The 72,089-nt window shown below is 40.1% G+C and overlaps 1 protein-coding gene, 1 non-coding gene and 1 pseudogene across 3 annotated transcripts; 2 read left to right on the top strand and 1 right to left on the bottom strand.

Moving 5' to 3' along the window:
* Window positions 1–15,125: 15,125 nt before the first annotated feature.
* Window positions 15,126–15,228, top strand: LOC126963531 (U6 spliceosomal RNA). Its single transcript, XR_007729147.1, has one exon. It is a non-coding gene; the product is annotated as a U6 spliceosomal RNA (small nuclear RNA).
* A 1,693-nt stretch (window positions 15,229–16,921) lies between these two features.
* On the top strand, window positions 16,922–17,830 carry LOC126962155 (40S ribosomal protein S2-like; annotated as a pseudogene). The gene has a single exon (XR_007728604.1). The product of XR_007728604.1 is annotated as a 40S ribosomal protein S2-like (transcript).
* Window positions 17,831–31,593: 13,763 nt separating this feature from the next.
* Window positions 31,594–32,222, bottom strand: LOC126962176 (zinc finger protein 593-like). The gene has a single exon (XM_050803094.1). The coding sequence runs from the start codon at window positions 32,094–32,096 to the stop codon at window positions 31,746–31,748; it is 351 nt and encodes a 116-aa protein (XP_050659051.1). The 5' UTR covers window positions 32,097–32,222; the 3' UTR covers window positions 31,594–31,745.
* Window positions 32,223–72,089: the final 39,867 nt, after the last annotated feature.

The following is a 72,089-nucleotide window of genomic DNA, read 5'->3' on the forward strand; positions in this document are numbered from 1 at the left end:
AAAAAAAAATGAGATTATATCCTTTGCAGGAAGATGAATGGAGCTGGAGGTCATTATACTCAGCAAACTAATGCGGAAACAGAAAACCAAATACCACATGTTCTACTTATAAGTGGGAGCTAAATGAGAACATATGGACACAAAGAAGGAAACAACAGACACTGGGGCCTACTTGAGGATGTAGGGTGGGAGAAGGGAGAGGATCAGAAAAATATTTATATTTGGCAATAGATCTAGTAGCTGGGTGATGAAATAATCTGTACAACAAACCCCCAAGATATAGGCTTATTTATATAACAAACCTACACATGTACCCACGAACCTAAAATAAAAGTTTAATAAAAGAAAACAGGACATAAAAAATAATAATAAAGATCAGAGCAGAAATAAATGAAATTGAAATAAAAAAATACAAAAGATCAAGGAAATAAAATAATAGTTTTATGAAAAGTTAAACAAAATACATAAAATTCTAGCCAGACTAAGGAAAAGAGAGAAGATCCAAATAAATAAAATCAGAAATGAAAAAGGAGACATTACAACTGATACCACAGAAATTCAAAGCATCATAAGTGGCTACTATTAGCAAGTATATTTCCATAAATTGGAAAACTTAGATGAAATGGACAAATTCCTAGACACATGGAACCCCATTATTAATTACCCCGTTATTAATTATCAAGATTGAACCATGAAGAAATCCAAAACCTGAACAGACTAATAACAAGTAACAAGATCAAGGCCATAATAAAATGTCTCCCACTAAAATAAAAGCCAATAAAATAAAAATATAATAAAAATAAAATAAATAAAAGACACATCAAAAACAGAAAACAATAGGACAATATCACTGATAAATACTGATGCAAAAATTCTCAACAAAATATTAGCAAACCAAATTCAACAATACATTAAAAAGATCATTCATCATGACCAAGTGGGATTTATCCCTGGGATGCAAGGATAGGTCAACATATGCAAATCAATCAATGTGATACAGCATATCAACAGAATGAAAGACAAAAACCATATGATTATTTTCAATTGATGCTGAAAAAACATTTGATAATATTCAACATCTCTTCATGATAAAAACCCTAAAAGAGCTGGGTTTCAAAGGAACACACCTCCACATGATAAAAGCCATATACAACAAACCCACAGCTAGTATCATACTGAATAGAGAAAAACTGAAAGCCTTTCCTCTAAGACCTGAACATGGCAAGGATGACCACTTTCACCACTGTTGTTCAGCATAGTACTGTAAGTCCTAGTTAGAGCAATCAGACAAGAGAAAGAAATAAAGGGCAACGAAATTGGAAAAAAAAGAAGGCAAATTATCCTTGTTTGCAGATGATACGATCTCGATTTGGAAAAACCTAAAGACTCCACCGAAAAACTATTAGAACTAATAAATTCAGTAAAGTTGCAGGATACAAAATCAACATACAAAAATCAGTAGTGTTTCTATATGCCAGCGGTGAACAGTCTGAAAAAGAATCAAGAAAGTAACCCCATCCTGGCTAACACGGTGAAGCCCCAACTCTACTAAAAATACAAAACATTAGCCGGGTGTGGTGGCGGGCGCCTGTAGTCCCAGCTACTCTGAAAGCTGAGGCAGGAGAATGGTGTGAACCCAGGAGTTGGAGCTTGCAGTGAGCCGAGATCACCCCACTGCACTCCAGCCTGGGTGACAGAGCAAGACTCCATCTCAAAAAAAAAAAAAAAAAAAAAGAAAGTAATCCTATTTACAATAGCCACAAATAAAATTAAATACCTAGGAATTAATATAACCAAAGAAGTGAAAGATCTTTATGATGAAAATTATTAAACACTGATGAAGGAACTTGAAGAGGACACAAAAAATGGAAAGATATTCGACATTCCTGGGTTGGAAGAATCTGTATTGTTAAAATGTCCATACTACTTGAAATAATCTACAAATTCAATGCAATACTTATCAAAATACCAATGACATTCTCCACAGTAATAGAAAAAAATCTTAAAATATATATGCAGCCACAAAATAACCCAGAATAGACAAAGCTATCCTAAACAAAAAGAACAAAACGAGGAATCACATTACCTGACTTTGAATTATACTGCAGAGCTATAGTAACCAAAACAGCATGGTACTGGCATAAAAGTAGACACATAGTCCAATGTAACATAATAGAGAACCCAGAAATAAATCCACACACCTACAGTGAACTCATTTTTTTACAAAGGTGTCAAGAATACACACGGGGAAAAAGATAGACTCTTAAATATATGGTGCTGGGAAAACTGGATATCCATATGCAAAAGAATGAAACTTGATCCCTGTCTCCCACTATATATAAAAATCAAATCAAAATGGATTAAAGACTTAAATCTAAGGCCTCAAACTATGAAACTACTACAAGAAAACATTGAGGAAACTCTCCAGGACGTTGGTTTAAGCAAAGATTCTGGAGTAATATCCCACAAGCATGGGCAACCAAAGCAAAACTGGACAAATGAGATTACATCAAGAAGCTTCTGCACAGCAAAGGAAACTATCAACAAAGTGAAGAGGGAACCTGCAGAATGGGAAAGAATATTTACAAACTATCTATCTGACAAGGGGAATAATGACTGGAATATATAAGGAGCTCAAATAACTCTATGGAAAAAAATCAATTTTTAAAATGGGCAAAGGATTTGAATAGATATTTCTTAAAAGAAGACATATAAATGGCAAATAGACTTATGAAAAGTTATGCAATATCATTGATCATCAGAGAAATGGAAATTCAAACTGCAATGAGACATCATCTCACCCAACTTAAAATGGCTTATATCCAAAACAGACAATAACAAATGCTGGATGTGGGGAAAAGGGAACCCTCATACACTGTTGCTGGGAATGTAAATTACTACAACTACTACAGAGAATTGTGAAGGATTCCTCAAAAAACTAAAAATAGAGTTTCCATATGATCCAGCAATCCCACTACTGGTAATATACCCAAAAGTAAGAGAATCAGTATATCAAAGCAGTATCTACACTCCCGTGTTTGTTGCAGCTCTGTTCACAATAACCAAGATTTGGAAGCAACTTAAGTGTTCATCAACAGATGAACAGATAGAGAAAATGTGGTACATATACACAATGGAGTACTATTGAACCATAAAAAATAATGAGATCCAGTCATTTGCAACAACATGGATGAAAATGGAGATTATTGTGTTAAGCAAAATAAGCCAAGCACAGAAAGACAAGCATTGCAGGTTCTCACCTACTTGTGGGGTCTAAAAATCAAAACAATTGAATCTGTGGTGATAGAGCGGAGAAGGGTGGTTACCAGAGGCTGGGAAGGGTTGTGAGGGGTTGTTGGGGAAGTGAGGCTGCTTAATGGGTACAAAAACAGAATAAGCAAATAAAACCTAGTATTTGATAGCATAACAGGGTGACTATAGTCAATAATAATTTAATTGCACATTCTAAAATAACAAAAAGAGAATAATTGAATTGTTTGTAACACAAAGGATAAATACTCGTGGGGATGGATACCCTTGTTTTCATGATGTGATTATTATGCGTTGCATGCCTGTATCAAAACAACTCATGTACCCCATTAATTACACACCTATTATGGACCCACAAAAATTAAAAATTAATTATTAAAACAATACTAAATAAACGTGAAAATAAACAAGTAGAATGAGCTAACCCAAAAGAACTACTGAAGAAACACTGTGTATCAGGGTGGAAAATAAATTACTCCAGATTAGTACAGGAAGTCAGAATCCTGTAAAGGATGTAATTAGGCTGAAGGAGAATTCCATTACACAAATGTATAATTTAGAACTACAGAGTTCCTAGAGATAAAATGAAGACATTACATCCTTTATATAAAGCAGAAAAAGAAAGACAATTAGAAATGCCAGGAAAAATAAAATAGTATAAAAGAAAACCATTGTGCAAACATGATGCAAACTAAAATGTGACGCATTTTGAGCAATCTATTGGCTTTAAAAAAAAAAAGAAAGAAAAAAGATAGTCATTTCCCTTAACACTTTCTTTTTGTGTGCCTTTATTATTGGTTCAACTGCTTGGTTTTATAGTAGGCATTTACTGCAAATATAAATGTGTTAAGTGTTTCATGGCTTTGAAATTTTAGAGTCAATCTGCAGCCAAAAAATAAAAATCAAGTACACCTATAGAAATGTAAATAGTATTAACCTCAATAAGATAAGAAGAGAGCTGGGTGTGGTGGCACGTGCCTGTAGTCTCAGCTACTCAGGAGGCTGAAGTGGGAGGATCGTTTGAGCCCAAGAGTTAGAGGTTACAGTGCCCTATGATTGGGCCACTGTACTCCAGCCTGAGTTACAAAGTAGGACCCCATTTCAATAAAAAAAAAAAGATTGAAAGAATAATGTAGCTGACAGAAGTCAAAAGTGAGAAGTGAGAATGAATATTGCTGTTTTTCATCTTATATAGGGAGTCAAAGGTACTGTTTATATATGATGGATCAAAAATAGATGTTTAAGCAAATCAACTATCAAGGCAACAAGTAGAGAAATTAAAAACAATTACAAAACGAACATATTTGGGAGGCAGAAGGGTAATATAAGTGTGAGGTATATGAGTGAACAAAATATCTGACAAGTTAAAGTATACTATTTACAGTTATTAAACACAGTTGTTAAACACTGTGAGAATATAAAACAGATACACAAGTAATAGTGATTATTTATGAGGATTGGACTTGGGAGTATGACATTCTGAATAGTTTTACTCATCATATAAATTCTTCCATAGTGTTGATTTTTTTTTACAACGTGCATATTTTATCTGTATACTAAAATAAATACCTATTTTTTAAAAAATGAAGACTGTGTGGTTCCCATGCTCCGAGATGGACTCCAATGATCCCTGCTTCCCACTATCCACATCCTTGAGTAGTCCCCCTCCCAAGATGTACAAAGATTGTTATGTGCGGTCAGTAATAAGTGGTATAAGTAACAGTTTATCACTTTTTTGTCGTTTGTCTGTTTGAGACAGGGTCTTGCTCTGTCATCCAGGCTGGAGTGCAGTGGCACGATCTCAGCTTACTGCAACCTTGGCCTCCCGGGTTCTAGTGATCCTCCTGTCTCAGTCTCCCGAGTAGGTGGGACTACAGGCACCTGCTACCACGCCTGGCAAATTTTTTGTAGAGACAGGGTTTTACCATGTTGCCCAGGCTGGTCTCGAACTCCTGAGCTCAAGCAATCCACCCGCCTTGGTCTCCCAACTCTGGGATTAGAGGCATGAGCCACCATACCCAGCCATATGTCACTTTTAAGATTAGGTTGTAGAAGATAATGGCTTACTGTCTTGGGTGCTCTCTTTCTCAATAGATCTGTCTCCCAGCTCACTAGCCCTGTGGAAAGTTATATTGTGAAAAGTGCTGTAGAAAGGCCTGTGTGGTGAGGCACCGAAGCTTCCTGGGAATAGCAACCTGAGAGAGCTGGAAGAAGGCCTCCCAGCCCAAGTCAATTTTCCACATAGAGCAGCCCCAGCCAACAGCCTGACAGCAACTTCATGAGTGATCCTGAGCCAGAACCACCTAGCTAAACCTCCTGAATTTCTAATCCCCAGAAACTTTGGGAGAACAGAAGTGTTTGTTGTTTTAAGCTTCGATGTTTTGGGGTAATGTGCTATGCAACAACAGATAACTAATACAGATTGCTACCCCTGGAGAAATAAAAGTGACTGAAGACCCATGGCTTGCATGGGTCAGGAGCTAAAGCCAGGAGCTAAAAAACCTGAGTTTTCTCATCTCAAGAGAGCTCTGGCTAGCAATGTCATTGATATGGTAACTGGGCTGTGACCAGAAGTCCCACTGGCTGCCCCAATCTCAGTGTAACCCAAACTGAACTCATGAGCAGGCCTCTCATCCATGGCTTTCCATTCCTTCTTCACAGGCCCACTATCCTCCCATACACCCAAGCCTAACATATCTTAGCCTGCATTATCCCAAAAGCAGAGCCATAGACGATGGCTTACATTCAGGTACTTTGGTAATGGAATTCCAGTGGCCAGAAGTGAGACATGGGAGAGTGAAACAGGAAAGGAGTGAAAACCACTACAAGGATGTTGCATCAAGTTGGCCACCACCACAGACTACTGGCTGCCCAATCACTTTCTAAAATGTGTCTCAGGACTCTGCACTAGGAAGAGGAAGCAGCATGTGCCTATCGGCTTCCAGCACCGTGGGTCAAAAGTTGCCTCCAAATGGCCTTAACTCCCCAATACTCCCCTGCTACTGAGAGCCAAGAAGGTCCTCAAGGGCACAGAAACCCTGGGCAGAAAGTCAGCAGCTCTTGGCTCCAGCCTGAGAGGGTTGTCTGGGTGAAACTGCACAAAGTTGCTGGAAACCCAAGAGTAGCCAGTGCCATGGCTCCGGTTGGAGTGATAGATGAGGCCAATAGGATTTGAAGTGCTGTACAGGACGTGTCTAATACAGCTAACATCTCAATGCCGCCAAATCCTTTCTATTTTTCAAACGTTTATCTCACCCATCTCCTCACCTCTTCTCCATTTTCACAGACACTTATATAATCCAGGCTCTCATTGCCTCTCTCAAGAGCCACCTATTCTAACAAATAAAATAACTACCAATGTTACTTCTCTCTAATCAAACAAGCCTAGTCACTCTGGGTCAGAAAGTAACAATGGTTATGCCTCCCGACTCCTCCCTGTAAAACAATCCAGGGATGGGCTGGGCTGGTCACCCAGGAGCCTTGGCAAGGAGAATGATTCTGTGCTGGGCCAGTCTGTCAGAGGGCTGCACAGAAGCCCAGACTGGAACGAAGAGACGTTTTTCATCCCCACTGTGGCAATGAGGTGAAGTTGTCACATATTCTAGAGAAAGAAAAAGAGGCCATGGTAAATTCAGGTAAATTTGAGATTATCTTTCCACGTTATACACTATGGCTCTCAAAAATATATTTCAACATTGGCCGGGCGCGGTGGCTCAAGCCTGTAATCCCAGCACTTTGGGAGGCCGAGACGGGCGGATCACGAGGTCAGGAGATCGAGACCATCCTGGGTAACACAGTGAAACCCCGTCTCTACTAAAAATACAAAAACTTAGCCGGGCGAGGCGGCAGGCGCCTGTAGTCCCAGCTACTCGGGAGGCTGAGGCAGGAGAATGGCGTAAACCCAGGAGGCAGAGCTTGCAGTGAGCTGAGATCCGGCCACTGCACTCCAGCCTGGGTGACAGAGCGAGACTCCGTCTCAAAAAAAATAAATAAATAATATATATATATATATATTTCAACATTTACAAAAAAATAATCGCTATAACTTTACAGCTAATTGGTTCTCCTGTAGGTTGTACCTTGCCTAGGGAAATCCATCCCCTTACATTCTTTATGAATTAAAATATTAAGCAACAGTCCATGTTTTTTAAAAGTTGATGATGAATCATTTCTTTTTTATTTCCTTGCAGGTTTCTTGGCTTGATATCTGCTTATATTACAAACATGTTCAGCAGATGTGAGGAAACTAGATTCTAGTTTCAAAGGTTGTTCTTCTATGCATACTACAAACCTAATGTACCTTAATTACTTGTAATTCATTGTATTGTAAACTCAAATCGGTTTAATTAGTTTTAATTAGCTTCATCATAAACGAAACAGTTGATTGTTACAGGTTGTCTTGTTACACTGATGGAGAACACCTGGAATAGATAATTAGTTCCTCCAACAAATTAACTTGAACTACAAACTGTCACTAATAATTATTTCACCCCTTTCCTGGGAGAAACACAAGATTAAGATAATAGCATAGAGTCAGCCTAAAGTCAAGTTAATGGTTTGACAGAGTAAAATAATAGTAATGTGGAACTTTTCATCTGTCTTATTGCAACTCCCTCTAAAGGGGCGTGAGTCTCTGTATATGAGCATCTATGTGTTTAAACACAAATATCTAACTATATATGCCATTTGTATACACACACACATATGTACAAATATATTGTTGTATATATGTAAACACACATTGTACACACTTTTTTTTAACTCTTGCTACTATCTTTATGGAAGCCAAACTAGGACAGAAAACAGAAGTTTACTGACACATTTAATAAAGAATTACCCAGGGAAAGACCAAACCATAGAAGAAGCATTTTTCCCATAACTTCAGAGGAACAGAATTTTTTTCCTTTCTGAGAATGGGATTCCTTGGAGACACAGACTTCCTTTCTGGGTAAATTTTGGCCACTAAAAGTCCACAGAGGGAAAGCTTACTTATAATGTTAAGTGGAAAATGCAAGGCACAAAACTGGATCAACAGCATGATCCCAACTATATAAACAATATGTTGAAAAAAATTGGAAAGAAATGTGCCAAAATGATAACAGTGCGTGTTTCTGAATAAGCGTTTCTTCTGGCTGCATTCAGTTTCCAAATCTTTAATAACAATCTTGTATTAATTTTGTAGTTGGAAAAGCTCAACTTTTAAAAAGCCATGGAAACCCTGATTATAGAGAAACTTGCTAAAAAGCCACATTGACCAGGCAGCAAATGCCAAGGTTATGTTTTTTACCTCAGAAAGGAAAATTGAAAATTGAATTTGTTTTGCAAGATTTTGGTTTGGGAAACTTCAGCTGTGGAATCTGAAACCGTATTTAAAAGATAAGCAGACAGAATAAGTGGGCTTTAAGCTATTGCAACAGTTAATTTCTAGCAATGATGATGCCATTTTATATTGGTGAAAATCTTCAGAGTTTATAAGGAGCTGTCACAGCATAAGGTACTGTAATGATTCTTGGTTTGGGACACAGAAAACCTCAATATGAATCTGGTCTCCACCTGTAGTAAGCTATAAATGAATGGAAAGGCATTTTATAAACTGAAAAAGGCTCTAAAAATGTCTTTGTACGGGATATTACGATACAATACAAGCAGTACACCACAGAGGTTTGATTTTCTTTTACAAATGAGAAAAAAAAAAGGCACACAAAAACTACCATGATTGTAGCATTAATTGTAGTAGGAAAAAACTTGAAACAACGTAAATATCCATCAGGAGAATAAGCAAGTAAGTTATGAAAATGAAATGAATTAGAGCTATACAGATCAACAAGTATGAACCTCACAAACCTAATTTTGAAGCAAAAAAAAAAATGCAGCTTTGGAACAATATATAGAGCAAGTTATCATATTTAAGAACATCCAAACAGTATTCTTTATATAATTTTTAGTAAAAATATAAAGACATCCATGGGAATGGAGGTACCAATACGGGACACAGGACTGTGCTTACCTGCCAGGGAAAGAGAAATGCAATCAGGGTTTTACGTTGTCTTAATTATGCTGACAGTTGAATTATGCTGAGTTGAGAGTTACACTGGTGTCCGTTGTATCATCCTCTAAATGTGAAATATTTCATCATTACTATTGACTGCTGACTATGTTTCTAGCATTATGCATTTTTCCATACTTTGTCTCATTTAGTTCTCACCAAAGTCCTGTAAGGAAGACCTTGCTATCCCATTTTCACAGGTGAGGATGCCAGCTCAGTCCTCTTCAATCACATGCCCAGGGTCACTCAGCTAGCACATGGCAGTGGAAGGCTTAGGATTTCTTTCCATCTCATATCACTGCCTTCAAGGGTCTTAAACAAAAACTCAGTAGCCCAGGAACTAGGCTTGGGAAGAAGCATTAGAATAGATTGCAACCCTTCTATAGTATGCATCCAACTCTGACTTTCCCTCCCTGAGCATTCTACGTGTTGGAAATACCACCTTAGAAGGAACACTGCATGTTCTCACTTATAAGTGGGAGCTGAATAATGAGAACACATGGACACATGGAAAGAAATAACACACACACTGGGATCTGTCAGAGGGGGAAGGGGGGGAGAGCATCAGGAAGAACAGCTAATGGATGCTAGATGATGGGCTTAATACCTAGGTGATGGGATGATCTTTGCAGCAAACCACAACGGCACACGTTTACCTGTGTAACAAACTTGCACATCCTGCACATGTCCCCCTGAACTTAAAATAAAAGTTGAAGAAACAAAAAAAAAAAAAAAAAGGAGCTGTGGCTGTTTTTCCCAGTGAATGAACTTTTACCTTCTCAACAAAGAAGATACGCCACAGCTACCTCTTTCACACTGAAGTTCCCATCACCTCAGGCAGCCTCCAGCCCCACCCCCGGAAGGAACACACAGTACTGCTGGGTCTCTCTGCAGGAAGTAAATGTTTTCACAGGATGGTCATAGCTTTCTCACTCTCAGTCAAGGCTTTTTTCACACTGCTCCCTGTCTGTGGTTTTATTATTTATTTTTGTTTGAATGGGAGGAATGAATAATTGGCACTGAGTGGGAAATACATAGACTGTGTGACATAAATCCTGACTGGAGTCCAGTTCCATGGTCTCAGCCTGGACTTTGTTGTACTTCCAAGGACAACAGAGATTAGGGGACTGTTATTACAAAGACAAACTTTCTGAGAGTTTACAAAATTCTTATTTTTCCCTATCAGTGGATTCACCACTTGAGGCCAGCAACAGCCTGCCACTTGTAAGACCGAGAAAGTTGAGTCTGTATTTTACCGTTGCTACATATTACAGCCTAGAGGGGATGAGATATAAAGGACCCTGTCCTGGGAACCAGGAGACCTGGCTTCTACTTACAGATATTTCTTCTACCCACTTCTGCCTCAGTTTTTTTTATTACTGAAACAACAGAGCTGGGCTCAATGAACTCCCAAGCTCCTTCCAGCACAACTTCTATGGCTCCACAGATGCCATGTTGAAAGCATGCCTATTACATTACAACCCAGATGTTCTGTAACAATGCTCTTGACTTTCTCCCCTATGGTTATATAATTGTGAAGTCAGTGGCCTGAAGATAAATAAGTTAGCCCAGGCATCTCTCAGCATCAAGGTCTTTGGGATTATTGTTATGTGCCAGGTACTAAGCTGAGGCCATCTTCTGAAATACAAAAAATGGTCAGTACGGATGAGGTCAGAGTAGAGAGCTGACATGAGATACACATTGAATGCCGGACAAGGTGGGTAGGACAGGCTTCTCATTGTGGCCCTTGGAGGACAAAGTTCAAAGCAGGAAGAAGTAGAGATGAGGTTGTGGTTACTAGATTAGAAATGTGGTCAAGACAGAATAATCCGTGCCTTAAAAAACACTCAGAGAGAGGGACTCCAAACCCTGTTGGAGTCCAGGAACTTTTATTTCACAACGGTAAACTGATCCAGTAAACTCAGCCCTCCCTAAAATATTTTTTGACTCTGAAGGGTGTCTCACGCTTGTCATGCCTGCCTTGTGCCTCGTAGGACAAAGAGCCATCCTATCACAAAAAATTATGAAGCACTATCATTTCTTGAGCACCTGTGGGGTGACAGTACTATTTTTACATGCTATTTCTAATCTCCCCAACATTTCCACCTTTCTTCAAGATAGATTTTACAGACATCAAGCCTGAGGCAGGAGACTCACTTGAACCTGGGAGCCAGAGGTTGCAGTAAGCCGAGATTGTGCCACTGCACTCCAGCTTGGGCAACAGAGCAAGACTCCTTTATTTTATTTTATTTTATTTTTTTTATTTTTTTTATTTTTTTTTTTTTTTGAGACAGAGTCTCGCTCTGTCGCCCAGGCTGGAGTGCAGTGGCCGCATCTCAGCTCACTGCAAGCTCCGCCTCCCGGGTCTACGCCATTCTCCTGCCTCAGCCTCCCGAGTAGCTGGGACTACAGGCGCCCGCCACCTCACCCGGCTAGTTTTTTGTATTTTTTAGTAGAGACGGGGTTTCACCGTATTAGCCAGGCTGGTCTCGAACTCCTGACCTTGTGATCCGCCCGTCTCGGCCTCCCAAAGTGCTGGGATTACAGGCTTGAGCCACCGTGCCCGGCCTAAGACTCCTTTAAAAAAAAAAAAAAAAAAAAGGTTTTACAGACATCATTTTACAAAAGAGGAAACTGAGTCTCAAAGAATAAGTAAAACTTCATCTCCTCCACCCTGTTCTCTGTGGCTCAGCTCAAAATGATCTCTCCACCCTGTCTCTGGTCTAGCTCTTTGAAAACAAGGTTGAGATGTCACTCCGTCTGTGCAGTCCCCTTAACCCCTGCAGGAAATTAATCATTTTGTCGTCTGTGGTCCCACATCACTTCTAGACCTGTCTTATATCTTGGTGTTCCAAACTCTTACTCTTGACCAAATCATTTATCTGAGTCACTAAATAAGCCTTTTAATACAACCCAAAATAAACACCTATTTTCAGATATTGACTGTACTATTCTATTATAGGAAGAAAAAACATATACAGCAAAAGGAAATATTAAAAAGATATCACAAGCAATATATTTCAAATAAACTTTCTTGTATTTAACAGTGGCAAAATTGTTTTCTATTAGTAACTTAATTTAAATTAGTGATTATTTAAAAATACAGTAATGTATCATGGAACAATGCTCTGAGAAATGTGTCATTAGGCAATTCAAATATTGTATAAACATCCTAGAGTGTACTTACACAAACCTCGATGATAGAGCCTACTACACACCTAGGCTACATGGTATAGTATTCTATTGCTCCTAGACTATAAACCTGTACAGCATGCTAGTGTACTGAATACTGTAGGCAATTGTATTTATGTATCTAAACATATCTACTAAACATACCTAACAAACATAGAAAAAGTACAGCAAAAATACAGTATAAAATATTTTTTAATGGAACACCGCATAGGGCACTTACCATAAAGGGAACTTGCAGGGCTGGGCACGGTGGCTCACACCTGTAATCCCAGCACATTGGGAGGCTAAGATGTGTGGATCACGAAGTCAGGATTCGAGACCAGCCTGACCAAGTGGTGAAACCCCGTCTGTACTAAAAATACAAAAATTAGTCAGGCATGGTGGTGCACGCCTGTAATCCCAGCTACTCGGGAGGCTGAGGCAGGAGAATCACTTGAACCCGGGGGGCAGAGGTTGCAGTGAGCCGAGATCATGTCACTGCACTCCAACCTGGGTGACAGAGCAAGACTTCGTCTTAAAAAAAGAACTTGCAGGCCGGGCGCGGTGGCTCAAGCCTGTAATCCCAGCACTTTGGGAGGCCGAGACGGGCGGATCACGAGGTCAGGAGATCGAGACCATCCTGGCGAACACCGTGAAACCCCGTCTCTACTAAAAAACTACAAAAAACTAGCCGGGCGAGGTGGCGGGCGCCTGTAGTCCCAGCTACTCGGGAGGCTGAGGCAGGAGAATGGCGTAAACCTGGGAGGCGGAGCTTGCAGTGAGCTGAGATCCGGCCACTGCACTCCAGCCCGGGCTACAGAGCGAGACTCTGTCTCAAAAAAAAAAAAAAAAAAAGAACTTGCAGGACTGGAAGTTGCTCTGGGTGAGTCAGCAAGTGACTTGTAAGTGTATGTGAGGACCTAGGACATTACTGTACTTACTGTAGACTTCAGAAACACTTATAATTAAGGCCTTGCTGAAGTTATTTTTAAAATGTGTTTCTTCAATCATAAGTTAACCTTAGCTTACTGTAACATTTTTACCTTATAAACTTTTTACTTTTTTTGCTCTTTTGTAATAACACATAATTGAAACACAAACACATTGTACAGCTGTAAAAATATTTTCTTTCTATCCTTATTCTCTAAGCTTTTTATAACTTTAACTTTTTTTTACTTTCTAAACTTTTTTGTTAAAAAATAAGAAAAAACACACACATCAGCCTAGGCCTAGACAGGGTCAGGATCAATATCACCTCTATGCCTCTCCCACTGGGAAGATCTCCAGGTACAATAATACACATGGAGCTGTCATCTCCTATGATAACAATGTGTCCTTCTGGGGCACCTCCCCCCAAGGACCTGCCTGTGACCGTTTTACAATTTAACTTTCTTTAATAAGTAAAAGCCATGCACTTTAAAATAACGATGGCTAGGCACAGGGGCTCACGCCTGTAATCATCCCAGCACTTTGGAAAGCCGAGGTGGGCAGATCACCTGAGGCCAGGAGTTCAATACCAGCCTAGCCCATACGGTGAAACCCCATCTCTACTAAAAATATAAAACAATTAGCCAGCCTTGATGGTGTGTGCCTGTAATCCCAGCTACTTGGGAGGCTGAGGCAAGAGAATCGCTTGAACCCAGGAGGCAGAGGCTGCAGCAAGCCAAGATGCTGCCACTGCACTCCAGCCTGGGCTACAGCGCAGGACTCCACCTCAAAAGAAATAAATAAATAATATATAATAAATAATAAAATAATAAAAAGTGTAATGTAGTGCATACATGATCCAGTAACATAGTTTATTATTATCATTATCAAGCATTAAGTACTGTACATAAATGTGTATGCTATACTTTATTTAAAATTATAAAAATTGTTTGAAAAGTATAAAAACTGGCAGCACAGTAGGTTTGTTTACACTAGCATCATCACAAACACATGAGTAATGCATCATGCTTCAATGTCACAATCGCTATGACAGCATAGGCAATAAGAATTTTTCAGCCCCATTATAATCGTATAGGACCATCATTGTATATGGGGGTCCATCAACTGAAATGCCATTATGTGATGCATGACAGTCGCAGGCAGCTTCTTGCAGGGAGATGCCCCAGAAGGAGACATTGTTATCATAGGAGATGACAGCTCCATGTATATTATTGTCCCTGGAGACCTTCCAGTGGGACGAGACGTGGAGGTGATATTGATGATCCTGACCCTGTTTAGGCCTAGGCTAATGTGTGTGTTTTTGTCTTATTTAATAATTACATCATTAAACCAAACAACAAAATGTTTCATATTGTTTATTATTTAATGAGAATAGTGAGATTGTGTATGCTTCATTATTGAAACGCTTGATAAAATATTTAGTAATGGAGCAAGTGGATGCTCTGGTTCCAGATACAGTTAATTTCAACAGTAGTTGGTATAATATCTTACATAGCTGGAAAAAATACATCACAAAAACTCAAAGCCAAATGGAAGGAATGCATAATTGGCTATACTTACTGAATTGTCATACTGAATGTTTAATTCCACATGTCAAACATGAAAAAAATACTTTAAAATTTTTCTAGAAAATTTTCATCTTCCTGATGTCTGTCATCTCCAAACTAATTAGACAAAGGCACTATAGTTCATGCTTCAGCAGCACATACACTAAAATTGAAATGATACAGAGAAGATTAGCATGGCCCCTGCACAAGGATGACACACAAATTCGTGAAGCCTTCCATATTTTTAAACTGAGACACACAACACCTGGAAAATTGGGTAACCCCCACCCTAATACTGCACTTTACCAAGGGTCTTAGCAAACGGCACACCAGGAGATTATATCCCATGCCTGGCCCGGAGGGTCCCACGCCCACGGAGCCTCCCTCATTGCCAGCACAGCAGCCTGAGATCTAACTGCAAAGTGGCAGCGAGGCTGGGGGAGGGGCGCCCGCCATTGCTGAGGCTGAAGTGGGTAAACAAAGCCACCAGGAAGCTCGAATTGGGTGGAACCCACCACAGCTCAAGGAGGCCGGCCTGCCTTTGTAGACTCCTCCTCTGGGGACAGAGCATTGCTAAACAAAAAGCAGCAGAAACCTCAGCAGAGGTAAATGCCCCTGTCTGATAGCTTTGAAGAGAGCAGTGGATCTCCCGGCACAGAGGTTGAGATCTGAGAACAGACAGACTGCCTGCTCAGGTGGGTCCCTGAACCCTGAGTAGCCTAACTGGGAGACATCCCCTACCAGGTGCAGACTGACACCTCACACCTCACACGGCAGGGTACACCGCTGAGATGAAGCTTCCAGAGCAAGAATCAGAGCAGCAACACTCGCTGTTGAGCAATATTCTATCTTCTGCAGCCTCCGCTGCTGATACCCAGGCAAATAGGGTCTGGAGGGGACCTCAAGCAAACTCCAACAGACCTACAGCTGAGGGTCCTGACTGTTAGAAGGAAAACTAACAAACACAAAGGACACCCACACCAAAACCCCATCAGTACATCACCATCATCAAAGACCAAAGGTAGATAAAACCACAAAGGTGGGGGAAAAGCAGTGCAGAAAAGCTGGAAATTCAAAAAATCAGAGCGCATCTCCCCCTCCAAAGGAACACAGCTCATTGCCAGCAACAGAACAAAGCTGGACGGAGAATGACTTTGATGAGTTGAGAGAAGAAAGCTTCAGTCGATCAAACTTCTCAGAGCTAAAGGAGGAACGATATAACCAGCGTGAAGAAACTAAAAACCTTGAAAAAAGAATGGATGAATGGATAACTAGAATAATCAATGCAGAGAAGACCTTAAAAGAACTGATAGAGATGAAAACCATAACACAAGAACTATGTGACAAATGCACCAGCTTCAGTAACCGACTCGATCAACTGGAAGAAAGAGTATCAGCGATTGAAGATCAAATGAATGACATGAAGCAAGAAGAGAAGTGTGGAGAAAAAAGAAAAAAGGAATTAACAAAGTCTCCAAGAAATATGGGATTATGTGAAAAGACCAAATCTATGTCTGATTGGTGTGCCTGAAAGTGATGGGGAAAATGGAACCAAGCTGGGAAACACTCTGCAGGATATCATCCAGGAGAACTGCCCCAACCTAGTAAGGCAGGCCAACATTCAAATTCAGGAAATACAGAGAATACCACAAAAATACTCCTTGAGAAGAGCAACTCCAAGACACATAATTGTCAGATTCACTAGAGTTGAAATGAAGGAAAAAATGTTAAGGGCAGCCAGAGAGAAAGGTCAGGTTACACACAAAGGGAAGCCCATCAGACTAACAGCAGATCTCTCGGCAGAAACTCTCCAAGCCAGAAGACAGTGGGGGCCAATATTCAACATTGTTAAAGAAAAGAATTTTTAACCCAGAATTTCATATCCAGCCAAACTAAGTTTCATAAATGAAGGAGAGCTTCTTTTCCGAGAGAACACCAAATGGCGGATGACGCCGGTGCAGCGGGAGGGCCCGGAGGCCCTGGGATGGGGAACCGCGGTGGCTTCCGCGGAGGTTTTGGCAGTGGCATCCGGGGCCAGGGTCGCGGCCATGGACAGGGCCGGGCCGAGGCCATGGAGCTCGCGGAGGCAAGGCCGAGGATAAGGAGTGGATGCCCGTCACTAAGCTGGGCCGCTTGGTCAAGGACATGAAGATCAAGTCCCTGGAGGAGATCTACCTCTTCTCTTTGCCCATTAAGGAATCTGAGATCATTGACTTTTTCTTGGGGGCTTCTCTCAAAGACGAGGTTTTGAAGATTATGCCGGTGCAGAAGCAGACCCGTGCTGGCCAGCGCACCAGGTTCAAGGCATTTGTTGCTATCGGGGACTACAATGGCCACGTCGGCCTGGGTCTAAAGTGCTCCAAGGAGGTGGCCACTGCCATCCGTGGGGCCATCATCCTGGCCAAACTCTCCATTGTCCCGGTGTGCAGAGGCTACTGGGGGAACAAGATCAGCAAGCCCCACACCGTCCCTTGCAAGGTGACAGACAGCTGCGGCTCTGTGCTGGTGTGCCTCATCCCTGCACCCAGGGGCACTGGCATCGTTTCAGTGCCTGTGCCCAAGAAGCTGCTCATGATGGCTGGTATTGATGACTGCAACACCTCAGCCCGGGGCTGCACTGCCACCCTGGGCAACTTCACCAAGGCCACCTTTGATGCCATCTCTAAGACCTACAGCTACCTGACCCCTGACCTCTGGAAGGAGACTGTGTTTACCAAGTCTCCCTATCAGGAATTCACTGACCACCTTGTCAAGACCCACACCAGAGTCTCTGTGCAGCGGACCCAGGCTCCAGCTGTGGCTACAACATAGGGTTTTTATACAAGAAAAATAAAGTGAATTAAGCTTGTTACTAAAAAAAAAAAAAAAAAAAAAAAAATGAAGGAGAAATAAAATCCTTTACAGACAAGCAAATGCTTAGAGATTTTGTCACCACCAGGCCTGCCCTACAAGAGATCCTGAAGGAAGCACTAAACATGGAAAGGAACAACAGGTACCAGCCATTGCAAAAACATGTCAAAATGTAAAGTTCATCGATGCTAGGAAGAAATTGCATCAGTTAGAGAGCAAAATAACCAGCTAATATCATGACAGGATCAAGTTCACACATAACAATATTAACCTTAAATGTAAATGGACTAAATGGTCCAATTAAAAGACACAGACTGGAAAACCAGATAAAGAGTCAAGACCCATCAGTTTGCTGTATTCAAGAGACCCATCTCACACGCAGAGACACACACAGGCTCAAAATAAAGGGATGGAGGAAGATCTACCAAGCAAATGGAAAACAAAAAAAAGGCAGAGGTTGCAATCCTAGTCTCTAATAAAACAGACTTTAAACCCACAAAGATCAAAAGAGACAAAGAAGGCCATTACATAATGGTAAAGGGATCAATTCAGCAAGAAGAGCTAACTATCCTAAATATATATGCACCCAATACAGGAGCACTCAGATTCATAAAGCAAGTTCTCAGACACTTACAAAGAGACTTAGACTCCCATACAATAATAATGGGAGACTTTAACACCCCACTGTCAACATTAGACAGATCAACGAAACAGAAAGTTAACAAGGATATCCAGTAATTGAACTCAACTCTGCACCAAGTGGACCTAATCGTCATGTACAGAACTCTCCACCCCAAATCAACAGAATATACATTCTTCTCAGCACCACATTGCACTTATTCCAAAATTGACCACATAGTTGGAAGTAAAGCACTCCTCAGCAAATGTAAAAGAACAGAAATTATAACAAACTGTCTCTCAGACCACAGTGCAATCAAACTGGAACTCAGGACTAAGAAGCTCAATCAAAACCACTCAACTACATAGAAACTGAACAACCTGCTCCTGAATGGCTACTGGGTACATAACGAAATGAAGGCAGAAATAAAGATGTTCTTTGAAATGAATGAGAACAAAGATACAACACACCAGAATCTCTGGGACACATTTAAAGCAGTGTGTAGAGGGAAATTTATAGCACTAAATGCCCACAAGAGAAAGCTGGAAAGATCTAAAATGGACACCCTAACATCACAATTAAAAGAACTAGAGAAGTAAGAGCAAACACTTTCAAAAGCTAGCAGAAGCCAAGAAATAACTAAGATCAGAGCAGACCTGAAGGAGATAGAGACACAAAAAACCCTCCAAAAAATCAATGAATCCAGGAGCTAGTTTTTTGAAAAGATCTATAAAATTGATAGACCGCTAGCAACACTAACAAAGAAGAAAAGAGAGAAGAATCAAATAGACGCAATAAAAAATGATAAAGGGGATATCACCACTGACTCCACAGAAATACAAACTACCATCAGAGAATACTATAAACACCTCTATGCAAATAAACTAGAAAGCCTAAAAGAAATGGATAATTTCTTGGACACTTGCACTCTCCCAAGACTAAACCAGGAAGAAGTTGAATCCCTGAATAGACCAACAGCAGGCTCTGAAATTGAGGCAATAATTAATAGCCTACCAACCAAAAAAAGTCCAGGACCAGATGGATTCACAACCGAATTCTACCAGAGGTATAAGGAGGAGTTGGTACCATTCCTTCTGAAACTATTCCAATCAATAGAAGAGGAGGGAATCCTCCCTAACTCATTTTACGAGGCCAACATCATCCTGATACCAAAGCCTGACAGAGATACAAAAAAAAAAGAGAGAGAATTTTAGACCAATATTCCTGATGAACATCGATGCAAAAATCCTCAATAAAATACTGGCAAACCAAATCCAGCAGCACATCAAAAAGCTTCTCCACCATGATCAAGTGGGCTTCATCCCTGGGATGCAAGGCTGGTTCAACATATGCAAATCAATAAATGTAATCCATCATATAAACAGAACCAAAGACAAAAACCACATGATTATCTCAATAGATGCAGAAAAGGCCTTTGACAAAATTCAACAGCTCTTCATGTTAAAAACTCTCCATAAACTAGGTATTGTTGGGACCTGTCTCAAAATAATAAGAGCTCTTTATGACAAACCCACAGCCAATATCCTACTGAATGGGCAAAAACTGGAAGCATTCCATTTGAAAACTGGCACAAGACAGGGATGCCCTCTCTCACCACTCCTATTCAACATAGTGTTGGAAGTTCTGGCTAGGGCAATCAGGCAAGAGAAAGAAATAAAGGGTATTCAGTTAGGAAAAGAAGAAGTCAAATTGTCCCTGTTTGCAGATGACATGATTGTATATTCAGAAAACCCCATTGTCTCAGCCCCAAATCTCCTTAAGCTGATAAGCAACTTCAGCAAAGTCTCAGGATACTAAATCAATGTGCAAAAATCACAAGCATTCTTATACACCAGTAACAGACAAACAGAGAGCCAAATCATGAATGAACTCCATTCACAATAGCTTCAAAGAGAATAAAATACCTAGGAATCCAACTTACAAGGAATGTGAAGGACCTCTTCAAGGAGAACTACAAACCACTGCTCAGTGAAATAAAAGAGAACACAAACAAATGGAAGAATATACCATGCTCATGGATAGGAAGAATCAATATTGTGAAAATGGCCATATTGCCCAAGGTAATTTATAGATTCAATGCCATCCCTGTTAAGCTACCAATGAGTTTCTTCACAGAATTGGAAAAAACTGCTTTAAAGTTCATATGGAACCAAAAAACACCCTGCATTGCCAAGATAATCCTAAGCCAAAAGAACAAAGCTGGAGGCATCACGCTACCTGACTTCAAACTATATTACAAGGCTACAGTAACCAAAAAAGCATGGTACTGGTACCAACACAAGATATAGACCAATGGAACAGAATAGAGCCCTCAGAAATAATACCACACATCTACAGCCATCTGATCTTTGACTAACCTGATGAAAACAAGAAATGGGGAAAGGATTCCCTATTTAATAAATGGTGCTGAGAAAATTGGCTAGCCATAAGTAGAAAGCTGAAACTGGATCCTTTCCTTACTCCTTATACGAAAATTAATTCAAGATGGATTAGAGACTGAAATGCTAGACCTACAACCATAAAAACCCTAGAAGAAAACCTAGGCAATACCATTCAGGACTTAGGCATGGGCATGAACTTCATGTCTAAAACACCAAAAGCAATGGCAACAAAAGCCAAAATTGACAAATGGGATCTAATTAAACTAAAGAGCTTCTGCACAGCAAAAGAAACTACCATCAGAGTAAACAGGCAACCTACAGAATGGGAGAACATTTTTGCAATCTACTCATCTGACAAAGGGCTAATATCCAGAACCTATAAAGAACTCAATCAAATTTACAAGAAAAAAAAATCCCATCAAAAAGTGGGCAAAGGATATGAACAGACACTTCTCAAAAGAAGACATTCATACAGCCAACAGACACATGAAAAAATGCTCATCATCACTCGCCATCAGAGAAATGCAAATCAAAACCACAATGAGATACCATCTCACACCAGTTAGAATGGCAATCATTAAAAAATCAGGAAACAACAGGTGCTGGAGAGGATGTGGAGAAATAGGAACACTTTTACACTGTTGGTGGGAATGTAAACTAGTTCAACGCATTGTGGAAAACAGTGTGGCGATTCCTCAAGGATCTAGAACTAGAAATACCATTTGATCCAGCCATCTCATTACTGGGTATATACCCAAAGGATTATAAGTCATGCTGCTATAAAGACACATGCACACGTATGTTTATTGCAGCACTATTCACAATAGCAAAGACTTGGAATCAACCCAAATGTCCATCAGTGACAGACTGGATTAAGAAAATGTGGCACATATACACCATGGAATACTATGTAGTCATAAAAAAGGATGAGTTCGTGTCCTTTGTAGGGACATGGATGCAGCTGGAAACCATCATTCTCAGCAAACTATCGCGAGAACAGAAAACCAAACACCGCATGTTCTCACTCATAGGTGGGAACTGAACAATGAGAACACTTGGACACAGGAAGCAGAGCATCACACACCGGGTCCTATTGTGGGGAGGGGGTAGCGGGGAGAGATAGCATTAGGAGATATACCTAATGTAAATGACGAGTTAATGGGTGCAGCACACCAACATGGCACATGTATACATACGTAACAAACCTGCACATTGTGCACATGTACCCTAGAACTTAAAGTATAATAAAAAAGAAAAAAAAAAGAAAAAGCCACTATATTCATTTTTAACAAATGGGCTAAATATTTTCTGAAATTATTAATTTGAAAGATTAGTTCACAGGTTAGAAAATTTTGTTTCCAAGTTTAATTGTGCAAATATGAGAATTTTTAATAGGTAAAAATCACTACATTAATTTTGGCCACAAAATTACATTATATGAATATATTTTTTCATTCTTAATTTTTAACTTTGTGCGTACATAGTATGTGTATATGTTTATGGAATACATGAGATATTTTGATACAGGGGATAGAAAATAGGGTATCAATTTCTTTAAGCATTTATCCTTTGTGTTATTATTTATCCTTTGTGTTATTATACTCTTTTAGTTATTTTAGAATGTACAACAAATATTATGACTATAGTCACCCTGTTGCTATCACATACTAGACCTCATTCATTCTTTCTATGCTTTTTGTACCCACTAACCATCTCCACCTCCCACCCACACCCCAACTACCATTCCCAGCCTCTGGTAACCATCCTTTTACTATCTCCATGAGTTGAATTATTTTAAATTTTACATACCACAAATAAGGAGAACATGTGATATTTGTCTTCCTGTGCTGGCTAATTTCATTTAACATAATGGCCTCCAGTTCCATCCATGTTGTTGCGAATGACAGGATCTCATTCTTTCTTATGGCTGAATAGTATTCTATTATGTATAAATACCACATTTGCTTTATCCAGTCATCTGTTAATGAACACTTAGGTTGCTTCCAAATCTTGGCTATTGTGAACAGAGCTGCAACAGACATGGGATCTTGGCTATTGTGAACAGAGCTGCAACGGACATGGGAGTGCAGATATCTTTTCAATATACTGATTTCCTTTCTTATAGGTATATAGCCAGCAGTGGGATTGCTGGATTGTGTCAAGCTCTATTTTTTTTTCAGGAACATTCAAACTGTTTTCCATAGTGATAGTACTAATTTACATTCCTAGTAACAGTGTACAACCGTTTCCTTTTCTCCACATCCTCACCAGCATTTGTTACTGACTGTCTTTTAGGTAAAAGTCATTTTAACAGAGGTGAAATGATACGTCATTACAGTTTTGATTTGCATTTCTCTGATGATCAATGACTGACCACCTTTTCACATGCCTGTTTACCTTTTGTATGTCTTCTTTTGAGAAATGTCTGTTTAAATCTCTTGCCCATTTTTTAAATCAGTTAATTAGATTTTTTTCCTTTAGCATTGTTCAAGCTTCTTATATATTCTAGTTATTAATCCCTTGTCAGATGGGTAGTTTGCAAATATTTTCTCCCATTCTCCGGGTTGTCTCTTCACTTTGCTGATTATTTCCTTTGCTGTGCAGAAGCTTCTTAACTTGATGTGATCCCATTTGTCCAGTTTTGCTTTGGTTGCCTGTGCTTGTAGAGTTTTACTCAAGAAATCTTTGTGCAGACCAGTGTCCTGGACAGTTTCCCCAATATTGTCTTGTAGTAGTTCCATAGTTTGAGGTCTTGGATTTAAATCTTTAATCTATTTTTATTTCATTTTTGTATATGGTGAGAGAGAGGAATCAAGTTTTATTATTTTGCATATGGGTATCCAGTTTTCCCAACACCATTTATTGAAAAGACTATCTTTTCTCCAGTATGTTTTTGGCACTTTTGTCAAAAATGAGTTCACTGTAGGTGTGTGGATTTGTTTCCGGGTTCTCAATTCTATTCCATTGATCAATGCATCTGTTTTTATCCAAAACCATGCTGTTTTGATTACCATATTCTGCAGTATAATTTAAAGTCAGGTAATGTGCTTCCTCCAGTTTTATCCTTTTTGTTTAGGATGGCTTTGGCTATCACATGCTAGATCTACTTAGCAGATCTAGTAGATATACTGGGCCTTTTGTGGTTGCATAGAAGTTTTAGGATTTTTGTTTTCTATTTCTATGAAGAATGTCATTGGTATTTTGATAGGGATTGCATTGGATCTGTAGATTGCTTTAAGTAGCATGAACGCTTTAATATAGATTCTTCCAATCCAGGAACATGGAATATCATTCCATTTTTTGGTACCCTCTTCAATTTTTTTCAACAGTATTTTATAATTTTTATCATAAAGATCTTTCACTTCTTTGGTTAATTCCTTGGTATTTAATTTTATTTGTGGCTATTGTAATGGAATTATTTTCTTGATTTCTTTTTCAGATTGTTCGCTGTTGTCATATAGAAACACTTCTGGTTTTTGTATGTTGATTTTGTATCCTGCAACTGAATTTATTTACCAGTTCTAATAGTTTTCTGGTGGAGTCTTTAGGCTTTTCCAAATATAAGATCATGACATCTGCAAACAAGGATAACCTGCCTTCCTTTCATCCAGTTTGGGTGTCATTTATTTCTTTCTCTTGTCTGATTTCTGTAGCTAAGACTTTCAGTACTATGTTAAATAACAGTGGCAAAAGTGGCCATCCTTGTCATGTTTCGGATCTTAGAGAAAAAGCTTTCAGTTTTTCTCTATTCAGTATGATACTAGCTGTAGGTCTGTTGCATATGGCTTTTATTATGTGGAGGTGTGTTCCTTCAATACCCAGTCTTCTGAGATTTTTATCATGAATGGATGTTGAATATTATCAAATGCTTTTTCAGCATTAATTGAAATAATCACATGGTTTTTGTCTTTCATCTGTTGATACGATGTATCACATTGATTACATTGATTGATTTGTGCATGTTCATGTTGAGCTATCCTTGCATCCTGGGGATAAATCTCACTTGGTCATGCATGATGAATAATCTTCTTAATGTTCTGTTGAGTTCAGTTTGTGAGTATTTGGTTGAGAATTTTTGCATCCATATTCATATGCATCAGTAATATTGTCTGTAGTTTTCCTTTTTTTAAATGTGTCTGTCTGGTTTTGGTGTCAGGGTGATACTGGCCTAGTAGAATGAGTTTGGAAGTGTCCCCTTCTCCTCTTTCTTGGAATACTTTGAGTAATATTGGTATTAGTTCTTTAATGTTTTTAGAATTCATCAGTTAGGTGATCAGGTCATAGTCTTTTCTTTACTGAGAGACTTTTCATTATGGCTTTGAACTTATTACTTGTTATTGGTCCGCTCAGGTTTTGGATTTCTTCATGGTTCAATCTTACTGGGTTTTATATGTTAGCAATTTATCCATTTCTTCTAGATTTTCTAAGTGATTGGCATATAGTTGTTCATAATATCCACTAATGATCTTTGAATTTCTGCAGTAAACACTTGCAATGTCTTCATTTTCATCTCTCATTTTATTTATTTGGGTCTTTCTTTGTTTCTTAGTCTAGCTAAAGGTTTATCAATTTTGTTTATCTTTTCAAAAAACCAACTTTTTATTTCATTTATCTTATGTATTGTTTTCTTCCTTTCAATTTCATTTATTTCTGCTATGATCTTTATTACTTCTTTTCTTCTACTAATTTTGGGTTTCATTTGCTATTTTCTAGTTTTTTCAGATTCATCGTTAAGTTATTTATTTGAAGTTTTTCTTCTTTTTTGAGGTAGACACTTATAGCTAATGAATTTCTCTTCCAGTAGTTTTCACTGTATCTTATGTGTTTTGATATGCTATATTTCCATTATCATTTGTTTCAATAATTTTTTCTATTTTCTCCTTAATTTCTTCATTGACCCACTGGTCATTCAGGTGCTTATTGTTTAATTTCCATGTAATTGTATAGTTTCCAAAACTCCTTTTGTTATTGATTTCTAGTTTTACTCCATTGTGGTCAGAGACTATGCTTGATATTATTTCAATTTTTTCAATGTTTTAACACTTGTTTTGTGGCCTAACATATGGTCTATTCTTGAAAATGATCCATGTGCTGAGGAGAAGAATGTGTGTTCTTCTTCTGTTGGAGGAAATGTTCTGTAAATATGTACTAGGTCCATTTCGTCTATAGTGCAGATGAAGTCCAATGTTTCATTGTTGATTTTCTGTCTGGAACATCTGTCCAATGCTGAAAGTGGAGTTTTGAAGTCTCCAGCTATTATTGTATTGAGGTCTATCTCTCTCTCTTTAGCTCTAATAATATTTGCTTTATATATCTGGGTTCTCCAGTATTGGCTGCATATATATTTATAATCATATCCTCTTAGGTAATTGACTCCTTTATCATTATACTGTGGCCATCTTTGTTTCTTCTTACAGTTTTTGTCTTGAAATCTATTTTATCTATGTAAGTATAGCTACTTCTGCTCTTTTTTGGTTTCCATTGGCATGTAGTATGTTTTTCCATCCCTTTATTTTCCATCTATGTATACCTTTATAGGTGAAGCATGACAGATCACTGGGTCATGTTTTCATTCATTCAGTCTCCTATGTCTTCTTATTGGAGAACTTAGTTCATTTACCTTCAGTGTTACTATTAATAATAGTTACTTTTGCCATTTTTTTATTTGTTTTCTGGTTGTTTTGATCTTCTCTTCCTTTTAGTAAAGGTGATTTCCTCTGGTGGTATGATTTAATTTATTGCTTTTTATTTTTGTGTATCTGCTGTATTTTTTTTACTTGAAGTTATCATGAGGCTTGCAAATACTGTTTTATAATCCATTGTTTTAAGCTGATAACAACTTAACATTGCTTGCGTAAACAAATAAACAAGCAAAAAAAACTAATAAAAACTATAGTTTAACTTCATCCCCCTCATTTTACAATCTATGTCTTAAAAAGTTGTTGTAGCTATTATTTTTTATTGGCTCACCATTTAGTCTTTCTATTTAAGATAAGAGTAGTTTATACACCACAGTTACAGTATTGTAATAATCTGTATTTTTCTGTGTACTTACTATTACCAGTGAGTTTTGTACTTTTAGATGATTATTGATCATTAACATCTTTTTTTATTTTACTTTATTTTTTATAGTATCAACGGTGTTTACCAGTGAGTTGAAGAATAGTACATACTTTAAAAAATACTTCCCTAATTTTTTTATTTATTTATTTTATCATTATACTTTAAGTTCTAGGGTACATGTGCACAACATGCAGGTTTCTTACATATGTATACATGTGTCATGTTGGTGTGCTGCACCCATTAACTCATCATTTACATTAGGTATTTCTCCTAATGCTATCCCTCCCCCCTCCCCCCTCCCCCCACCCCATGACAGGCCCCAGTGTGTGATGTTCCCCACTCTGTGTCCGAGTGTTCTCATTGTTCAATTCCCACCTATGATTGAGAACATGCAGTGTTTGGTTTTCTGTCCTTGTGATAGTTTGCTCAGAATGATGGTTTCCAGCTGCATCCATGTCCCTGAAAAGGACATGAACTCATCCTTTTTATGGCTGCATAGTATTCCATGGTATATATGTGCCACATTTTCTTAATCCAGTGTATCATTGATGGACATTTGGGTTGGTTTCAAGTCTTTGCTATTGTGAATAGTGCTGCAATAAACATACATGTACCTGTGTCTTTATAGCAGCATGACTTATAATCCTTTGGGTATATACCCAGTAATGGGATCACTGGGTCAAATGGTATTTCTAGTTCTAGATCCTTGAGGAATTGCCACACTGTCTTCCACAATGGTTGAACTAGTTTACAGTGTTCCTATTTCTCCACATCCTCTCCAGCACCTGTTGTTTCCTCACTTTTTAATGATTGCCATTCTAACTGGTGTGAGATGGTATCTCACTATGGTTTTGATTTGCATTTCTCTGATGGCCAGTGATAATGAGCATTTTTTCATGTGTCTGTTGGCTGCATAAATGTCTTCTTTTCAGAAGTGTCTGTTCATATCCTTCACCCACTTTTTGATGGAGTTGAGTTTTTTCTTGTAAATTTGTTTAAGTTCTTTGTAGATTCTGGATATTAGACCTTTGTCAGATGCGTAGATTGTAAAAATTTTCTCCCATTCTGTAGGTTGCCTGTTTACTCTGATGGTAGTTTCTTTTGCTGTGCAGAAGCTCTTTATTTTAATTAGATCCCATTTGTCAATTTTGGCTTTTTGTTGCCATTGCTTTTGGTATTTTAGTCATGAAGTCCTTGCCCATGCCTATGTCCTGAATGGTATTGCCTAGGTTTTCTTCTAGGGTTTTTATGGGTTTAGGTCTAATATTTAAGTCTTTAATCGATCTCGAATTAATTTTTGGATAAGGTGTAAGGAAGGGATCCGGTTTTAACTTTCTACATATGGCTAGCCAGTTTTCCCAGCACCATTTATTAAATAGGGAATTCTTTCCCCATTTCTTGTTTTTGTCAGGTTTGTCAAAGATCAGATGGTTGTAGATGTGTGGTATTATTTCGGAGGGCTCTATTCTGTTCCATTGGTCTATATCTCTGTTTTGGTACCGGTACTATGTTGTTTTGGTTACTGTAGCCTTGTAGTACAGTTTGAAGTCTGGTGTCTCCCTAGGTCACATACCACCATAAATCCTGCTCTCCTGGCTGAAAGAGGCATTGAAGAGGTCAGGAGAGACAGTCTTGAATTGCCAGTGCCACCTCTCCCCTGTCCCCTAGCAGAGGCCGTGTGGTGCAGAGAATCTGTGTACTTGGAGCAGTCCTCCGGCTCCGAGCCCAGCCAAACATTAGAAGTTGCCTAGTAATTGCAGTCTTTGTGTCCTACACTGCCTTTCAAGTTTACCTAGGACCCCAGAGCCCTTTGGCTTGCAATGACAGGCTTTGCCAAGAAACTCAGGTTCTGACTGCTGGGATGGGCAATTTTCCTCTGGCTAGGTCTGTTCCAAATGTTCTCTCCATGTGCAGCTGCTGGCTGAATCAAGCATGACTCTATTCTCTGCTCTTACAGGATAGCACTGAGTTCAATATAAAGCCCCCAGTCACTGTGCTCTCCCTCTCTGCACCACATGGCCTCTGCTAAGGGACAGGGGAGAGGTGGCATCGGCAATTCAAGACTGTCTCTCCTGACCTCTTCAATGCCCCTTTCAGCCATATGAAGTTAAAAGCAGGTAATGTGATTGCTCACCTGATTTTGGGTTCTTGTGATGGTGCTTTTCTGCGTGTAGTTAGTTGTTAAAATTTGGTGTTCTTGCAGGGGGCATAAATGGTGTAGGCTTCTATTCTGCCTCCTTGCTCTGCCTGAAAACATTTTTAAATATCCTTTTCAAAATGCTCTTTTTGTAACATGAGTTTGTGGGGGAGTTTTCTTTTGTTTTTGTTTTGTTTTACAAAGCAGTTATTTTCTAATTATTTAGAACAACTTTTAACTTGAAGGTACAGATTAAGCATGTTTATCTCCTGAAAAGAGTGTACTTGATAAACACTTGTCTTCTTTCAATAAAAAGAAGTAAATTTGGAGCATTTGTCTCCTTTATAAAAGAAAAATGCCTAATATCATTAAGGTTAGTTTTTAATATTAAGTTTTTATTTTAAGTTGTTACAAGATAACAAAAAAAAAATCTATGTTACAAAAAGTGTTCAAAGTCACTCCTCACCTCACTACATTTAAAGGCATTGTTTTTATAATGCTAACCCTACTGATGATTTGTAGCCAACAAAAAAATGCAATTAGGTACCGTACTCCAAAATCTGGCAAAGAGCTAATGTTGAGAATCTACAAGGAACTTAAACAAATTTACAAGAAAAAAACAACCCCATCAAAAAGTGGACAAGGGATATGAACAGATACTTCTCAAAAGAAGACATTTATGCATATGAAAAAAACTTCATCATCACTAGTCATTAGAGAAATGCAAATCAAAACCACAATGAGATACCCTCTCATGCCAGTTAAAATGGCAACCTTTAAAAAGTCAGGAAACAACAGATGCTGGAGAGGATGTGGAGAAATAGGAATGCTTTTACACTGTTGGTGGGAATGTAAATTAGTTCAACCATTGTGGAAGACAGTGTGGTGATTCCTCAAGGATCTAGAACCAGAAATACCGTTTGACCCAGTCATTCCATTACTGGGTATATACCCAAAGGATTATAAATCATGCTGCTATAAAGACACATGCACATGTATGTTTATTGCAGCCCTGTTCACAATAGCAAAGACTTGGAACAACCCAAATGCCCATCAATGATAGACTGGATAAAGAAAATGTGGCACATATACACCATGGAATACTATGCAGCCATAAAATGGATTAGTTCATGTCCTTTGCAGGGACATGGATGCAGCTGGAAACCATCATTCTCAGCAAACTAACACAGGAACAGAAAACCAAACACCACATATTCTCACTCATAAATAGTATTTGAACAATGAGAACACATGGACACACGGAGGAGAACATCGCACACCGCGGCCTGTGGCAGGGCAGTTTCAGCTGGGGAGGGATAGCATTAGGAGAAATATCTAACGTAGATGACAGGTTGATGGATGCAGCAAACCACAATGGCACGTGTATACCTGTGTAATAAACCTGCACATTCTGCACGTGTATCCCAGAACTTAAAGTAAAATTAAAGTGAAATTTAATTTTTTTTTTTTAAAAAGCAAATGAAAATGAAGACACCATGCTCTCAACACCTCTGTGCTGGGGAATTACCCCCAACCTGTCAGAATTGTTCTCTGTTCTACAGATTATTATCAATACATATAATAAACTTATTTACTATATTGTATATAGACATTTTCTTCCCAGTATTTAAAGATCTCTTTAGAGACTACAGCACTAGCTTGTGATTAACTTAAGAGCAGAGACCAGGCGTTTTTCTTCTTTGTACTGCCTCTGTCACTAGCTCCTAAGGCAGGGTTTAGAGCATTGTAGGTATCTTAGGAAGGCTTATTAAGCAAAAATTTTAAGACTTTACTTAGAAGGCTTTAACTTTTTAGTCTTTGCTTTGGATGCTGTGACCATTAACATCTTGGCAACAGCAAAAATTTACTCCAGATGTTTTAAATTTAAAAAAAAAAAAAAAAAAGATTAAGAAAAGGACTTGTCATAGAGGTGAGAGAGGGATTTAGGAAACAAGGGATGGTAAGCCACCACAGGCTAGCAATAGTGAGAAACTGATACCACCCACAAGACTTGGGAGAGCTGAACCAGCTACGGAGAAGGCACCCAGCAGATGCCGTCATTGTTGAGGAACCCAGCTGTTGCCAGTGATGTAGTGTAAAGACAGGGAAGCAATATCCCAACATCTTTCTCCTGTCCTGCTGGTATCTTCTGTTGGCCAAACCCACCTGGAAGACAGCCAGCAGGTAAACAAGGAAGATATGGTAAGAAAAGATCAGCCTCTTGGGCACAGAGCAGGCAGAGCAGACAATGGATGGAAGAGACAAAGCAAGTGGGGAAATAGAGAACAACCAACATAGCTGAGAAAGTCAACGTTTTGATGTTGGTTTGAAGTCTTAAGACCAGCCCTTATCCACACTATAGATAACATCCTTCCCTTCTTGGGGGGAAAATGGAATTATCTGTCTAATGCTGATAATTTCTATCAAACTACTTATTTCCTATGTCCACTGTGAATTCTTCATGCCTCATCCAACCTACTTTATCAATGGAAATTGAAAACCTAAACATTATAAAGCTGATGAACTTTTTTTTTTTTCTCTTTGTCCAGTTCCTTTATTGGGGGCAGGGCACCCAGAAGAGGCCCTCCGTTCCCCAAACCCAGAGCCAAAAGGGGTTGGCACGCTCCCTCCCAGCCTAGTCCTTGCGTCACTGTCCATGGGCAACTCCTCTGCCTTGCATCTTCAGGCCATGTCAAGTAGAGGTGTCCATCTCAGGGACCTCAGTGGACACTTCTGTGGGCACTGCTAGCCGCCTGGGAGGCACATAGGATCCCATACCCGCTGCCCTCTCCGTCTCTTCCTGACTGTAGGGCTTGACGCTCAGCTGCTTCCGCCTTTTCTTGTGGTCTTTGGATCGGAAGTGGGTCTTCAGATTGGCGGAATCGATGAAGTACCTCACGCAGGCCAGACAGCGGTGCAGGCCGCCCCCTGGCAGGTAGAGGTCGGGCTCGGCGTCTGGGTCAGGCTGGGGCCGTGCGGGTCCCAGAGGCCGCAGCTCGCGGTGAATCTCATCCAGGTCCGGCCGCCGCCGCTTCACCTTCATCTGCCGGGCTAGAGAGTGCGCTCGGTGCGCACCTGTCCGGCGGGAGCGACCCACGGCCAGAAACAGCCCGGCCGGCCAAGGGGCCAGGAGCAGGGGAGTGAGTACACGTGTGAGCGCTTCCGGGCCGATCCGAACTTTTTTAATGTCTATTTTTTCATATTTGAATTTCATCTATTTTAGGGAAAGCAACTCAGGTTGGTTTGCAAAGATGAATATTTTTCAATATTGTTAAAGCATGCGTCGTGTGTAGTGACACTGAAGTCCTATCAAGTGCTCAGGTGTCTTCAGCTCGATGCCACAAATATTTATTGAGCCGTCTACTATCTGCAAGGAAGGCATCATGAGGAATTCAAAATTGAATTACAGATGGTATTTGCCTCCCTCACACCAGCATCTGAAGACAGAGGATGATAAATGTTCTTATAAACATTAATTCTGGCAGTACTCTGAGAGGGCTGCAGGAAGTGGGACTTACTAGAATTTGAAAAGATGCATAAAACTTTGGTGTCATTTTGTGAGGATGAGGAGTTGGAAAAATACTTGAATGACGGTCCCTTTCAAAACTCATGTTGAAATTTGATTGCCATTGTAACATTGAGGAGGTGGGACCTTTGAGAGGTGATTGGGTCGTGAGAAATGGATGAATTCCCTTATTGTGGGAGTGGGTTCATTATTAAGAAAGAAAATTTGTTATCAACAAGTGAGTTCCACCCCCTTTTTGTTCCACCCCCTCTCTGTCTTGCTTTCTCTCCCCCTACCTTCCATCATGTGAAAACACAGCAAGATGGCCCTCATCTGATGCCACAGAAGGGCCCTAATATGGAACTTCACAGCCTCTAGAATTGTGAGTCCGAAAATTTATGTCCATTATAAATTACCCAGTGTATGGTATTCTGTTATAGCTGCACAAAACATAGCTAGACACTTCAAGTGAAGGAGACATAATTTTAGTTGAGCTACTTTCTCAGACCAAAGACTTGTAAAGTCAACACAAGTCAATAACTTTAGTAAAGAATCTGATGGGGAAAATAATGATGGCAAATACTAACCTCTGACAAATTTGAAATACGGTATCTGGGTTAAATTAATACATAAACATCTCCCCTGTCAGAGCTGCAGTTACACCTCAGATTCATAGTTCCTCATGTAAAACATTCTCAGTGCCAAACACCTATATTTGAGAAACAGTTTTGAACAGTTTTGAAAGTAATAAAAAAACTCTTCAGACAAAGGAGGAAATGGCAATTTCGTTTCAGTTTCAACTCCAGCTCCGCACTGCTCCAGTAAGGAAAATTGCAGAAATAGAGAATGAGGATTGAATTTTCCTTGATGGTTATCAATCCTGTCATAAGAATTTATGGGAGAGTAAAAACCATTGAAGCCAAAAGGAGCTATTATAAGAATGGAGTCTCTTTTTATTTTAGTTTGAGATTGCATTTTTAAAGACAATTCCAAATGAAATGCTAAATGCAATAACAGGGAAACATAATTTTTAAAATTTCTCTCGAGTTGTAATAGATGTGAATTACCACCAGCAACTCACATTAACCAGACACAACCCCAACTGAATGGTAACAATTATTATAATACATAGAGCATTACTATGATTCAGTCATGGTTCTAAGTGTTTTCAATAACCCATTTAACAGATGAAGAAAGTGAGGTACAGAAAAATTAAGTAACTTGCCTAAGGTCCACAGCTACTAGGCTATTAGGGTTGCCAGACAAAATACAGAATTTGCAGCTGAATTTGAATTTCAGATAAAACACAAAATGTTTTAATATAAGTGTGTCCCATGCAATATTTAGGACATATTTACACTAAAAATATTGACTGCTTACCTGAAATTCAAATTTAACTGGGTATCCCGTATTTTTATTTGCTAAATCTAGCATTCCTGATAGTTAGTAATGGAGGAACTCAAAGAACAATTAAATAATGTTGCATCAATGAGTTTCTGACCCAAAGAACTACCAGTAGATTTATGTCATTGATTCTTTCTTGACTGTAATGATGACACTAAATGCACTGAGCTCTGTAGTTAGCACTTAACATAGATGATCTCATTCAGTCGTCACAAGGATTATAGCATTATTGGGCCCATTGTACAGATAAGGAGGCTCAAAATAAATTGAACTACTGCATGTCTAGTTTCATGAAACTAGTAAGCAATGGATCTTGATTAAATCTGGGATGTGCAGAGCCCAGTCCATAATGACTACCCTCTGCCACCTCATTAATACAAACTCATTTGCTCTGTGCTACATTGTTGGAATCATGGTATGTCCAAAGATCTGTCTTTCAGAGTTTCAAAAGATAATGAAATGTTTAATCTTAGTCTCTTTGATTCTAAACCACAAGCTTCTACTAAAAGAATTTATTGAAACCAAGGAAGTCATATTCATTCTCTGTACCCCCTACAGGGTCTAACATTGTTCTCAAAATGCAATAGGAGTTCTATGCATATTGTGAAATATGGCAAAGTTACCTTTCTCAGCATGCATAATTCACCAGGGTGTCTGGGTTTTATTTTTGGTCAATGACTACCAAGCTCTTCACTTTCTAGGTCCATGACCTTTTCTGTGAGGACGTTGGTGAAGAGAACTAAAAGTAGCATCAAAAAAAAGGTCTGGAAAATCCTTTCAGTAGTGCTCATTTAATTTCCATGTAGCTGAATTTACTAAATTGAATCTCAGTCTAGGTCCTCTAAGAATGCATTCTATAGATGCTGTGCAACTTCAAAATTCTGAAACCACTTATATTACAGGAACTTATTGCCTATTAGTAAACATGCCTTCCAAAGGAAAATCATCATTTATCAGGTGTTCACTGTAATTCAGACTTGATTAATTTAAGAGTCTTGAGATGGGGCTCAGAACAGGCTCTGTTCTGTTTTCTCACCCCAGTGTCATTCACTCTCCCCAAGTACTAACACAGCCTGACTACTCAATCTTCTTCAAACTCTAACTTCTGTTTGTTCCATGATATTGTGCTGTCTAGATTTAGCATCTTCTTTTGTCTTTTTCTAGCTTTTTCTCTCCTCAGTGACCAGTCTATGGGTTGATCCTTGGCTCAGTCCACGGACTTCTGCCTTTTTTTTTTTTTTTGATACAGAAAAACAGGGTCTCACTCTGTTGCCCAGGCTGGAGTGCAGTGGTGCGATCACAGCTCACTGCATTTTCTGCTTCCTGGGCTCAAGTGATCTTCCTGCCTCAGCCTTCAAAGTAGCTGGGACTAAAGGAGCATGCTACCACACCCAGCTAATTTTTTTGTTTTTAGTAGGGATGGGGTTTCACTGTGTTTCCCAGGCTGGTCTCAAACTCCTGAGCTCAAGAGATCCTCCAACCTCAGCCTCCCAAAGTGCTGGGATTACAGGCATGAGCCACCATGCCCAGCTTTACCTTTCTTTTTTCATAGTCCTTCTATTGATTCTTTCCCTTAATGACGTTATCTTTACAACCCTTACCTCTATATATTCAGCTCTTACGTGTTCATGAGTCCTCTCAAATTCAACATGAGCAAAGCAAAACTGTCCCTGCATCCACATTCTCCTCAGTTATCCACCATTCTTTTGATTCTCTACAGATAAGAGACCTCAGAACTTATTTCTGGCTCTACTCTGTCATCCTTGGACTAAATCTGCACTGTAATCCTAGTGTTTCTTTAGATATCTCTCAGATTTATTCTATCCTCCCCATTCCCACTGCCATTATCTTCATCCTGGCATAAATTACTTCCACAGACTCTTCACTGGCCTCCTTGCTTTCCACATTCTTTTCATTTTATCCATTCTGTCCATCACTCCAAAATCTCCCCTGCCTTCTTGCACTGGATATGTAATTCCCCTAATCAGAACCAGCAGTGGCCTCATCATCACTACCATCCACAAATATTTACTGACTACTTACTCTGGATGCTTAATGTATAGATACAAAACTTCCTCCAGGAGCCTCTGATCCAATTGCTGCAATTATATAGAACATAAACTTTTAAAGATGCAAAACTATACACAAGGCAATGTAAGGTATCAAATTAACAATGCAAATCACAAGAGCCAGGAAAATTCTATGGAGGATGGAGTCACAAGGCTAGCGGTAGTTATAGGAAGGGAAGAAATAAGCACAGAGGCAAGGGAGAAAAGTAGTCTATAGAGGGTCCAGCATGAGCAAAGATCCGAAATTCTAATGGCATTTTCAGGAAACATGGGGCAGCCAGGCTGGTGAAGACAGAGGGGAGGATATGCCATATGGACAAAATAGAAGGCAGAAAGGAACTTACCTAGTGTGCTTGGGGAAGAGTAACAAATAGTCACATTAGTCTAGAACCTGGAGTGTGGAAAAGAGAGCCAGAAGATGGGGTTGGAAATTAGGATAAGGAATTCATTGAAAGCTTTGGAACAAATGAGGAAGGCCATCAAAGAGGTGTTTTAGGGCCCAGACTGAGCTTGCTAACAGTGCTGAGGACATCAGAGATACTGAATCATGTTCATGGACTGATTAACATGATACTTGTCAAGGAGGAAAGTGATCCTTAGGGCAAGAGCTAAAATAAGGTTAAGGAGGATCATGATAGAAACATAAAACTGCATAGGACATGCCACCAACAAAACGCAGCTGTGCTGGACTGCATTTCTTATTTATACCCGTATACTTCAGGCATGTAACAGTGAGAGCAAAAGCTTATGGATGGGAATACATACAGCCATCATCAAACAATAACAATAATATTCAACTTTTAAAATAATAACAGGAACAGTAACTTACATTTATTGAGTAATTACTATATGCCAGACACTGTGCTATGTGCTTTCCTCCAAACAAAATGCTGATTATTAAAATATCGAAATGCTGTCATACACATTAGCAAATAATTGAAGCTCTGAGCATCCTTAGGGAGCCCCTAGTTCCCTGGTTATCTGAGCTTCTTTACTAGAACCCCCTGTGTCCCCTTCCCTGAGGAACTGAAAGCATGAAAAGGAGCCTCTGAGTACTCCTTCCAGCATTATGATCTGTGCCTCTTCTGACTGGTCGACCCCACTAAATATTTCTTAAATCACTCTAATATTACAAGCATTAAGCAACTTAATTCTTACATTATTGTTACATCCTGGGAGAAGAAACAAAGGCTCAAAGAGGTAGGAGTTTTGGCCAAGGTCACAGCATAAATGGCTGAGCATGAATTCTATTTTACTTTAGAACCCGAGTTTTTGTTTGCCTGGAAGGGCAGATTTTATGCTGGGTGTATTAGTCCATTCTCACACTGCTATAAAGAACTGCCTGAATCTGGGTAATTTACAAAGGAAAGAGGTTTAATTGACTCACAGTTCCACATGGTTGGGGAGGCCTCAGGGAATTTGCAATCATGGTGGAAGGGGAAGCAAACACATCCTTCTTCACAGGGCAGCAGGAGAGAGAAGTGCCCCTCTAAGGGGGAAAACCCCCTGTGAAACCATCAGATCTTGTGAGAACTCACTCACTATCATGAAAACAGCATGAGGATAACCACCCCCATGATTCAATGACCTCCCCCCAGGTCCCTTGCATGACAGATGAGGATTATGGGAACTACAATTCAAGATGAGATTTGGGTGGGGACACAGCCAAACCATATCACTGGGGATTGTGGGACTGAAGTTTAAGTAGGCTGGCCACATTAAGTAAATCAACAGGGGAAATGTGATTCCCAGAAACTTCCTGTTTTAATGGGTCAGATAAATTACCAAACTCAGGCCCTTTGGTCCCCAATCCATACTAAATGCTAAGCCTGCTGGGTGAGCCCAAACCCCCGGATTTATGCAGAGAGTAACATTTCCTTCAGTGGAGACATTTAGAATGGACTGTTACATCTTCATCTAGCAAAAAAAAATCTCTAATTCTCTTCTTCCCTCCTGAAGTTTAACTGATCTCATCCCAGATGTTATGGTTATTTGCCTCTAGCTTCCAAAACAAAAGTAAATGGCAATACCATCTGTGACAGCCACTGTGTGGAAAGGTCTCCAGGTTCTTCCATTGTCTCTTTACTCCAAGCTAAGAGTTAACAAAACAGAAAGCTGTTTATTTAGTATAAACTCTGGAGTTTCTTTTGGTGGAAAAAGGAAGGTCAGAAGACAGGATTCGATTTGCATTCCCATGATATATAACTAAGAATTTAACCAAGATGTTAGAAAATGAACCACAAAAGCCTGAGGAAAAAGAAGGACTTAATATAGACCAAAAAAAAACCGAAATTAAGAAATTCAAAAACCAGACTGATAAATAAATCCAAAAGCAGTTTTTAAAGGGAAAAATATGCAGATAAGTAATAGAAAAATACTCTTTTTCATTATTTCATTAGGTCAATATGAAAAATGCTTACTAGGTCATGTGAGAATTTTTTTTTTTTTTTTTTTTGAGGCAGAGTCTCACTCTGTTGCCCAAGCTGGAGTGCAGTGGAGCGATCTTGGCTCACTACAACCTCTGCCTCCCGGGTTCAAGGGATTCTCTGGCCTCAGCCTCCTAAGTAGCTGAGACTACAGATGTGTGCCACCACGCCTGGCTAATTTTTGTAGTTTTAGTAGAGACAGGGATTTTGCCATGCTGGCCAGGCTGATCTCGAACTCCTGACCTCAGGTGATCTGCCTGCCTTGGCCTCCCAAAGTGCTGGGGTTATAGGCATCAGCCAGCACACCCAGCCTCATGTGAGAATTTTAAAAGACTCCAAAGGCGCTGGAGAAAAGGCAGCATTCATTCTTGCTCTTTTAGACAGATATATAGACATAGAAAAACATCCAAGACATTCATCAAAATGTTAACAGTATTTATCCCTGGATGACAGAATTTGGAGCACTTTTTTTTCTTTTTTACACTTCTCTATATTTTTTGAATCATTTACAATGAGCACTTATCATTTTTATAGTTAGAATAAATACTCAAACCATTTTCATTTTTCTGTCTCAAATATGATTGAATGTGAAATATGATAATACACGAGAAAAGCTATATAAAATGTGAAACAAATGATAGTCATATTTGCTTTATGACAATGTATCACATACTTTGTATCACAGTAGTTAGTGAAAACACAAATCTCATGAAATTACCTACTACTCTCCTATCAGATGCTGCTCAACATGTGGTCATTGTTATCCCACAATGGGCCCATTTCAATGAGTGAGTCCAGCGGTATGGGAAAACCAATCTGGAAATCCAGTCCATGAGTTGACCTCACCTCAAAGGCTGGGCTACCCCAGCAACAATCCCCAACCTTTTTGGCACCAGAGACCAGTTTTGTGAAAGACAATTTTTCTATAAAGGGGTGGGAATGGGATGACTTTGGGATGATTTAAGTGCATTACACTTGTTATACACTAGATTTCTATTATTATTACATTGCAATATATAATGAAATAATTATACAACTCACCATAATGTAGAACTAGTGGGAACCTTGAGCTTGTTTCTCTGCAACTAGATGGTCCCATCTGGGGGTGATGGGAGACAGTGACAGATCATCAGGCATTAGAGTCTCATAAGGATTGTTCAACCTAGATCCCTCACATGCACTGTTCACAATAGGGTTCGCACTCCTATGAGAATCTAATGCACTACTAATCTGACAGGAGGTGGAGCTCAGGCAAGTGATCAAGAGTGGCTATAAATACATATGAAGCTTCACTTGCTTACCTGCTGCTCACCTCCTGCTGTGCAGCCCAGTTCCTAACACGGACTGACACCAGTCCATGGCCCAAGGGTTGGGGACTCCAGTACTAGAGCTCCTGGCGGACCTTGGCTTTCATGGCACCAGGCTAGCACCTTAAAAAAATGCCTCATGAGGTGGAGGTTGCAGTGAGCCGAGATCATGCCATTACACTCCAGTATGGGCAACAGAGCAAGACTCTGTCTCAAAAAACAAAAATGTCTCCTGATTGCCATTAACTTTATCTAGAACAAGTTCTATAGAATTGAAGAACAGTGGGTAAATTTGAAGAAGTCTAAACTACTTTTAAATTAACATGCAAATTTGGGAAAAACACTGCATCTCAGGTTTTTAAATGTATGTTTTGTTTTGTTTTGTCGTTTTGTTTTGTGAGACAGGGTCTCATTTTGTGGCCTAGGCTAGACTGCAGTGGCACCATCTTGGCTCACTGTACCCTTGACTTCCCAGGGCTCAAGCAATCCTCCCACCTCAGCACCCCCAGTAGCTGGGACTACAGGTTTGTGCCACTACACCAGGCTAACTTTTGTTTTGTTTTTTTTGTTTTTTGTTTTTTTTGGTAGAGGTGGTGTTTTACTACATTGCCCAGGCTAGTCTCGAACTCCTGGGCTCAAGTCTTTCACCTATCTCAGCCTCCCTTAAATGTATCTTTCTACTCACTAATGGAAAGTGCTCGAGGTAGGCATCTGTGAATTTGTATACATAAATTCATTCCTTAGGTGGGGGTCATGAAAATGGACACATGACCCAGACCTCACGTGAAAATAGTCATGGCACCCAATACAGGGATTAGTGCAAGAAGCAGACACACATCTAAAACAGGTCCAATCCAGGTCCCACCCAGAGACTGGAAATGTGGTGACGGAGGGACTCTGGGTTCACAAGCTTGAAGGAGCATGGACACCAGTAGCTGCTAGAGCCCATCTTGCCACCACTTAGAGAGCAAGTATTCACCACTGAGAATGAAGCAAAGGGAAACCAAGCAGGCTTGAGAAACACAAAAGACAGAGTCCCAATGATCCCAAGGATGTTTTAACCTCTAATTCCAGTGCTACCTGACTGAGTTGTGCTTCCTTCATTTGAAACAGATAGTGGTTAATAACTATTGGCTATTAATTTAGCCATCCTCAAATGTTCTCTTGAATTTAGACTGAAAGGGTGTCTACGTGACACTAGATTCTTCATTCCTGGAAGGTTGGCATCATATCTCTTCATCTCTATATTTTTGGTGCCTGTCACACTATATGTGTTTTGAATGAATGAATGAATTTTACAAAAATGCTTTTTAAAATTTAGCTCTATTTAATCAGTTATGACAATGTGGTTGTTGTTGTTGTTGTTGTTGTTGTTGTTTGAGATAGAGCCCCCACTGTTACCTAGGCTGGAGTGCATTGGCGCAATTTCGGCTCACTGCAACCTCCATCTCCCGGGTTCAAGTGATTCTCCTGCCTCACCCTCCCTAGTAGCTGGGATTACAGGCATCACCATGCCCGACTAATATTTGTAGTTTTAGTAGAGACAGCTTTTCACTATGTTGGCCAGGCTGGTCTCAAACTCCTGACCTCAGCAATTAAACTTAAAAAAGCACAAATGATCATTCCTTGAAGACACAGCATAGGTAAAGAAAAAAAAAAGCTTTGTGAAACTAATATGTGGAAACAGCCAAATGGCTTCCCAAACTCTTGGTTTTCAAGAATCTTCAGATGTAGATGTGAGGAGGAGGAGGAGGAAGTGGAGGAAGAGGAAGAGGAGGAGGAGGATGTGGGATCAAGGTCCAAGGTTCCACTAAAGCCAGAGGAAGCACACTTAGAAGCAAATTCTGAGTGGGAGACTTGACAAAGTTCTCTGGTTTTAGTTTAGGCATTGCAAACTGGCAGTCCCAGAACTGAATTTGGCCCATAGAAATATGTTGTTTGGTCTGCACTCTGTTTCTTTAGAACTTTTTTAGAACTTTGCATTTGAATGTCATGAGCTGGGAATAATACTGACTGCAGCAGGTACTGTTCTGAGTACTTTGCATATTTGAATCCATTTAATCCTCTAGAGAACATTTGTTGAGGACTTGCGATATGCCGAGCACTATTTCAAGCACTTTATGTGCATTAACTCATGAGTTGCTTTCACAACCCTATCCGCATATTACCTAAGAGAAAACTGAGGCAGAGATAATTGAATAATTTGCCTGAAGTCCTACAAGTGATAAATAGCACAGTCAGGATTTAGATGTGGGCAAGCTGGCCGCAGAGTTTGGGAAGCTAGCTACACACTGCAGTTGCGTCCCTAATCCAATTTTACACTCTGCAAAACTCACACTTTGATATTTCCGACTTGGCTGGTCAGTATTGGGGCCTGTGGCCCCTGATCTGCACAGTGGCATAACTGGGTTACTGATCTGAGAGTAGCACAACTGCCTTCTACCAGATTTTAAGAAACTTCCTTAGAGTGGGCAAGTAAGAGGCCCTACCCACAGTGAAAAGAATTCAGAATATTCATGGCTAGTGATTACAGCAGTAGAGGCAGAGGCATCATTGTCACTGACTGTATGACACCTCACAGTTCTAAGAGAGTCACCATCCTACCTGAAACACAAAATGTATTAAGCCTTGCACAAGCCACAAAAGAAAAAACAAATCAGATTTCATCAAAATTTAAAACTTTCATGAATCACAAGGATATTATAAAAAAGAGCTTAAAAAATTAGCTTGGCATGGTGGCATGCACCTGTCATTTCAGGTACTTGGGAGGCTAAGACAGGAGGATCACTTGAACCTTGAAGTTTAATGTCACAGTGAACTGTGACCACACCTGTGAATAGCCACTGCATTCCAGCCACACCTGTAAATAGGCACTGCATTGCAGCCTGGACAACATAGCCAGACCCCATTTCTAAAAAAAAAAAAGGCAAAAACAACTCAGAGAAAGAAAAAGAAACATATTTGCAAATCTTGTATCTGATAAGGAATTAATATCAAGAATGTGTAAAGAATTCTTAGAACTCAACAACAACAAAAAAACCATAACCAAATTAAAAATGAGCAAAGGACTTGAATAGACATTTCTCCAAAGGAGATATACAAATGGCCAATAAGCACATGAAATTATGTTCAACATCACTAGTCATTAGAGAAATGCCAATCAAAACTTTACCGTGACATACCACTCCACACATACTAGTATGGCAATTACAAAAAAGTGGAAAATAACAAGTATAAGTAAGGATGTGGAGAAATTGGAACCCTTGTGCATTGCTGGTGGGAATGTAAAATGGTGCAGGGGAGGAAAACAGTTTGACAATTCCTCAAAAAGTTAAAATAGAATGATCATATGACCTAGCAATTCCACTTCTAGGTATACAAAAGCTGAAACTCAAATGCATACGCCAATGTTCATAGTGGCATTATTCACAATGGCCAAAAGGCAGAAAAGACTTCAATGTCTACTAACAGATGCATGGAAAAATGAAATACAATATATACATACAATCAAGTATTACTCAGCCTTAAAAAAGAATAAAATTCTGAAATACACTATAACGTGGCCAAACATTGAAAACATTGTGTTAAGTGGAATAAACCAGACACAAAAGGAAAAATGTTGTATGACTCCACCTATATGAAGCACCTGGAATAGTCAAAATCATAGAGACAGAAAGTTAAATGAAGGTTAAATGGGGGAGGGAATGGGGAGTTATAATTTAATAGGAACAGAGTTTCTGTTTGAGATGACAAAAAGTTCTGGAAATGATTAATGAAATGATGGTTGCACAACATTGTGAATAATTCAATGTCACTGAATTGTACACATAAAAATGGTTAAAATAGTAAATAGTGTGATAAGTATATCTTGCCACAATTTTTTAATTGCCTCCAAGAGGTAATAAAGTTATATAGAAAACTAGATCCTTGTCCATTCAAAACCAAATAGTAAAGTTGAGAAAAAGTCAGGGCATTGGGAAGATGAGAAACTGTCTAGTTAGACAAAAAGGTAGGAAAAAATAAAATCAAGCAACAAATGGCCAGCAAAGATTGGTAAATCCACAGGAGGCATGAACAAAGCTTTCTTAAAAAGAAGCAAAATACTTTTTTAAAAAACTTTCAAAAAGAAGTAAAAATAACCATGTTTACCAGTTAGAAACATATTCACAAAGATATGTGCCAGGATAATAAAATGTCCAAATTCTCAGCTACTGAACAGTGGAATAGTGAAGTTAAAGTGTCTTCCTTCTGTGTGGGTATGAATGAAGAATAGAGCCCCAAAACATTAATTACAGCAAAGGTCTATCAGGGGTACCTGCAATGTCATTGGGAGTTTGCAATCCTCTCCAAAGGAATGATACAAAAAATTAAATACAAAAGTCTGCCAGAAAACTATCCACTGGAGACTAGCATATTTTAAATAAAATGAACCGCAAACTCCACAATTACAAAGCAGGGTCATGGGATTTTAAATTGCTCCATAGGTCTCTGTGTGCTCAACTGGAGCATTTTGCATTCTCCCAAAAGCTTAACGTGCTCCACATTAGGGACACAGGGGCCACAGGAGTCATAACACCACAGGAATACTGGTTTATTAAAGAGGAAATTAGATTCAATTCCAGGATATGCTATTAAGTGTCTGGGTGACCTTGGGCAAGTCACTCAACCTTCCTGAACACCAGTTTCCTTTGTGTGAAATAAAAAGATTGGACAAAATAACCACTGAGGTCTCTTTAACGTACTATAAGTCACGTTTTGTTCCGTCTTTTCTTTTGATGACATCTTTTTGCTTCTCTTTTCCAAAATGTTGGTGCCCAAATTAAAAGGTGCAAAGTTTCATAAACTTCTCATAAATGACATTCATTCAATCCCTCCAAGGTTATTCCCTCTTATGTCCCACACCCTAGGATGGTTAGAGATACTCTGATCTCTGTTATATTTATTTCTACACTCACTTCAGTCCGTAAAGGATTTGAGCCTGTCTAATTTCAGTTCTAAAAATTTCAAATTCTCTTGCATGCATACTGTGCACAATATTATTTTAAGACTAAACCCTTTTTCACAATGTGCTTAACAATGTTTACTTGGGTTTTTTCTCCATTAAATGAGGAGAGTGACATATGTATAAAGAAGGATGCAAAACGAATGCAGACTGGATACGGGTGAGTTCCAGCCAACTGCCGCCCTTTCTCCTGGCTTGATGGCTAATCACCAAAATACATTCCTGAGCTGTTCTGTCTCCTCATACATTCATTTAAGAATGAATTCACTTCTGTTTCAAGTGGTCCCATTTGGGAAAACCTAGATTTCATCAACAACAGCTTGAAAAAAGAATTGAGAGGAGTAGAAAGGCAAGAAAGAAGTCCTACAAATTAAAATAATCTTTCTAAGGTCTAAGTCAAGAAAGCAAGCTCTGGCTCTCAGTGTACAGTCGGTCTATGCAAGGAAGATCCTATTCTTTTTTGTATTTAGTAACCAAGCATTTTAATAACACTAATTTGTCATTAGTATGGAGTGCAACATCAAACTCCACAGTTGACATCTTTCTTCTGACACAACCACAAATCCTGGCTGGATTGTTAGCACAGTCCTGGACTGACATGTGCCTCATAGACCTACCATGTTTTAGCTGGAATTCTCTCAATACAGATGAAACTTGTGTTTTGCAGAATTTTAAAAATAGAAGGACCCCAGGTTTTAATGGGTCTCCATTATACCAGCATCAATATTTTACATGATATTTCTTAAATATATATTCTTACAACATTTTAAATAATGAAGACTGCAAAGCTAGATATTTGGAAAAACAATATTGGACCAATCAGGGCCTGAACCAAAGTGGAACCCAAGTGTCAAAATGAATCCCACTGATTTGATTCATTCATTTTTTCAACAAACACATATCAAGTAACATCTCTTGGCAACTATTCTAGGCACTGTAGGGGATCTATAAAGCTTACAATGGTCACACCCCAGGCCAAGCATGAGCCTATAATCCCAGGGTTTTAGGAGGCTGAGGTGGGAGGATCACTTGAGGCCGAGAGTTTGAGATCAGCCTGAGCAACACGGCAAGACCTTGTCTCTAAAAAAATTTTACATTAGCCAGGTGTAGTGGCATACTGCTGTAGTCCCAGCTACTCAGAAGGCTGAGGTGGGAGGATTGCTTGAGCCCAGGAGTTCAAGGCTGCAGTGAGCAGTGAGCCATGATCATACCACTACACTCTAGCCAGGGCAACAGAGAGAGACTCTATCTAAAAAAAAAAAAAAAATATATATATATATATATATATATATATATATATATAAAATACCCCAGAGCAGGGTGAAAAGTGGTACTACTGGAGAGGCATAAAGGGAGTGCTCTATTCCCTCTGACAAGCCTATTAAAAAAGGACCTGATAACCTGTGAAATAGAAGTAAGTTCTAACTCCTTCTGCCTCCTACTAAGGTCAGGACAGAGCAGGACATATGTAAGCTTTGACCCAAAAACATACAATAGTACAGGGCACTGGTATCCTCCCAGAGGGATGCCAATGTAGGTATGTGGCTAGAGGGGAAAGCTGAGCCTGCCTTAGGAAACAGGGCCTCTGGAGGTGGGGCCAGCCTCTCAGCTGTTCAGCCTTCACCTACCATGGAATCCCAGACACCAGGAAAAAATACCTCAGAGAAGAAGCCATTTTAGACTAGAGGGGAATAGAAAAACAAGAATGAAGACCAATAAATTAAAACAATCTTTCATCAACCCAAGACAGGAAAGGCTGATCTGGAGGAGAAAGTCTCTCTGATGGGTAGGAAAAGAAAGAGAAGTATCAAAGTGAGCCCACCCACTAGAACATTCTGCTTTGAACTGTGGGAAGAGATAAAGATAGAAGAATAGCTCAAGTGCTGATGAGTGACCAAGAGATTACACAGCCTGAGGAACTGATGACAGGAAATGGATTTTAAAGTAAAGACAATATAATTGAGCACACAGGCTCACTTGCCCTCAAACACTAGAAAAAAGTCAATTCAGTCTGAAGCCAAGTCTACCCAAGAACCCACTAGTTGCTCTTATGAAAAATTCTGCCCCAGAGTTTCTTCTCCAGGCAGATCAAATGTGTGCCTCACAGCCAGGAGCAGGAACAAGGAGTTTCAATAGGTAATGAGGGGTGGTTCAAAAATCCAGCCTCTAGAACCTGTAAGTACAGAAGTCTCACACAAGAAAGGAAGATTAGAAGAAATCAGGAATGAATAGATTCACCAGCTGGGCATTGTGAACATCAGATGCTGAAGAACTGGAAGAGAATAGAGAAGTCACAGGTGGAGGCCCAAAGCTACTGGACGTTGGGCAGAATTAACATTGAAAATGAAGGCAACGCTTTGAAATACCATAAAATCATTGACCTACAGTAAGGGCCAATGTCCCAGGGAATCTTCAGTGTTCAGCTGAAACCACCAAATGGATCCATGACTATCTTGTCTAGCAAAGCAGATGACATCAGCCCCATAGGACATAATCCCTGCACTGATGCTAGCTTTGATTCAATCCCATCCTCCCCGGTGTCTACTAGAATCATCTGAAACCCTTGTCAAAATAAAATTCTCAAAAAGTTAAAAACGTGATTCTCATACAAATATAAAATGAATATGAGTCAAAGATGTTATTTAATTCATTAATTAATGAGGAAATAAGATGACAAAGCTTCTTCAAAGAGCATTTTGAGATTGTAGGTTTTCATAAGTATTTGGAACAGTGTTAGAGCATGATTACTAGGTTAGACACAAAACTGGCTAATGACATACAAAGCAATAAACCATAACTTTTGGGGTTCTTTTCCACTAAATAGAAATGATATGAAAAATCTACATGTTAACGTGTAACTTCATTAAATCTGGAAACTAATTAATGGTAATGAGTGGGCTAAACAAACTTTATTCTTCTGCCTGGATAATTAAAAACTCTTTGGACAGGTCTGCTAAACCATGCTCCCATATGATCATAAAAGAACATATTACCAATCTTTCTGTCTCATTTCTGAGTTTCAAGTACTTTTTCTTAACTCCTCAATGCTTAATTTTGTAATAGAAGGTGGGTAAATCTTATTATTCCCAGAAGCTAGAGAAACATCACCCATAAATTTTTGAAAACTGGACTGTCCTTACAAAATTTTGACTTTGGCTTCACCTCTTAGCAAGAGGAATGGTGTGTGAGGAAAGAGAAGAAATTCTGGATAAGAAGGGTCAGCTAGGTGGCAAGAACAACTAACTCCTGCTGGCCTCAGCCATATGCCAGCCTGCCAGACTTTGCTGACTATGTCACACTGAAATCTGGAGTTCACCTCTCTCTGAGCCAGATGAACCACCTAAGTGTGGTTTCCTGGAGATGAAACCACTGCAGTTAGAAATCCAAATGCATCCGCTGCAGAAATAGAAGTTCCTCAGGAGAGTGAGGACAAAGACTACCCTTTAACTGTGACACTAGCTTCAAGGTCCCCTGAAGAAAGCACTGCCTGAAGCAGGTGGCATGGCCCTTCAGGTGTGGCCTGTACAAGAAAATGCAGTTGACACAACCAACTCCACACAAGACCAAGAGTAATTAACAACCCCATCTAGAACCTACCCTGGAAGGAAGAATCAGTGTCTTACAGTGCATATTCACTGAAACCAAAATATTTCCCCCTTTATTCTTGGATTTCATACCCTGTTTTTGCATATGAGAGAAAAAAAGAAAATTGTCTATTATCTGTTAAGAAGGAGCAAAAGGGCTGGGCACAATGGCTTATGCCTGTAATCCTAACACTTTGGGAGGCCGCCACAGGCGAATTTAGCTCAAGAGTTCAAGACCAGCCTGGGCAACATGGTGAAACCTCATCTCTATAAAAAATACAAAAATTAGCTGGACATGGTGGTGCATGCCTGTAGTCCCAGCTACTTGGGGGACTGAGTTAAAAGGATCACTTGAGCCTGGGAGGTCAAGGCTTCAGTGAGCCATGAGTGTGCCACTTCACCCCAGCCTGGGCAATGGATCAAGACTCTGTCTCAAAAAAATAAAATGAGCAAAAGTAAGACATTTTCACACAAAGGCACAGAACTGTATCCTGGGAACAGGGTTGACACAAGCATGAAAGTAAGGCCCAGGTATATAAAACAGGGGAATAAGATCAGATTGGTGGTTCAAATGAATTTTACCAAAGGATTTGCCTGGTATCTATCTGCTCTTGTGCTGGGCTGAGGTGGTGGGAGTATGAAAGATACTCTGTGACCTCCTAAAGGTAAGAATCAAAACCACAATGAGACATCATTTCATACCTACTAGGAGGACTCTAAGCAAAAGGAGAAAATGGAAAATCACAAGAGTTGGCAAAGATGTGGAGAAATTGGAACTCTCACACATTGGTGGAAATACAAAATGGTGCAGCCGCTGTGGAAAATAGTTTGGCAGTTTCTCAAGAAGTTAAACATAGAATTACCATATGACTAAGCAATTGCACTCCTGGGTATATACCCAAAAGAATTGAAATCAAATACAAGTATATGAATGTTCACCTCAGCACTATCCATGATAGCCAGAGGTGGAAGCCAAATATTCATCAACAGATGAAAGGATAGACAATGTGATATGCACATAAGATGAAATAGAATATTATTTAGCCATTAAAAGGAATGAAGTGATGACACATGCTACAACATGATGAACCTCGAGAACATGAATGCTAAGTGAAGGAAACCAGACACACGAGGTCACATTTTGTATGATTTCATTCACATGAAATATCAGAAAAGATAAATCCATCAATACAGATATCAGAATGATAGCTGCCAGAGCTGAAAGGAAAAGAGATTAGGGAAAAGCCGATTAATGGGTACAGGGTTTCACTTTGGGATGATGAAAATATTTTGGAACCAGATAGAACTGTTAGTTGCACAATACTCTGAACGTGCTAAATGTCACTGAATTGTACACTTGAAATGGCTAATTTTCTAGTTCTGTGAATTCCAACTCAATTTTTAAAAGTGAAACAGGAAATATCAGCAATGACAATAATAGCAAAGGTTGCAAACAGTAAAGTCCCAAGTTTGTACAATGACCTTCAAAATGTGAAAATATCCAGAGTAAACCAAAGTTTGGACAGAAGGGGGAGCAAGAAACACACAGAAATATAGAATTTATGTGGGGAAAAAAAAGATTCAGAAAATACATTGATTTTTTTTCCAGGATCATGTCACCACCACGCTTCTCCTTATATGAGTTATCTTCTGTAAAAATAGAAAAGAATAAGAAACCAAAGCCCTCAATACCAAAAAAGAAATATTGAAGTATGATAGAATTTACAGCAGGAAGGGTTGACCAGAGAGATCATTCAGTCCAAACACCCTTATTTTGCAGATGGAAAAACCAAGACTCAGAGAGATGAAATGCCTTTCCCAACATCACATGACAGAGCTGGACTAGCAACAAGGGTTGGTTGGGGACTGTGCTTTCCGTGATGGAAGCTCTAACTGTGTTCTCTGTGGTTTTACGGTATTTTTTTTTTCTCTTGAATCACATAACATAAAATGTTTCCAGGCCTGTCAAGTCAATGTCTGCCACCCCCTCCTCAGCTTTGCAGCATTCACAGCCAAGGAAAATCAGATTAAAATTAACATCTCTGGAGCAACCATAAATGGAAAAGTCCCAAATATGCAGCCCAGTGTGTCTAATAAGTCAGCAAAGTAAGGAGTACACTCTGCTTTGGTCCTGGGTAAGGGAATGAGTGACTGAAGAGACTGTATGTGTGTGCAACCTGAATGTCAACAGGGGCCACCACATCCTTTAAGAGTTAAACCACAGGGCCTGATCTCCTAACCCAGAGGCCTGTCTTCTAGATCATTTCTTCCAGCCCTTGCTTTCTGTAATCAAGGACTTAAACAAAGACCACTTCTCCTAAGGCCAGCTGTCAAAATAACATTTTCTCTTTCCCAACTGCATGTATGTTCTGGGAGTCCTTTTGAACTTGCAGGCACATTCCTTTCTTCCCCTGCTCCCTACACCAGTAACCAGTGTCGAAGAAAAGAGTCAAACTTCATAAAATATTTTAAGAGTCTTATTCTGAGCCAAATATGAGTGACCATGGCCGTGACACAGCCCTCAGGAGGTCCTGAGAACATGTGCCCCAGGTGTTCGGGGTGCAGCTTTGTTTTATCTATTTAAGGAGGCATGAGACATCAATCAAATACATTTAAGAAATACATTGGTTTTGTCCAGAAAGGTGGGGCAACTCAAAGCGGGGGCTTCCAGGGTATAGGTAACTTTAAACATTTTCTGGTTGATAACTGGTTATCTGAAGACCTGGGATCAAAGGAAACGTTCAGGTTGAGATAAAGGATTGTGGAGACCAAGTTTTATTGTGTACAGGAAGCTTTCAGATAGCAGACTTTACAGAGAGCAGGTTGTAAAATGTTTCCTATCTGACTTAAAAGGGTGTCTGCCTCTTAGTTGATTATCTCCTGGATCTGGAAAGGAAGGAAGGAAAACAAAGGGGAAAGGGGATTCTCTACAGAATGTGGATTTTTCCCACAAAAGACTTTGCAGGGCAATTTCAAGGTATGGCAAGAAAATATATTTTGGGGTAAAACATTTTTATTTTTTCTCTTGTTATGCCAGAATCAGGTTGGAAAGTAAGTCACGATATACAGAGTAAAATAAAACTCATCTGATGAGAATTTATGGCTTGTAGGGCATGACTCCCCAGACACTTTAGTAAGGAATTTGGGCAAGATAAAAAAAAATCAGAGCTTAGTCCACACCAGAATGGGTCACTTCCTTGTGGGGCCTCCTCAAATAGTGGGGCCAGGAGTAGAGGCCCTAAAGGTGTCTGAATTCAAGATTATAATGCAGGTAAGTGGCAGTCACAGCTAGAACTAAACGAAAAGCTTCCTGCTCTGAGAGGATTACCACAAACTGAATGCCAGAACCAAACACATCATTATTTAATTTTGCTAAAAAGGGTTATTTGTCTTCATTAAATTTTCAAACTTTTAGTTCCTGAAATACAATTTTCTTATTAAATGTGGATTACATCAATGTTTTAGCCATTAGGAGCACCAATATACCACAATGTTATGCCAAAAAGGCTTCTCTTTCCTAATTATTTAATTTTGAATAAAATTCGGATTAACAGTGTGGGCTCTGGAATTTGAATATTTAACGTTCAGATCTTGGCATCACTTATTATCTGCGCAGTCTTAGGCATGGTATTTAACCTCCCTGGACCCAGTTTACTCAGCTGTAAAATGAACATAACAATGAGCACCAACCTCTTAAAGTCGTTGTGAGAAAAAAAATGAAAACATTTAAAGTACACAAATGAGTTCCTGGCACATTGGAAGAGCTCAATAAATGTTACCTATCATTACCTTTCCCCAAAATGGGGCATTCTCCAATTATAGAGAAGAATCTGTTCCCAGTCAGGAGTAGACTACTGCTGATATGTTTGGGTAACTGATCTTCAGGAACACCTCATGCCCTGACCTGTCTCTTCTGAACTTCCGCAAACTCAAAAGGGATTCATGAGTCAGAAGAGCCTGACTAGAGCCCTATTAAGCCTTTATTCCCTCTCCAACATCCTAGAAACCCTCTGCTTGACTATCCCTAGCAACAGGAAATTCATCCCTTCTGCACGCTGTCCATGTCATTTTTGGATGGCTTATGGCTTCCATGCCCACTGGTTCTACCTCCATCCTGTGGGGCTATTCGGCAGAAGTCCCCCCAATTCCATATGTTTAACCCTTCAGACAAGTGAAGATGAGATAGGAGGTGGGATTGACTCCAGGTGTGGGGCCAAGACACTGGACCAGATTGAGGGCTAGCTAAAGCAGGGCAGGGTGCCAGGGGAGGTGGCGAAGCAGCTTTCAATCATGCCCACCAGTGTGTCATGTCGCCATGGCAACACCTGGGAGTTACCATCCCTTTCCATGGCAAGGACCCAATGATTACTACCCCTTCCCTAGACATTTCTGCATAAACTGTCCCTTAATCTGCGTGCAATTAAAAGTGGATATAAATATGACTACAAAACTGCCCTGAGCTGCTACTTTCTGCCCACACAGTAGCCTTGCTCTGCAGGAGCAGTCACAGAGCTGTAACACTCTCTCTTAGATAAAGCTGTTTCCTTCTACCTCTGGCTTGCCCTTGAGTTCTTTCCTGGACAAAGCCAAGAACCCAGTGGGCTAAACTCCACTTTGGGGCCTGCCTGCCCTGCATCAAAGACACTATCATATTCTGGGCTGAATACTTTTACATTTCCAACTTGTTACCCCAAGGGCCTGATTTAAAGTTCCCTCCACAGGAACTCCTGCTTGTGAATATGCCTCAGAACTGCCCATACCTCACAGGGAGTCTGTCCAGAGAGGAGGTCAGGGTTGGAGAGAAACGTAAAGACAGGGAGACAAGGTCTTTTCCTCATCCTTCTAAGGCCACCCCTTCACCTTCATTTTCATCATTCTGTACTCCTGAGAATCTTCAAAAACACGGTATTGGCTTTTTTCAGACATTTCCCAAGTTGAATGAAATGTCAGCGATCTTTCAATGAAGACCTGTTGAAGCAATGTATGCTTACCATGTGACTTTAGGAAGGGAGGAAAGAGAAGAAACAAAATGTGTGCTCTAAGTACTATGCATCAAGCTCCATGCTGTCTATTTTTCATAAACAACAAACATAAGGGGCATTCTAATTATATTTTCCACTTTAAAGATGAGGAAACTGAGGCTCTGGGAGCTCTAGCAGCCCTTAATCACAGAGCAGTTGGACCAGGATGAACTCAGCAATCCCAGGTCAAGTATCGTGAGCTTTCTTCTGTTCTAGACATGCCTTCCAGGGCCCATCACCAATGTGCTCAGACTCAGCTACTGGGCAAACTGATGACTCACATTGAGCCTACAATTGCTGCCTTGACTGGGCTCCACCAAACTACCATAGCAATAAAGTATCTCCCTAGACCAAGGCTCAACAAGGTACAGCCATGGGCCACACCTCACCACCACCTATTTTTGTAAATAAAGTTTTATTGGGCCACAGCCACCCCCATTTGTTTACATATTGTCTGACTGTTCCACACTACAATGGCAGAGTTGAGTAGTTGCAACAGAGACTATATGGTCTACAAAACCTAAAACATTTACTATGTGGCCCTTACAGAAAAAGTTTGTCAGCTCCTGCCCAAGACCCACATTGGGCTGGCAAATATCTCATCACACCATAGACAATCCTAAAACCACTCTAAGAGGAACAGTAGAATCTTAATCCTTTCAAATAATGTTTATCTCAATGAATATTTCTCCAATACATGTCTATGTGTCAGTACTTTTTCCACATTAACCATAATCACCTTTTCTAGGATAGGCTACCCTGCCTCAAAACTACCATATTACCTGCTTCAATCTTTATTTTCATGTGGTAACTTCCTGGCTGCCATTAAGAGTTGGTGTGTGGACAGTGGTTTCCATTTTTCCAGTATTCAGGGATATTACCTCTCCCACTGTGTGTAGGTTTGGTTGGACTCTCAGTCAAGGTCCCTGCCCTTCCCCAACCAAAGATAGGCTTGAGACTCAAAGAGCCTGTTAGAACTCCTTCCTCACAATTTCACATTTTGAGTACAGTGACTCATAGACAGAAATTTCATTAGAGCTGCTTTATACCTCCAGCCATCCCTTTCCAAGATGCTTGGCTTCTACTGCTCTGCAAATTGCCCATTCCAAGCCTGCTTCTTCAGATTTTTCTTCAGTCCTGTCAATTCTTTTTTAAAGTAAGTTGGCCAGATCACTGTCTGTCACTTATACCCAGATCCAGCTGATACAGTAGGTCCAGAAAACACTGCAGGGTAGGAGAATTTGTCTCTAAGGAGTTTGATTCCTTCTGAATAAATTAGAATTAGGAAAGGAAGTTCGTAATTGAACCTATAAAACTTTAGAAGGCTTTTTAAATTCAATTTCTTAAATGGAAAAACATATAATAAAAAGAATAGCAATGTCATGTTACAGATTTTTTTGTTCGTCTCAATGGTTAAAGTTCAGCAATTTCTGGTTGCTAATGTAATTTTACTTATCTGGGAGTAGCAGTTTACTTCTTTGTGACATTTAGTGATGAGCACCATTAGATTGCTCCCTATGGCTTCTACCCAGGTACATTTCCCAGTCTATGTAGGCAAAGGGGCACATGAAGTCTTTTAATGTATCCAACATGCCACTGACAAGATACCAAAGAACAGCTCACCACTTCTGATTTATGACCCTCACAACAGAGGGTGTGGGGGAAGAGAGGAACCAGAAGACCTAGGTAATCAATGCAAGCAATACAAAGGCTCCAGGCCTCAGCAGATGCACCCAAAGCCTCTGGTTCCAACATCAAATATCCACCAAGCAGTGAGAAAGTAATGGGCCAGAGGAAATGAAAAATATTCCTGCCTGAATAGAACTCTAGGAAGGGACTCTCAAGGTAATTTAATTCACCTACTATCTGATGAAGGAATCCCCTTCACAAAAACCCTTGACAAGTGGATGTCACTAAAGATGTCCAGCTGAATACCTTCAGTGATGGTGGACTCATTACCTTTTGGGCAGCTTGCTTCATTTTTAGACAGCACTATTTGTTGGAAACCTAACAATTCTGATTTGAAAGAAGCCACACAAAACCATGCTGCTCTCTCTTCCCTGTGGCCACCCTTTGCATTGATTTTCAATACAGTCAACATGCCTCACCTAAATCTTCTCAACTCCTGAGCTAACACCCCGAGATGATCCGAATCATTTTTCACTTGACATGAATGTGACTTTTACTTCTCTGCTTATAAAGGGTATATCATTCAGGTCGTGGCAGGAGTTAGATGATGCACTCCTATTTGGGAACTTGAGTTTAATAAAGGGATCATTTATAAAAGTGTGAGCAGAGTGTAGAAAAACTAAAAGGGATTGTGCCAAACCCCAGGGGTGTTACCATTCTGTCTTGAAAAAGCAAGGAAAGCAGCAGCACCTGGAGACGGCGCGAACTGTGTAAAGAAGGTTGCCTGGTGGGCACTGTGAACTTTATTTACAAGTAGGGCCCTTTCTGGAAAGGGGCTGGTGGAATAAACACCCCTCCCTCACACTTCTGCTTGACTCTAATCTGCCAGATTCTAATCTGGCCAATCTCAGTTGGCCAAATGCACTTGGAAGCTTGAGGGAAAGAAAGCTTATCGATGTAATATACATGAGTTAGACCCCAGAGGCACAGAGACGGGTGGTGAGTAGAACTGAGGGGCAAATGAGAAATATCCAGCACCGAGGGCATCTCAGGTCTTTGTCTGCCCGACAGGCATTACTTTTGTCCACAATTTTCTTCTGAGAAACCACTTTTCCCCGATTCTCCTGCCATGGAATTTAAGCCTGGTTGATTACACCTGTGGCTCCCTAGAGGGCATATGCCTCAGACCCTCCCAATCAGAGCATCCCAAGCCTCTGACCACAGTGATTGGTTCAGAGGCAAACATATAACCCAATTGGAGACAATGAGAAGCAAGTTCTGTCCTTCTGCCAGAAGGGGCATGTTCTCCTTTCCTCTGAATTGAAGGTTATTGGCCTAGAGCTGTTAGAAGCCATACTGCCCTTCAAGGGAAGAGCCTGGATAAAGGGAAAATCAACTCAGAGGAAGGCAGAGCCAAAAGAGAAGGAAGACTAGGCCCTGACAGCATTGTTTGAGTTCCTGGATTCAATTGCTCCTGCAACCTACAGTGTCCTTCCCAGCCTGAAATTGAAATGATATTAAAAAGACAGAATTCTGTAGCATGAAGAGCACTGGTGGGACATGAGTTCAAACCCTTTCTCCATCACCTTCTATCTGGGCAACATTGGGAAAATACTTAACTTTATGATCTCAAGTTCCTTGACTTTAAAACAGGCATATAATGCCCTGCCACCCTCATAGGCTTATTGTAAGCACTAAGAAAGACCACGTACTTAAAGGTCCTCTGTAACTTGTAAGGCACTGTACAAATGTCACAGATTCTTCTTCAGGTCATCTCCACATCCTTCAGATGCACCACCCTTGGGACACAGTGTTCCAGAGGCAGGGGTACAAGACATTCTAAAATTACTTCCAAGGCTGAGTAATGACATACTGAATAGCAGCTGTCAAGAGCAGTGGCAATCTCAACATTGCCAAATAGAAAAAAGAAAGAAATGGACAAAATTGGCTTTATTTTAAAGAGACAGACTGGAATCAGCATCTAAGAATTACGAGAAAAACTCTGTTGAATTAAAAACTATGTCTGAAACAATGTCAAGGCAGAGGAAGATGAGAAGCAGACACAGCTAAAGAAAAATAACCCACACTGTGATTCAAGTGGCAACTGTCACAGCTGGCTAGCAACAGAGTCAAAATCAAAAACCATGAAACAGACAAGACAGAGTGCTTCCCCGAGGACAGAGAACTGTTGAAAGAAAAAGTTCACAGGTTACAACCATGAAATATTGGGAGAGAATAAAGGCAAAGAAGCCAGTGAGGTGGGACAGTGAAGGCAGGCTCAAAGAACCAGGAAAATACCAACAATCTTATGGCTGAAGCTGACTCTGATAGTATGCAGGGGATCTGGGAGCAGTTCACCAAGTGGCTAAATCTCATGTGGAAATTTCAAAACTGGAATGGGAACAATCCAAAGCACAGCTAGGAAAATGCCTTACCACAGAGGCAAAAGAGAAAAACAGATGTGCGAAATGTTTCAGTGTGCTCGTCAGTAGTTCTCGCCTCACAGATATGAATACCAGATTTGGATGAGGCACTGGGCTTTTTACTGGTCCAACAATTTGATTCTACTATACACTAAAATCAAAGAGCAAAGGAAAAATTCACTTGAATGTATAACCAATATGCCAAATGCACTGTAGTTTACCAGTAGGCTAAAAACTGAAAGACTAAAGGAAAATAAAATTTTTCTTGTGCAGCTGAAGAAAAATATATTTCTTACAAAGCACTCAAAATAAATGTATTTCAGAAATGATTTTCAGCATCTGCTTTGAGCAAAGCACTGTGCTAGGTGCTATGTAGGACAGGAGATGAAAGCAACACAGTTCTCTCCCTCACACAATTTAACAATCCAATTGGAAAGGAAAATTCCACTAGCCCAAGATAGAATGCAGAATGGAATACTTCAGGTGGGACAACCAGGTTTAGGTGGCTGTATGGTAGGTGCTTGCTCAAAGAAAATCACAAAAGAAAGACCCATGAGACCATTTTCCTCCTTCATTTAAGTGGGCGAAGGAAATGAATAAATCAGTTTAAGAAGGATTTGTTGCCACCTTCCCCTCCTCCACCACCCCTCCTCCACCACCCCTCCTCCACCACCCCTCCTCCAGACATGGTGTTTCCAAGTCCTGCTACTTCCACCTCCAGACTGCATCTTGAGTCCCTCCTCTTCCCTCTCTCCCCATTGCTACCACCCTGTTCCAGGCCAGTCATTTCTTGCCAGGGCTGCTTCCAGTTATCGGTTTATTCCCATTCTCTCTCCCTTATAATCAGTCCTTTGCCCGGAATCCAGAGAAATGTTTTTAAGTGCAAACTAAATCAAAATCCCTTAGTGGCTGCCAAAACTAGAATGAGATATCAAATCTTTCAAGACGCTGTATCTTTGGGCCTCTGACAACTCCTCCAGGCTCATTTCACACCAGTTTCCACTTCACTCACCACACTCAACCTAACTGACCTTCACTTAGTTCTGTGAACGCACCATGCTCTTTGCCGCTGATTTTAGCCTATGCTGTTCCATGTCTGCAGTGGTCTTCCCTTCCACTCTTCACCTAACTCCTATTCAGCCATCAAGTCTCAACCGAAAAATCACTTCCTCAGAGAAGTCTTTCTGAGGTCCCAATATAAATTAAGTCTCAGAGTGCCCTGTACTTTTCTTTATCATAATTACATATTTATTCTGTTTGTTTGATGCCCAGCTCCCCACAATACTAAAGAGTGGGAAACTTTTCTGCTCGTTCCCCACTATGCACTTACTTCCTAGTACAGTTCCTGGCACCCACTAGGGGCTCAGAAAATAATTGTTCAAAGAGAAAATATGCTCAGCACTAACATGGTGTACAAAAGTAGAAGTCATGTCCTCTTTCTTCAAGGGACTTTCAGTCTAATAGATACAAATCAATAGGAAACAGAATAAAATAGATGGAAATCCTGTGTATAACATGTTATATGGTAAGTGCCACGGGGCAAGACAAGATTACTATAACAAAAAGACCCAGCCTGGGTGATATAGGGAGACCCTGTCTCTACAAAAAAAAATAATTAAAAAAATTAGCTGGACATGGTGGTTTGTGTCTGTAGTCCCAGCTACTTGGAAGGCTGAAGTGAGAGGATCACCTGAGCCCAAAGGGTGGAGGATGCAGTGAGCGATGATTGCACTACTCCACTCCAGTCTGGGTGATGAAGTGAGATCTTGTCTCAAATAAAAAGTAAAAAGATCCAACAATAATCTAATGGCTTAAAGAATACAATACAGCAGAAGTCAGTGCTCTAAATCAATGGGCAACTCAGTTACACAGTCCATCCAGAGATCCAACTTCTTTCCATTTCACTTGCCTACCATCCTTCACAGTGTTGTCCTCATCTGAATACTTGAAGATAGGAAAATGCATATCTAAGTTCTGACTCAAAAGGCATACAAGCAAAGCCAGCAAATGCAGATATCACCTCTACTCAAATTTCACTGGCAACAACTTAGAATTCAAGCTGCAAAAGGAGGCTGGGAAATGTAACTCCTCATTGGATAGCAACAGCCCAGTTACAATTTTATTACTGTAGAAGAATAGAAAAATAGATTTTGGTGGATAAGAAACAGTTTCCAAGCCTGGCACAGTGGCTCACTCTTGTAATCCCAGCACTTTGGGAAGCCAAAGTGGGAAGATGGCCACATAGGAAGACGCTGTATCTTTGGGCCTCTGACAACTCCTCCAGGCTCATTTCACACCAGTTTCCACTTCACTCACCACACTCAACCTAACTGACCTTCACTTAGTTCTGTGAACACACCACACTCTTTGCCACTGATTTTAGCCTATGCTGTTCCATGCCTGCAGTGGTCTTCCCTTCCACTCTTCACCTAACTCCTATTCAGCCATCAAGTCTCAACTGAAAAATCACTTCCTCAGAGAAGTCTTTCTGAGCTCCCAATATAAATTAGGTCTCAGAGTGCCCGGTACTTTTCTTTATCATAATTACATATTTATTCTGTTTATCTGTTTACATATTTATTCTGTTTATCCTCTATCTACAAAAAATACAAAAATTAGCTAGTATGGTGGCATGGCATGCCCCTGTCGTTCTAGCTACTCCAGGAGGCTGAGGTGGGAGGATCACTTAAGCCCAGGAAATCAGGGCGGCAGCGAATTATGATCAGACCACTGCAGTCCAGCTTGGGTGATAGAGACCCTGTCCCTTAAAAAGAAGAAAGAAAAGAAAAAGAGAAGACAAGAGAAGAGGAGAGGAGAGGAGAGGAGAGGAGAGGAAGGATTTCCAAACCTTTGAATTAGATGAAAAAATAAAACCCAGCTATATAATATTTATCTCGAAGGTTGAAAATAAAAAGTAGGAAAATGATATAAAGTATAAAACAAATGTTAATCAAAAATGATTTAATGTAGGAATATTAATATCAGATATATAAAGGTGAAGAGCTTAAGAAGAGATGTGACACATTGTTATGAAAACAATTCGTACTTTAAAAAATGTCTCTGATGATCCTTGTAATTGGATTAGTTCATCACATTGTTTATGTAAAATACCAGTGCTCTCTTATATGAAATTTATAACTTATTTTCAGTTATTTCTGATTTGAATTCAACCCCAACAAAAGGAAAATCAGGAATAACTGAAAACGAGTTATACCGGCTAATGTATTTCTAAATGTGGCAACACATCTGAGCAATCAATTAGACAGTGCCCTCCCTTAAAGACCTCTAGTTTGGGTATTTTCTAAGCATTCTGCCTATAAAACAGCGCCATCATGTCACTCTATAGCACACACTTTATCTTGGTGACTAATAGTGATGTCACAGCACAGTAAAATGTCCAAGGATTTTTTTTTTTTTTTTTGAGACAGGGTCTCATGCTGCCACCCAGCCTGGAGTGCAGTGGCACAATCATAGCTCACTGAAACCTTGAACTCCTGGGCTCAAGCATTCCTCCCACCTCAGCCTCCTGAGTAACTGGAACTACAGGTATATGTCACCATGACTGACTAATTTTTTAATTTTTTGTAGAGACTGGGTCTTGCTTTGTTGCCCAGGATTGTCCTGAACTCCCCTGGGTTCAAGAGATCCTCCTGCCTCAGCCTCCTGAAGTGTTGGGATTACAGGCATGAGCCACTGTGTCTAGCCCCAGTGATTTTTGAAAGATTGCTTTACAGTGTTTCACTGATAATTAACCTCCTACATCTGCACAAAGTTTTCTCATCTTCATTTTCAATTCACTTATTTACTGTCAGTATGGGCATGGGTGGACCAAGCCATCGCCCTATTTTTCTGGTGGATTTTCACTTTCAATACTTCCATATCATGAGAATGGAAGTTCATTTTTTGCCCCTAGACTTTTTCCTTTTTTTTTTTTTTTTTGACGGAGTCTGGCTCTGTCGCCCGGGCTGGAGTGTGGTGGCACGAACTCGGCTCACTGCAAGCTCCACCTCCTGAGTTCACACCATTCTCCTGCCTCAGCCTCCCGAGTTGCTGGGACTGCAGGTGCCCGCCACCACGCCCGGCTAATTTTTTTTATTTTTAGTAGAAATGGGGTTTCACTGTGTTAGCCAGGATGGTCTCGATCTCCTGACGTCGTGATTCGCCCACCTCAGGCTCCCAAAGTGCTGGGATTACAGGCATGAGCCACTGCGCCCAGCCGCTCCTAGACTCTTTCTACTCAAACATTTTTTTAAATGAACATTTTTGCTACAAATACTTGTTTGCAAAATGCCTGCATATTGATAAGAAGCACTGGTATTTTAGATAATTTCAGTTGTTTCCTTATAACTGATTATAAAACTTTTTTTAAAGAATAGAGTTAATATTTTTATCTTAAAAAATTAACTGATAATTATGTCTGTAATTCTCTCAGAAATATCAAATATGAGTGAAATGGCAAAAGTTAAATTGCACAATATTCAGCATTTAGAGGTAATGCATATTTGTCAGACTAATGGCTATATTATCTTCTTTAAGGAAGGCTATGTTATCTTCTTCATTTTTAAAAGAGATTTTATTTTTAGTTAAATTGGACATCCACAGTTATTTAAAAAATTGTCTTTGCAACTTTTTCCATATGATTCTAAAATGTCTTTTATTTAAAACACAAGCAGTCACAATAAGAACCAGGTTCCAGTATTTGTCTCTGCAAACAGACAGTTTTTTAAAGACTATGGTTAGGACAAAGAAAAACCCCAGCTAGGGACCGGGCGCGGTGGCTCACGCCTGTAATCCCAACACTTTGGGAGGCCGAGGCGGGCGGATCACAAGATCAGGAGATCGAGACCATCCTGGCTAACATGGTGAAACCCCGTCTCTACTAAAAATATAAAAAATTAGCCGGGCATAGTGGCGGGCGCCTGTAGTCCCAGCTACTCCGGAGGCTTAGGGAGGAGAATGGCGTGAACCCGGGAGGCAGAGCTTGCAGTGAGCCGAGATCGCACCACTGCACTCCAGCCTGGGTGACAGAGGGAGACTCTGTCTCAAAAACAAAAAAAGAAAAAAAGAAAAATCCCAGCTAGATTCTGTAACTGTTTCCACTCTGGGATTTAACAAGTTTTTCTATTTGTAGACAGGTGAGGTTCAGAAATACTTTTTTTTTTTTTTTTTTTTTGAAATGGAATCTCACTCTGTCACCCAGGCTGGAGTGCAGTGGCACGGTCGGCTCACTGCAACCTCCATTTCCGGGGTTCAAGCAATTCTCCTGCCTCAGCCTCCCAAGTAGCTGGGATTATAGGCGCGTGCCACCACGCCCAGCTCATTTTTTTAATTTTTAGTAGAGACGGGGTTTTGCATGTTGGCCAGGCTCAGCCTCCCAAAGTACTGGGATTACAGGTGTGAGCCACCACGCCTGGTCCCTGAAAGACTTTTAAGTCAATCTGTAGGTAAACCTAAGGAACAGCAGATTGCTGGGAATGGGTAGAGTGAGCATGCTTTCGCTCCGGTGTTGTTTGTTGTTCCTGTCTCTGAATGTTCATAAATACGGAAGCTTCTGTGCAAGAAATTAATCATGTCACTCTCAACCTGCCTTCCAAGCAAAGACCTTGTGATCAGCTATGCATTCTATTTCATTACAGCTGCCTAACTCTGGGAGAAGTCCACACCAGTTCCCAAACTACTCTCCCAACTCCGGTGTTAAAGGCAGCTGAGCTATATGAGCAGACAAATGACTTATAAGAAAGTCAGTGTGATCCAGGAGAGCCCCATGAGCACTTCATACTTGCTAGTCCCTGTTCTAAGCACTTAATATGAATTAACTAATTTAATCCTTAGAATGACCTTTAATTTCAGCATCTGTTTTATAAAGCAAGAAACTAGGGCCCAGAGAAGTTATTAACTCTCTCTTTGCAGGAAGGAAAAGTCCAAGATCACAGAGCTAGAAAGTAGTAAGGGCTGAGATTTGAACCCAGGCTGGCTGACTTCAGGGGCCACGTTAGACAAATCAGCTATATTGCCTTTCAAGGCTGAGCAATGAACTAGCAAGAGCAATGGTCTGAAAATCAGGCAATTTGGGTGCTAGTTTTCATTCTTCTAATAATTTGTTGGGTGTCCTTGAGCCCTTCATCTTTTTTTTTTTTAAAGGGGGTTGTGAGTTAATAAAGAATTGCAAATTAAAGCGAGCACCATTTTCATCTATCAGGCTAGAAATGCTTTTTTTGTCACTATTATCAAAGGCAGAGGAAAATGGGCACTTTTCTGTACTGCTAAGAAGAATTTGATAATGACAACAGTAATAGTAATAATAGTTGAACTTTACTGAATGCTTAATGTGTGTTAGCACTGTAATAAATTCTTTGCAGAGATTATCCATTGTAATCCTAACGGCCACTCCATGGTACAGGCATGATAGATGATGACCCAAAGCTGAGATTCTCCATTGCCAATAAAAAGCAAAAGCTTAGAAAGATACAGGATCTGCCAACTGGCAAGAATTAGTAATGGTGGACAGTAGCAAAAACTCGGCAATCTACTCCAGAGCTTAGGCTTTCAAATATAAACACAATCTTTCCATCTTTGTTAACATTAGTCAAAGCCCTTAAAATAATCATTTTCTTTAAATTTGCATTCTCATCTTGGAGTTTATTCTAATCTACTTCAAAGAAATAATCATGAGCATTTGCAAGAATTTAGTTACAAAATATTCATGACAGTTTAGAATAGGATTAAAGGTGAATTTTTTCCTTCTTTTGCTTATCTAAATGTTCTACATTAAATATGTATTACCTTGGTATTTTTAAAAGGTTTTTCATATTGGAAATAAACTAAAAAGATACTAAATGTCCTTTTATGTTCCAGAATTCTGACTCTACAGAAGGCAAATATTGGATTTTAAAATAAGCCTGTTGAAAACATTAGCGATTGAAAATTTTTAATTATTAGATATTACAGTCATGATTATCATATTGTACTGTGGTGATTACAAACATTGACAAATTGCTGCTGATCTTACTCCCCTACCCCCACTTCCTGCTTGCTTTTGCTCTGCAAACTTTCCCTATCTCTCAAATTTCACATCCTTCAAGAAGTATTCCCTGGCCCTTGGTCTGGTTTTTTGAGGGAGGCCTGGGGAATTTCAGTTTTTTAAACAATTTTTTACTGATGCATAACAGATGTACGGTGAAGATCTCATCAGTGTAGTTGGAATATTAATCACCTTAAATATTTGTCTTTAAGCTAGAGACTTGAATTATTCTCTCCTAGCTATTTTTTTGTTTGTTTGTTTGTTTTGCGGTGGCTGGGGGTGTTTTTTGTTTTGTTTTTTGAGATGGAGTCTCTCTCTGTCACCCAGGCTGGAGTACAGTGGCTCTATCTTGGCTGAGTGCAACCTCCACCTCCAGGTTCAAGCAATTCTCTTGCCTCAGCCTTCTGAGTAGCTGGGATTACAGGCACGCAGCACCACGCCTGGCTAATTTTTGTATTTTATTAGAAGCAGAGTTTCACCATGTTGGTCAGGCTCATCTCAAACTCCTGACCTCAAGTGATCCTCCCACCTCGGCCTCCCAAAGTGCTGGGATTACAGGTATAAACCACCATGCCTGGCCTCTCCTAGCTATTTGAAATGTACAATAGGTTGTTTAAACTATAGTCACCTACTGATCTGTCAAAAACTGGTCTTCCTTATTCTATCAAATCATATGTTTATACCCATTGGTCTGATTGTTATGATTGTTTTTGGGGGGGCTTCCCTAGGATCTGAGGCATACCTGAATCTTAGCCCTGGATAACACTATCTATATTCGTTTACCTGTTTATCTATGATACTGAAAGATCCCTGAGGGCAGAAGCTAATTCTCAATAGACCTTTTATTTCCCAGTCCCTAACACAGTACATCTGTGAATAAAAGAGAATAAAATACTCTTTAACAATCAACAGGCTGGACGCAGTGGCTCAGGTCCGTAATCCCAGCACTTTGGAAGGCCTAGGCAGGAGGATCACTTAGCACAGGAGTTGGAGGCCAGCCTAGGCAATATAGTGAGACCCCATCTCTATAAAAAATTTAAAAATTAGCCAGGCATGGGGGTACACACCTGTATTCCCAGCTACTTGGGAGGCTGAGGCAGAAGGATTGATTGAGCCAGGGAGATCGAGGCTGTAGTGAGCTGTGATTGTGCCACTACAAAAGCCCGGGCAACAGAGTAAGACCCTGTCTCAAAAATAAATAAACAAATAAATAAATAAATAGAAGATATGTCATAACAATTACCATCACTTTTACCTGATGGACGGTCTTAACTGAGTTGTCCAGGTTCTTGGTGTGTTGAGCAAAGAGTGGAACAAAACGCACAAACAAAGCAACAAGAGAATGAAGCAACAAGGGAACAAAGCAACAAAAGGCAAACAAAGCAACTAAAGAATAGAGTAACGAAGGCACAAATTTATGAAGAGGCAGAAGTACAATTACCAAATGGGAGCGAGCTCAAGCAAGTGGCTGGAGAGCCACTTCTGTTGCAATGCTCCTCAGGATTTGTATAAAGCCAAAAGAATTTGGTAACACCCCTAAGTGCCCTTTAGGGGCCTCCAATTGGTGATATCCTATAAAGGACTGGCCTGAAACCAATCAGAGGCTGAAGTGGAGACTTCTGTCTTATCACAGGAGTGAAGATGAGGCCTGTGTGCTGCCCAGTCTTGCCTAGAACTGGCTGCACCTGCTGTTCTCTTGTTTATGCCCCAGCCCGTGGCTACCCTAATTCCCCATTCTCCTGCCTCATTACCATGAACAATATGAATTAAATGTTTTTAAGCTTTCATGGTCAAGGTTTTAAAATATTTTGCATTTCAGATCATTTCTAAATTAATCTGCTTTAAATTAAGAGAGAGTTTATTGATACTTCCTGAGGTCTCTGAACAAATTATAAGAATGGGTGCAGTCACCATGATTTTTTTACCTGACTGTAATAAGGCTTAATATTGTTTTGAAAAATGTATCTGCATTTGTCCTACTTACATTCATTGTGCTAACAGAAATACCCTACATGAATTCTGTTTCCAAAGTTAATTTGGCAAACATCTGCTGCAAGAAAATGGTCCAGATGGTTTCTGACATGTAGTGATAATAAATAAGTGGTCCTTTTCACATATTGCATGGTATTTGCTGTAGTTTTCTATTAAAAGGATGTGGTTTTTAAGGGACAAAAAAAAAATCACTTAATTTCATGGCAACTCAAGGCACATGGAAACATATGTGACTCGTGTGTCTAAATGCCAGGCCACTCATTATAGATTCCCGTGGGGTCACATTGCCAGGAATATGTCATATGTTACTGACCCATGTCGCTTTCTGATATTTTAATGTCACTTGCCACATGCTTTACATGTATTATCTTACTTAATCTTTTCAACTGTCCTACGTAGTAGGTACTATCATTATATCTATTTTCTTTTTTTTTTTTTTTTTTTTTTTTGAGATGGAGTTTCACTCTTGTTGCCCAGGCTGGAGTGCAATGGCACGATCTCAGCTCACTGCAACCTCTGCCTCCCTGGTTCAAGCAACTCTCCTGCCTCAGCGTCTGGAGTAGCTGGGATTACAGGTGCCTGCCACCACACCCAGCTAATTTTTTGTATTTTCAGTAGAGATGGAGTTTCACCATGGCGGCCAGGCTGGTTGAAAAATCCTGACCTCAGGTGATCCACCCGCCTGGCCTCCCAAAGTTCTGGGATTACAGGTGTGAGCCACCACGCCCAGCCCATTGTCTCTATAATATAGATGAAGAAATAGTCCAAGGGTTTTAGTAAGCCGGAGAGCACCAGACACCAAAGCCCCATGTTCCTAATATCCACACACTCTCCACCTCAATAGTTTCGGGGCTGTGCTACCTTGTTGCATTCCCACTGGACAAACTCCTGGGTGAGGTTTATTGGCCGAGTCTTCTTCACCTGCAAAATTGCACAAAGACACCTTGCCACACCCCTGAAGCCCATTGTCAGTCCCTTTCCCTCAAAGTGGCACATTTGTTGCCCACCCTCCAAGTTGCCAAACACCAAAGCCACAGGGAGAATGACATAGCTGGGGAAAGGCCTCTCTCACCCCACAAGCTGTCCCTCATTAACATCCAAAGGACAGTTTATCACGTATCTCACAGAGCGCCTTCTGAAATACCTTCATCTCTGCTTGCCATCCCTCTCTCCATAGGCTGGACCAGAGGACCAAATCTGAGACAGACTCTCTGCATTGCCCTCTCCAAGGGGATAAGGCTTTTATTCTCCTTTTGTCAAAACCTACTAGCAACTTGATTTCTACAAACTGAGTGGGGTTATGAGGGAGGTGAGCACTAAGATATCACAGGAAATGTAACCAGGTAAGAGAATAGGGCTGTGTTTACTGAAATTCCTTGCATGAAGAGTATGTCTTGTGGTTGGAAGGAATACATTAGTAAGTCACTTGGAGATTGATATGGTTTGGCTGTGTGTCCTCACCCAAATCTCATCTCGAATTGTAATCCCCACGTGTCAAGGGAGGCAGGTAATTCGATCATGGGGGCAGTTTTCCCCATGCTGTTCTCATGATAGGAGTTCTCACAAGAGCTGATGGTTTTATAAGCATTTGGAAGTTCCTCCTTTGCACCTGTCTCTCACCTGCCATCGTGTAAGATGTGCCTGCTTCCCCTTCTACCATAATTGTAAGTTTCCTGAGGCTTTCCTATCTAGGCAGAATTATGAGTCAATTAAACCTATTTCCTTTATAAATGACCTACTCTTGGGTATATCTTTATAGCAGTGTGAAAATGGACTAATACAGAGATGTTTAGTAAGATCCCATGTGGGTGTGTAAAGGTAGAAGCAGGTGGTCACTAAACTGCCTATTAAGTAGAGTAAGTCTAGTTCACGTCTAAATTCAATTTGTTGGGAGAGTTGACCAAGTTTGAGGCAAGAGTGGAAATACTCTTGATAACAGAGAAGAGTCTGAGTGGGTGGCTCTGCCTCTCCCACAAAGAGTGTTTAATCTTTCCCCTACTGAAGAGATCTTGGACAAATACTTAAAAGAATAGGGCTGTGAAGAAGCACTAAATTGAGAGCCTGAAACTGCCTTACAACCCTGCCCTATCAGTTTCAGCACTTGGTACAGCCTGGCTGCTGCTACAATTCCTGCCTCCCACATAACTGTTTGTAGACATTTTTAATTTTTCTTTCTTTTTTCTGAGATATTGCCCAGACTGGTCCTGAACTCCTGGGATCAGGCAATCCTTCCTCCTTGGCCTCCCAAAGTTCTGGGATTACAGGCATCAGCTACCGCATCCAAGCTGATTTTCTTAAATGTAACTAATTTTTGATGTCAATATTTATAGCACCTGCTTTAGGTAGAGCCCTAGGCTATTGGTGTTGTGAGAACATAAGAAAAATATCAGAGGAAGGTTTAAATGAACAAGCAAAACTATTACAAAGCAGTTAAATAATATTCACTATCTTAAATAACATCAGTGAGCAGTTAAAGTAAGTCTGGCACTGTGCTAAGTGCTTTACATGCACTATCTCATGTAGTGCACATAGATACACCATACCTTGAGGTCAGTACTAGTATTATCCCCATCTTCCAAGTGAGAAGCAATTGCCCAAGGTCTCTCAGCTAACAAAGGGCAGAACTACCATAAGTCATCATGGGAAGGAGATCTACCTAGAGTGTTTGAACAAAACTCAGTGAGGAGATGAGAGTAGAAGATCTTTTAAAAAGAGGAGGCCAGCCGCAATGGCTCATGCCTGTAATCCCAACACTTTGTGGGGGAGGATCACTTGAGGTCAGGAGTTCAGGACCGGCCTGGCCAACATGGCAAAACCTCATCTCTACTAAAAATACAAAAATTAGCCGGGCATGGTAGAGGGTGCCTGTAACCCAACTACCAGGGAGGCTAAGGCAGGAGAACCGCTTGAACCAGAGAGGTGGAGGTTGCAGTGAGCAGAGATTGCGCCACTGCACTCCAGCCTGGGAAACAGAACAAGACTCTGTCTCAAAATAAATAAATAAATAAATAAATAAAATAAAGAAGAGAAAGAGTCAGAAGCATGCGAAAGGGCCAGGAGGCCAGGACATGCAATGAAAACTGCTTGAGACAGAACAAAGAAAGCCATGGAACTCAAACTGTGACCTGTGGAATAAACCCTGCCCACCTGTTTCTGTACAGCTTGCTTTCGCAATCTGTTAAGAATGATTTTTACCTTTTTAAATGTTTGGGGTGGGGGGGAATCAAAACAAGAATAATATTTTTCGACCCAATAAATCATATGAATTCATTTAATCTTTTTTTTTCCACTTTTATTTTAGATTCAAAGGGTACATGTGCAGGTTTGTTATCAGAGTACATTGCCTGATGCCGAGGTTTGGGGTACAATTGAACCTGTCACCCAGGTAGTGAGCATGGTACCCAATAGGTAGTTTTTCAATCCTTGCCCCGCTCCTTCCGTCACCCATCTTGTAGTCCCCAGTCCCCATTGTTCCCATCTTCATGTCCATGAGCACCCAACGTTTAACTCCCACCTATAAGTAAGAATGTGCAATATTTGGCTTTCTGTTTCTGCATTCATTCACTTAAGATAATGGCCTCCAGCTGCTTCCATGTTGCTGCAAAGGACATGATTGATTTCATTCTTTTGTATGACTACATAGTATTCTGTGGTGTATATGTACCACATTTTCCTTACTCAATCCATTGTCGACGGGCACCTAGGTTGATTCCCTGTCTTTGTTATTGTGAATAGTGCTGCAATGAACGTATGTTTCTTTTTGGTAGGACAGTTTATTTTCTTTTGGGTATATACCCAGTACTGAGATCAAATGGGTCAAATGGTAGTTCTGTTTTTAATTCTTGTCTTCTTTCTTTTTTTAGAGACAGGGTCTCACTCTGTCACCCAGGCTGCAGTGCAGTGATGCAGTTATAGCTCACTGCCACCTTGAATTCCTGAGTTCAAGGGATCCTCCTAACTCAGCCTCCCAAGTAGTCGAACAACAGACACACACTACCAGCACCCAGCTAATTTTTAAATTTTTTGTAGAGATAGGGTCCCACCATCTTCCCCAGGCTAATCTTGAGCTCCTGGGCTCAAGCAAGCCTCCTGCCTCAGCCTCTCGAGATGCTGGAATTACAGGCATAAGCCACTATGCTCAGCCTGTTTTTAGTTCTTTGAGAAATCTTCAAAGTGCTTTCCACAGTGGCTTAACTAATTTACATTCTAATTAAATAAGCATTTCTTTTCTCTGTAGCCTTGCCAACATCTATTATTTTTTTGACTTTGTTTTTGAAACGGAATCTCTCTCTGTTGCCCAGGCTGGAGCACAGTAGCCCAATCTCAGCTCACTACAAACCTCTGCCTCCCGAGTTCAAACAGTTCTCTGCCTCAGCCTCCCAAGTAGCTGGGATTACCAGTGCCTACCACCACGCCTGGCTAATTTTCATACTTTTGGTAGAGATGGGGTCTCTACTAAATCTTGGCCAGGCTGGTCTTGAACTCCTGACCTCGTGATCCACCCGCCTAGGCCTCTCAAGGTGCTGGGATTACAGGCGTGAGCCACCGTGCCTGTCATTTTTTGACTTTTTAATAATAGCCATCCTGACAAGTGTGAGGTGGTATCTCATGGGTCTGGTTTGCATTGCTCTGATAATTAGTGATGATGAGAATTTTTTCATATGTTTTTGACTGCTTGTATGTCTTCTTTTGAGAAGTGTCTGTTCATGTCCTTTGCTCATTTTTTAATCGGGTTATTTGGGTTTTTTCTCGTTGATTTGTTTAATTTCCATATAGATTTCGGATATTAGACCTCTGCAGGATGCATAGTTTGTGAATGTTTTCTCCTATTCTATAGGTTGTCTGTTTAATTTGTTGGTAGTTTATTTTGCTATGGAGAAACTCCTTAGTTTAATTGGGTCCTGTCAATTTCTGTTTTTGTTGCAATTGCTTTTGAGGATTTAGTCATAAATTATTTGCCAAAGCTGATGTTGAAAAGGGTATTTCCTAGGTTTTATTCTAGGATATTTATAGTTTGAGGTCTTACATTTAAATATTTGATCCATCTCGAGTTAATTTTTATATATGGTGATAGCAAGGGGTCCAGGTTCATTCTTTGGCATATGGATAGCCAGTTATCCCAGCACCATTTATTGAGTAAGGAGTCCTTTCTCCATTGCTTATTTTTGTCAACTTTGTTGAACATCAGATGGTTATAGGTGTGTAACTTTATTTCTGAGTTCTCTATTCTGTTCCATTTGTCTATGACTGCTTTTACTATGCTGTTTTGGTTACTAAAGCCTTGTAGTATACTTTGAAGTTGGGTAAGGTGATGCCTCCAACTTTATTCTTTTTGTTTAGGATTGCCCTGGCTATTCAGGCCCATTTTTGGTTGCATACAATTTTAGGATAGTTTTTCTAATCCTGTGAAAAATGAGGCCAGGCACAGTGGCTCATACCTGTAATATCAGCCCTTTGGGAGGCCAAGGTAGGCAGAGCTTGAAGTCAGGAGTTCAGGACCAGCCTGGCTAACATGGCAAAACCCCATCTCTACTAAAAAATACAAAAATCAGCCAGGCGTGGTGGTGTGCGTCTGTAATTCCAGATACTTGGGAGACTGAGGCAGGGGAATGCCTTGAACCTGGGAGGCAGAGGTTGCAGTAGGCCAAGATCA

The sequence above is a fragment of the Macaca thibetana genome, chromosome 9 (assembly GCF_024542745.1).
Source record: "Macaca thibetana thibetana isolate TM-01 chromosome 9, ASM2454274v1, whole genome shotgun sequence".
NCBI classification, from domain to species: Eukaryota; Metazoa; Chordata; class Mammalia; order Primates; family Cercopithecidae; genus Macaca; species Macaca thibetana.

Excerpts from the sequence above, each read along its gene's own strand:
- LOC126962176 (XM_050803094.1), bottom strand. The coding sequence starts at position 32,096 with ATGAAGGTGAAGCGGCGGCGGCCGGACCTGGATGAGATTCACCGCGAG.